This window comes from Adiantum capillus-veneris, chromosome 17, assembly GCF_014529385.1.
Source record: "Adiantum capillus-veneris isolate H3 chromosome 17, ASM1452938v2, whole genome shotgun sequence".
Taxonomy (NCBI): Eukaryota; Viridiplantae; Streptophyta; class Polypodiopsida; order Polypodiales; family Pteridaceae; genus Adiantum; species Adiantum capillus-veneris.
The window spans coordinates 138009306-138081394 of NC_140947.1; positions in this window are offsets into that span (position 1 = coordinate 138009306).

The window sequence follows — 72089 nt, forward strand, 5'->3', positions numbered from 1 at the left end:
ATTGAGCCTCCTACTTAACCGTGTTTTGGTCAAATGGACAATTGGATCCATAAACAATGCCACAATGGAAAAAATTAGTATTCTTATGAAGATATCACCACTTTTGTTTTTGAGGATGAAACTGATTCTCCAAGGGGGAATAATGTTAGGCCTAGGGTAAGACCGAACATGCCAAGGACCAAGACAAACAAATGGGTCCTATAAATAGCATGTCAAAGGGCCTATATAGAGCATATTTGGGTGGTTATTTGCATGTACTAGTCCCCTCTATTTCAGATACTTCTGGTTTGAGTCGCCATCTTCATCCAGTGAATTTTCCTTCTCCATGTAGAGACTCTCACAAAGTGTATATAGGGTAATGAAGGGGCACCTCATGTCACAGGCTATGCAAGAAACCATGGATAATAAAGCAGCATAACTTGAAGAGATTTTGCAACCTATAGAACAACACTGTTTGGTGCCACATCACAACATTGAAAATTATGTTTTTCAAGTAAATGAAAGGTCATTGTTAAAGTTGAGGGACAAGGAGGTGGTGGTCAAAGCAACCAAAATTGCCTTTGATGCAAAAATAATTCAGCACGTCATTGAGATGTTCAATGTTGATACATGGGTAGTCAACATAATGGTAGATTGGTTGTGGCAGCCTTGTCTCATGTGCTAAGCTTGCCATTTTCTTCAAAACCTCAGCCGTGTTTAGCTAATGAGGTGAGCACATGCCTAAAAGAGAATGACCCAGAAAAGAAGAAACAAAAAGGGGAAGGACAAGGTATTCCGATCTCACCATTGGAATATTGACCAACATATAGATTTGCACCTGAAGTAATCAGTTTGAAGAATAACCCTAATTACGTCTCAGAGAATATTTTTAGTATGTTGCTAGCCAAAATCTAGAACCCTTAGGGGGTCATTAATCTAAGCTCAATCCTAAATAATAGTGTCATGCTTCACAAAAATAAGGTAAAAACCAAAATTTGTTTCAATCTTGTTATGCATGGCAATTCTTGTACTGGGCCACTTGCATTCCCCCACATGTCAATGCAACTATGGCTTGGGGGAAAGCTAGAGACCAAGCGATTGTTACTAATGAGAGTACTAAGTGGGATACCTAGGAAGGAAAAACAAGAGAGCTGGATCTAGTGGCAATTGGAGAAAAAGGACTACAAAATAATCAAAAGTAGGAAGATCAGAACCAACCACCAAGAAATAGAAGAATACATTGAATCTCTTAGAACATATGAAGGTTTTTTTTAAAAAAAGGATTAGCAACTAGTACTCTAAATACATTCCAACCAAACGTTGGTTGGATCTAAGGGTCTTTTCTAGACAAAGAAATCAAACTTTGAGGTTTACCATCAAACACCCAATGTAAACAAGAATAGATTAGGGCCAGGTCTACAAAAATTCAATAAAACACACAAAACATTTCCCTCTAATATTCATATATTAGGTACGCATTTAGAATGCCTCCCCCCCTCCTATTTGGAGTCCTCCTAGATGACAGGGTATCGCCAAGGGTATGTGCTGTGCGCTCGTGCAATAAAACAAAGTGTCTATGCAGTCCTTGTAATGTGTCCCTATTATGCATATACAGTCAATGCATGGAAAAGATTTATGATGTGCAAGATGTGGGTATAAGAAATTTTCTTATTGCATTTTTTGGTAGGGTTTCCTACTCTAAGCAATGTGATGATCTTTGAAGCTCCCATGTTGTTTGCTTGATTGAAGGTTAGAGAGAGATTTGGACTCTCTCTTTGGTTGCCTTTGGTTTTTCTTCTTGAGCTTTTCCTGTGCATTCACTTCATTTCTTGATCTGTACACCATATGCAACATGCAATGGTGAATTGAAATACTTGCTTTTTTTAACTATACTGTAACTGTAGGAGGAATTGAAAGAATTCAAGCGGCGGCGTGGTGACAACAGTTTTATTGGTTTCCTTTGGAACCCACTTTGTCATTACTAGGTGTCTCGTTGATGTTGTTTAATTGGGAGTCCATACTTGTCCCTGCTTTGTTTGTGTTTGAAGAAACTTCTTTGGGATCCACCTTGTCTTTGTGTAAGTTAGCAGCGGTCTTTGCTTCAACCCTTGTATGCTTGGTTGAGGACGAGATTCAAACTTTGGGAGTTGATGCTCTAACAGTTTTGGAATCCAAATAAACTCCTAACATCTTGAATCAACTTCTTTGGAACCCAAATCTGAGTTGTGAATGCTTGCTAATTTGTAAAATTTTTAGCTATTCTTGCAAGCTTCGACTGTTTTTCTTTTGGCATTGGATCTTGTGATTTTTTATCAGAGATCTTCATTTTCCTGATTCATACCTATTTTTGGTTGAGCGCTCTTTGATATCCAGATTTGTCTAATTGTTTGGTTTTGACTTGTTGTTCTTTTCTTTTGGCCTTCCTTGTTTATTACGGGAGTCGTTAGTGAGGGTGATGATCCGAGTTCCTGGCAGGGGATGTCAAAATAATCATAAATATTGCTACTATCCTTCGCAAGGTTGATATCTGGCAGTTTCTCCTGGTAAAGTTACTATTTGTTTGCTCTTGGACTGTTGTGTCTGGAATGACTTTCCTAGCCAATTGATTAGTGAGCTGTAAGCTTTTTGACATGGTTGTCTTTGTTTTGGTTGAGGCTTTTCTTCCTGTATAGTAGCCACATATGAAGATGCTTGTTGCAGTTGCATCACCATGAGAGATTTTGGAATCCACTTTGATACACTTTATTCTTGTAGCGGTAACATTGGCTCCTAGATCTTTGATCTAAACAATCATAAAAAACCGTGCATTTGTTAAAGTGTCTTTTGTGTCACCTGCTAGGTCATCTGTATTTTTGTTGTTGGCATCTTCTTGAATCTCCAAGTTCTCTACAGAGTCATAGAACTTGTCTTCTTCTTCATCGTCATTTCCTTGGACTACACTCACTGCAAAGTAAGGAACAACATCATAGCCATGTTGATCACAAAACTTTGTTGCTGGACCGTCTTAAATATCATACACATCCTGAGTAGCCAAGATGTGTTCCCATTCAAGTGGCTCTAAAGTTTCCTCAAGAAACGGTTATGGGATATAATCCTTATCTTCAATTTCTCTTTCTAGGATGCATTCCTCTCGCTTCAAGCTTCCACATTGCAAAGCTCCACACATCCACAATCCTTTAGACTTACCCAACCATGATGGAAGTTTTAATTCTGCTACAGTAGCAGAATCAGACTATTCTAGAGGGGTTCGGTTTATGTCCTTGTAACTATGGTCCTTAAGATTTATCCTTGTTGTGGTTTCCATGTGTCTAAGATATATATGGTTGCATCCCCAATCTTAAACAATTTTCAATTGTCTCATGAATGGTCTTCGTAGAATGATATCATGATTGTTCTTCTTGCCAAAGTCAACAACAACAAACGTATGCTCATATTCAATGCCACACGAAGTAACAATTGATTTTTCTAGAAGTCCTAGGGGCTTTTTGTGTGTCCGTCTGCAAGCTGCAGTTTCATCCTAATAACCTTCACTGCTGGTTTTCCCCATTTTTTCAAGACCTCTTTTGTTGCGATGGCAGCCCTAGCTCCCTTATCAAGGTTCACCATGGTTTTTACACCTTGGAATTCCACAAGAAGAATGGTGTTCCCATATTCTCCCTCATAGTACTCTCCGAACTTGTTTAACGACACTGGCCTAGTGTTTAGTCAAGGCATTTATAGCTTTTTGATCCCTTCCTCAATTTGAGTCATTGGTTTTTTTACACCAAATTTCTCAAGGCATTTTCCCACAGTAGCCCACATGTTTGGCTGTATTCTGAACAACTTGGCTGACGTTATCGTACAGGTGATCGATGTCAACAAAATGTCTATCAGCCCTTGTGAATTGATGACCTTGTTGGAAGACAGTCTCTATGATGGGATTGCAACAACATCTGACTTGGCCTTGTACTCTCCCGTATAGGATGGTAGTATTCTTAGCAAATGGGGTTGATTGTCCATAGACTGTAAAAATCCTTTGTCTCCCCAATACGATTCCACTTCTAGATTCATTTGAAATCCACTCTCAATTTCCTCTATTGGTGGAAGAAACACTCCTCTCCCATCATCGATGTGGTTTACTCGTCTGCTTAGCTCACTCGCTTCATTGGCCTCTCTGACTTGTTTTCACAATTTGTCAAGGCCATCTATTTCTTTGCAACTCTCAAGTATATCTATGTGAAATTCCTTGGAAGAGTTAATCGTTGTATTCAACACTATCCTTGGCTCTAGGTCCTTGAGCTTTGGCCCATGCTCATGATTGGAATCTGACTCTTTTTTTTCCTGGCTTGGTGGACTTACTGGTGTAGGTGGGACAGGGATCACATCCTTAAGTTTTCCAATTGGTGGTTCTAATAAAGCTTGGGCTGTTTGAATCATTTTCTTACACATTTCAAGCCTACGATTTTCTAGTTTTGCATAGGAATATGTCATCCACCTTTGTTCTTGGGTTTGGCTATTTTTGAGCCACCACTTCATAGGCTTTCAAAAGAGCATCTAGTGGCTCATTAACCTTCTTGACCAATAATGATCCTCTTGAACTAACACTTCTTGGTTTCTCCTCTGTGGATGGTTCTTCTGAAGGTTGAGACATCTGCTTAAGAGAAGGTGCAACTATCTCCTCATATTATCTTATCTTCTCTTTAACTTGGGTAAGCTAGTCAGCTAGGCATTTCTACTCTGGTTCCCTACATGATTTCATCCTAGCCTCTCTAGCTCTCTAGCTATTTTGTTTGCCCTTGGTTTTCTGACTAGGTGCATTGGTCTTTGGTTCACCCATCTCGGGACTGACGTCAATTTCTATTTTCTGTATCTGTTGGTTCCATCAGCTTCTTTTTTAGCTTGTGCTCTTGTTTGTGTTGCATTTATACGCTTCTATCGAAAAAATTATACGTATAAGCCATTATACGCCGAAATCCCATATAATCACGGTATAGCTGTTTTATTTTCTTTTTGATCAAAAAATATCTTATATAAGAAACTGTCGCCAACTTCGATCGAAAGCAGTCCTAGAGCTTCAGCCAACTTTGATCAAAAGCAGTGCCAAAGATTGAGGAGGATTTTGGGACAACTAGAGCTTAAGGTAATATTTCCAACTTGTCCTGCTCTTTTCTAGCTTGTTTTTGTGTGTTGTGCCAAACTCGTGTGGTGCAGTTGTTTTACTCTCACCACAAACGTTGGCTTGGAGGTTATAGGCCACTTCATGATGTGTAGCCATCCGGCTCACTCCAGAAGTGTGTAGAAATTAGTCACTTTTCTTGTGATGTGTAGCCACTTGGCTCACTGCAGAGAAGGGTTTTAGGACAGACTTAGATTCTCACTTATGTGGTGCATTGTCTATCTCTCACCACATGGCTGAGTTTAGGGTTTAGTGGTTGACTCCTGGTGTGCAATAGGCATGATGCTACACCTCTCACTTCAAAGTGGCCTATAGGTTGCTCAATTTTAGATCAACTCAAATTATCGTTTGTTTCACGTACACACAAGAGTTCTGTTCATCAAACAGAGATTGGAGAGATGCATAGTTTATGCCCTTTTCATCTTTCTGTGATGCACTGGCTACTCTTGTGTTTCAAACTCCAAAGACACGTCATTGTTCATCACCAGATGACTTGGTGTTGTCTTGGATGTAAATACATACGCATTTGGTCTGCATCTGAGATTGTTAAGTTGTCTGCTCATGTTTGTGTTGTGAGTTCCACACACTTCATCAAGGATTGGATTAAGTCACATCATTGTTCTTACTACATAGAAGTATGAGGGATACGTTTGTTTACCTAAGAGTGGAGAGATGCATACCTATGCCCTCTTCATCTCAGCATGACACGCCTTGTACTTTTTAATCCGTAGATATGTCACTCATCAATAGATGACTTGGTGTTGTCTTGGATGTAAATATGTATGATGTTTGACCACAATCCAAGATTTCTAAATTGTTTGCTGATAGTTGTGTTGTGCGTTCCACACACTTCATTAGGGATTAGATTGATTAAACTATCAATCAACATAACAACAACGTCCAGGACTTGTGTTGAGTGTACATCACACCAGCTAGGTTGTTCACATTCATGCTCCGATCATTTACGTGTATTATGTATCACACATAATAGGGTCCAGTTCTTGTGATGAGTGTACCTCACACTCCTAGCCTGTTCACCTCTCTCCATGTCTCTCTTTGTGTATTCTCCTCTCCATTGTACAATGTACTATGCAATCATAATATATCATCGTTTGCTATGAATTAAGTCAAATTATGTATGGAATATGGATTAACACACTACAAGAGGCTATTCATATTAGCGACGCTCACACAGCGACGCTAAAAAAAAAATCCCGGCGTCGCTATGAGCGTCGCAAATTTCTTTGTAAATTTGCGACGCTCATAGCGACGCCGACTGGGCTAAAAAAATAACAGAGAGCGCCCAAAAACTCAGATCTCAGATCTGAGTTTTTCGGCGCCCTCAAGCAAGGAGCAGGTAACGCTCTCCCTCTCTCTCTCTCTCTCTCTCTCTCTCTCTTTCTTCTCCACACACACACACACACACACACACGAGGAGAGGAAGGAGAGCCAGGTATGCTCCTTCCCTCTCCTCACTCTCATGTTCCCTTCCCCTCTTTCTCTCTCCCTCTCTCTCTCTCTCTCTCACACACACACACACATACACACACACACACACACAGAGTGTTTTTGAGAGAGAGAGAGAGAGAGAGAGAGAGAGAGAGAGAGAGAGTACAAACATAAACAAAAACACACACACACATACATAAACAAAGAATGCACACACACATTGAAAGAGGAAAAGAGAGAGAGAGCATGCATAAACAAAAAACGCACGCATTGAGAGAGGAAAAGAGAGAGAGAACATGCATAAACAAAAAACGCACACATTGAGAGAGGAAAAGAGAGAGAAAACATGCATACGATCCAAAAAAACGCACACACATTGAGAGAGAAAGAGAGAGAAAGTAATTTAACATCGTAGAAAACTAATTAAAATTAAAAGACCTAAAGATCTAGCCGACGAGGAGTTGAACTCAAGACCTATTATTCAAGAGGGAAATGGCATAACCAATCTATCATACTTGGCATGGGTGATAGAAAGGTTATACCATTTATCTCTTTTTATTGGCACACACATCCACATACGCGCACACACACAAGAAGAAGAGAGTTATAACGTCGTAGGAAACTATCCTAAAAGACGTTAAAGATTAGGTTAGATGTAGACTTACGTTAAATTAGATTTAGGTTTATTTAAGTTAAATTAGATTAGATTTAGGTTTATTTTTAATTAGATTTACGTTTATTTACGCTAGATTTAGATTTACGTTATATTAGATTAGATTTAGGTCTCCATAGACTGCGATGCCTGCATGAAGCGGGTGAAGAAAGCCCTCAATGGAATATAGGGTATTGCTGCCTTCACTCATGGTGGGCTCCGTCGATCCAAAAGTACTGGTGAAATGTCTTCAGAAGATATGGAAGAAGGTGGATCTTCAGGGCGGCAAGAGTCACTACATCCCCGACACAATGACCATCTAGACAACCTCTAGTCATTCAACAACAACTTCAAAGTTGGTAACAAGAGCAAGAACGGTCTAAAGGGCCAATTGCTGTCGTCAGATGTGGATGGAGATGAGGCAGCGTCACCGCCGGAAGTTAACTCTCACATCTTTAGTGATGAGAATGCCAACTCTTGCCGAGTTATGTGAAAAATTATGTGTTAAATCAGTTTTAAGGTTCTTATAATCCCTGTTAGTTTAGTTCTTTGTTTTTAATATAACATAATTTACGTTAGATTTAGATTTATGTTATATTAGATTAGACTTAGGTTTATTTAGGTTTACCCACACACACACACACACACACACACACACACACACACACACACACACACACAAGAAGAAGAGAGTTTTAACGTTGTAGGAAACTATCCCAAAAGACGTTAAAGATTAGGTTAGATGTAGACTTACGTTAAATTAGATTTAGGTTTATTTTTAGTTAGATTTACGTTTATTTAGATTTACGCTTATTTACGTTAGATCGAGTCCATGCAAGAATTACTTACGGTTTAGGGTTTAGAGTTAGACGAACAGTGAAAATATCTACTGTGAAAAGATGTTAAGATGCTGTGAAGTGCTACAGCTAGAGAAGAGGCAAAGGGGTTTTGTCCACTACATGCAGTATCATGTAGACGTGGGTCTGTAGATTTCTTGTACCCACAAATATAGGTATTGACCAATAAAGACGAGATTATAACCCGGTGGTTCTGATCTCCGTGCACCTCTAGACCGAGGTGGGCGGGGATTGGACATGACTAGAGAATGTGAGGTAAAGAGAGAGAGAGAGAGATAAGACGAAGAATGCCAATAGAATATTAAATTTGTTGTCCAGGTTATAAGATTTTTATCCTCATTATGAGTAGTGACGAGGATGTGGGACCGTCCAACCGAAACACCTATCTCTCAATGAGGGTCTTATGTCCTTGTAATCAATGCAAGCATGCTGTGCGACGGACAAGACGTGTTTCTTTTCAGCACGTTCGCGAATTTGGCAAGTTCGATCCATCTATTATAGATCGAGTTGTTGCCAATTATAACTCGTCGGACTCTGACGCTGGCCAACAAGCAGCAATCTTGCAACCCAATAGACGTGTTCGCAGGCGCTTTGGTCAAGCAGCATATGTGAGGCCACAAGATGTAGCCTCTGACAGCTCGGGGGATGATCATGCAGAGCACATTCCCAACGAGGCAATGTTTGAGCCCGAGATTGATGAAATGATCGAGACGATCATGGATTCAGAAAGGCTTATCTATGATGATATGAAAGTGTCTAGATTGAAAGCACTCCTGGTTCTTCTCAACATGCAGGCAAAGTTTGGATGGAGTGACACTAGCGTCACAGCGCTTTTTAGGTGATCTATTACAATTAGTTTACTTTAATAAAACTCTAAATGTATAATGATCTGATAGATTTTTACATGACTGTATCGTATTTTTATGTTGTGTAGATTGCTTAAAGAGCACATACTACCAGCTGACAATGTGATGCCAGATTCCTGAGATGAAGCAAGAAAGATTTTGCGAAACTTGGGGATGGATTACAATTCTATCCACGCTTATCCTAATGACTGCATTCTTTTCAGAGGGGAATACATAGACATGGAGAAGTGTCCGAAATGTGGTTCCGAAAGATATCGAGTAGATCTCCACGGGACAAAAATTCCACAAAAGGTTTTGCGACATTTTCCTCTGCTTCCTCGCATCAAGCATTTCTTCGAATGTAAGTCCATGGCCGCCCTAGCATCATGGCATGAGGAGAATAAATCTTCGGATGGTGTGCTACGAATTCCTGCAGATTGCACAGCCTGGAAACATATAGATGGAACATGGTCGGATTTTACCAGGGAAGCTCGAAATTTGCGCTTAGGCCTGGCTATGGATGGCGTAAATCCATTTGGTCAAAGATCAACATCTTACAATGTATGGCCCATTGTCATCGTCAACTACAACATTCCCCCGTGGTTGACTACGAAGAAGGGGCACCTATGGCTAAGCTTGATTGTGCCAGGGCGATATAAAGTGGGGAATATGGATGTGTATCTTCGTCCACTATTGGAAGAGCTACAACAATTGTGGATTGGCATAGAGGTGGTGGATATGAGCCGACACACAGGACGACGGAATGCTTTGATCAGAGGTATTCTAATGTGGACCATGCATGACTATCCCGGGCTAACAGAATGCTCAGGTGATCTATTGACACTCCTCACTCAGACACTGTAAATCTTGTTTTTTCCCATAGTTGATCTATTATCATGTGTATACATGCAGGGCTTCAAACAAGCGGATACAGAGCATGTGTCACATGTGGACCTAGACTGAATGCACGTAAGGCGCCCTCACTGAAGAAGCAAATCTACGAAGGTCATCAAGCGTATCTTCCAGAGAATCATGTGTTACGCGACGGCTTTTTGGGAAGAGAGCCACCAAGGATGTCTGCACAAGCATGGTTAGAGCAGAAGGAGACTATCTCTATGGTACGAGTTACCATACTGGCCCCGACTCATGATCAATCACTTGCTCGATCCAATGCACATATTCAAGAATGTGGGTAATCTACTATGGGACCATCTGACCGGTAAGAAAGATACTTTGGGAGCCAGAGTTGACCTTAGAAATGTGGATCGTATGGAGCAATATTGGCCGCAAACAGTGTCTGATGGATCGATAAAACTCCCTAAAGCACCATGGATTTTCACAGGAGCCCAAGAACGCAAAGTAAAAGAGACCATTCGATCTTTGCGGACCCCCACTGGCGTAATGCACTCGCTCCGAACGTGTTTAATTACTAAAGAAGGAAAGCTTACAGGTTTGAAGTCACACGATTGGCATAAAATGTGTCAGGTACGTTCATAGTGGACTTTAATATCATTGCATAAAATGTGGACTTTAATATCATTGCTGCACATACTTTACAGTTTATTTTACCGGTTGCCATTGAGGGATGTTTGTCTCTCGACATCCGTAACACAATCTACAAACTTGCAAAGCTGGTGCAATGGATCTCACAAAAGGAGATCAACGTAGACTCCATACCATTCGCCAAACTAAATGCTGCGGAGCTTGTGTGCATGTTTGAGAAACATTTTCCTACTACCATGCTAACCATTCAGGTGCATCTTCTTGTTCACATAGTTAATGAGGTGGAAATAGCTGGCACAGTTCATTCCAGATGGATGTTCTTCTTAGAACGTTTCATGAAAACGCTTAAGGGATATGTGCGTCAAAAGGCACGTCCGGAGGGTTGGTATCAGAGTCCGTAGTGTACATTGGAGAGTGGCTAGACAGATTTGATAAAGCCCGGGACACGCTATGGCGAACCATAGATGATGAGCGCATATCTGGGATTGTCATGTGCAATCTCGGTGTTGAGAAGAAGATGACGGAAGATCTAGAGGCTAAAATCAACCGATTTGTATGCTTCACAATCCAGTGATGCAAAAGTGGATTTCACAATATGAGGATGCAAAGCAAGAGCGACAAAGGGCACGAATCAAGTGGAGACGGGGAAGACGACCACCGATGCACTATCCGACGGTTCTGGAGAGCCTACCAACCTTCATGAGCTTAAGATGGTTGCACAACCAATTGAAAAGCGCACAACAATGCGGTGACGAAGTGACTGAGGAAGAGTGGGAGTACTCTCGGGGTTGCGCGACCAAGGTAAGTTTGCAATGTACGACATGCTAGTGACTTTATTTCTAAACGTTTGAACGGCCACTCATAATCTTTGTTCGTTGTAGTATAAGTCATACACAGCAGCATGGTGTAAAGGTCGACATTTTAGGGTGGAACGAATCGACAAAAAGCGTTTTACTCAAGATTGTGGAATCATGGCAAAGTTTGAACTGTCTAGTCGACGACGTTCCTCTGATGCAGATCCCGTGGTGGCGGAACTCACTTACTTCGGCACGCTGCAAGAGATTTTGAGGATCAATTACAGAGGATTTTTTGTCGACTTGTTCGACGTGCAATGGTTCAAGATAATCATGGAGGGTCGCAACGCTACTGTGCGTAGAGGAGAGTCTGGTTTTCTTGAGGTGGATTCTACTAAGAAATGGACTGACCTAAGAGACACTTTCGTACTACCAGAGCATTGTGAACAAGTAAGTATGTAAATAGTTAACATCCCCCTTTTACAAGTTATGTGCTTGAAAGCTCTCATGTAAGTTATGTGGCTCTGGCAGGTAATATTTCATCCTACAAAGTCTACATCAGACTGGTGGTACGTCATAGAGGTAGCCCCTCGTAGTGCAAGGAAGTATGAAGGCTACCATGTGCCAATCACAACGGCATCAATGGAGGAGATCAAAGAAGATGCTCAATCAGAAGCCGTTGTGGTGGTGCCAGACGAGCATCAAGATGCTACTACTCTATATGGGGTGCATGCAGAGGAGCTACAAAATGAAACAGAGGATATGTGTTTAAACAGAGAGCTCTATATAGATATAGGAAGTTATGCTGAGTTATGCGAGGATGAGAGAGAGATCTCTTAAAGCCACAAATATTGTATTTGAACAATTTTGCTCTGTGTTGTAAAAGCTCTGGCTCTCTAAGTACCTTCCATGGTGTATAACGCTCTTTTCTACTCGCGCTCACATCTTTTGATTGAAAATTCTGAGTTTTCGACTTGCCTCTTCTATCGCTCAATTCATTGCGTCATTGTATTTATATGCGTCATTACGTCATTGTATTTAATGGTCTTTGTGTCATTGTCTACTCTATTCATTCAATATTAAGTTTAAATATTCGTGTGTTTAATGCAGGTATGGATGATGAGGAGTTTCTTTCTTCTTTGTCACCGCAGCAGAGACAGTGGTACGTGGAGCGTCATCGCTCTGGCGCATCATCGCGCGTTCCTACTCCATCCGCATCTCCCTCTATTTCGGAGCATTCGGCGCGCTCCGAAGCTTCGGCGTCGATGAGACGAGCTTCACACTCGTCTAGACACCGGCGCTCTAGTGGTGGCGGTGGCGGTTGTTGTGGGGATTCCGCCACCGATGCCTCCACACCGCCTCGTGTTCGACGAGGCTCTTTACCCTCCCCTTCTTTGCCCGCCCCCACACCAGCCACAGCATCGCCATCTACGCCAGGTTTTGCACGGCTGACTGTTCCTAGCAGCTACACACCTCTACCTACTCCGCCAGGGGCCACCCCACTCGACACTCCTCGCTTCGGGGCCCAGACGTCGGTGGAGACACCTGACGTCCGTACCCCCATCGACACGCCGCTAGAGACCCCTACCGGGACACCCAGGTTCACGCGTCACCGGCCAGAGGGCTTGCCTTACTCCGTCGACTTCAGCGGCGGCATCATCATGGATGATGACGGCAAGAAGGTGATCTCGCGCATGCGTGGTCTTTGCTCTCAGCTGTTTAGACACTACATACTAAACAAATGGAGTGAAGTACCAAGTGATTTAAAAAACAGAGTCATCAGCATACTTCATGATGAGTTTCCCGTTCCAACACGGGATCAGCGCTTCAATGAAGACTTGATGAAGATTCGAATGCGCGAATACTGCAAACACAAGTGTTCCGAAGTGCAAAAAGCAATCAAGCATGGGTGGAACAGGCCAGATTGGCTGGCCAAAGAAGATTGGAAGAATTCGAAGAAAGCAGCGCGCAAGAATCCCGACAAGTGGAAGCAACAAAAGGATGCAGCCAGAGCGCGAGTAGAGGCAGGGAGCTTGCACCACTTGGGGAGCGCTGGATGGGCATCATTTGAGGCCGATTTTGTAAGTGTTTTCGCATTGCTCTTTATGTTCGATAGTTTAGGGTTTATGAGTTTTTTAATTCTAACATAATGAATTCTTTGTATGTTTTGACAGTGGTCGATGACAGGACGTGATCCCACACCGTACGAGCGCGAGTACGCAGGCAGGAAGGGCTTAAACGCCCTGATGGACATTCTCAGTTCTCGCGGCGGCATGGTTAGTATTAGGGTTTACTCTTTTCTATTGTTTGTATTGTTTTATAAATGTCGTTATATGTTTATACTTACTGAAAGCTGTCTTATTGTCTTTTTTTGCAGAATCCGACAGATACGCCGCTTGGACACGATGAGACGTCTGACTAGACGACGTCAGTTTAGCCGTAGCTAGATAGCATTAGTTTAGGGTTTCTCATAGCTTATGTATCATGAGACGGATTTTATACGTCTTTTTGAACCATGTATATTAATACATTTGTCACCGCAGTTCATTTTGCCAATCAATTCTTTATGCCTATGATGTTGTACAATTGTCATTATTACATTTGCCAATCAATTCATTTTGCCTATGATGTGTACAATTGTCAATTTTACGCTTGTCAATTTTGCAAACAATGCGTCTTGTGGGTGACTATTTTGGGTCTATTATCTATCCTTGCACTTTTTTTAAAAAGTGAATCAAGTACAATATGGTTGATGGGTGGCAGGGCATTCAATGCCCTGTCACCAAAAAAAAAATTCTCTCGGGCGTCGCTATTTATGGCTCTGTAGCGTCGCTATGAGCGTCGCTATAGACTTCTGTGTAAACGTCGCTATAACCGTCGCTATGACCGTCGCTATATAGCGACGCTATTAGCGATAGTTTTAGCGACGCCGGGGGTTATAAAAACCCAGTGTATTTCCGTCGCTAATAGCGTCACAAGAGCACACAACCTCTTGTAGTGACAAACATGATACAAATTTGATAGTTTCCCCTCTTCTCTGACAACATTTATGTTTAAAATCATATCTTACATATATGGCGGATATTAAGCTGGCGAAACATCAACAAAAATTTGTCTTCGAAGTGATAATATGTCACTTTCATCACATGTCAGAGCCTGAGATTCGTCGTTGCCTTAACCCCTCTGCTTTGGAACAGTATTACCGGTTCACAAAGGCCTTAACAAAGTCTGTCTTTGAGCAGCTTCAGCACGCATTTACGCCCGTTGTTTTTGAAATATCTCTAATGACTTCAGGTTCATTATTGAACATGGTCAAGTAGTCTATTGGACAGATTGCAAAGATTTTTCAGGATCTAAAAAATCTTGAAATCGTTACTTTGCCAGGCAAAGCTATTCGCATACAACTTGTGCAACAATTGTATACTGAGTTCAAGAGCAAGGGAAAGCTGGAAAGAGCAGCAAAGTGCACGAGAGTGGAAGGTAGCTCTTCCGATGCTACTATAGAGCCAGAGACTACGATTAGAATAGAGTCTCCTCCTAGTGCCACTCTCGCTCTCGATCAGTCTCAGCTCCCCCTTGTATACATCTTTTGCAAGAAACTACGATCTTCAACATACATGTTCCGCAGCTGGGAGAAGGGATATGGGAAAACGTGAAGAGTGTAGGTGTCACATATCCTACATTTAAAGAGCCACTGTATGCGGTGGTAATCTTCAAAGTCCACTTGCATGGACCCAAAGTGGATCAGCAAGTCAAGGACAAAGCCACAGCTTTGGACATCGCTCATCGCGGTATTATTTATCCACTTGCCACGGTTTGCCACATAGAGCAACCAATGCTCATTTCATGTTTTTGGAATGGTGGCCTTATAGAGCAGTGGATAAGAGAGTGCACTTCATATGGCAGTCAACCTGCCATTTGCGATTATGTAACCACAGAAGGAACAATAGAGTTATTCCAAAATAACATTTTGGAGATAATGAACGCTCTTCTTCAGACCCTGAAGTATGTACATGCACACAACTATCTTCACAATGATCTTTACTCCCGCAACGTGATGCTTCAGTTTGGACAGAAGGGGGTCTATGCAAGCATTGTGGATTGGGGATCATGTACAAAGACCATAACAATGGCATGCTTTTCTCCTCTTTGCAGCTTGCAGATAGAAACTAGAAAGCAAGCGAGAGAGATTTTCCATGGGCTGTCCCAGAATGCATATCTATTAATCCCTCTCCCTGGAATAAAGCCATGGATATCTACTCCATGTGTCATACTTGTAAACGACTCTTGAAGTGCATGGAAGTGCCACAAGAGCAAAAGAAAAGGGATTGTTTTGGCCACAGGGTGACAATTCTCTCTACATTGCGCCAAAAAACTTGCAAGTTCACAAGCTGTACACACATTGTAGCTGCCTCTTGATAGCTAGGATACTTGTTGAGCCATGCATCCCAACTTCTATCAGCTACTATTTTGATCAATGCAGGCTTCACTTCTTGCTAGGTGGCAAGAACATAATATGCAGTTGCAAACCTTGTCGCACAAAATATCTGCAAAGTTTTGTTGGGTGATTTTAATCAAAAAAGAGCATACAAAATTGATGCTCTCTAATAAATTTCACCACATGATTAGCATCCAACAATGTTTGTTTTATGACGGTCATTTTTCCAATGTCTTTTAGTAGCAAACTAAGGGTATGCACAACACATGGCACCCAAGTAATTTCTGGGTACTTAACTTTGATAGCCCTTCTTGCAGCCTTGTAATTGAATGCATAGTATCAGTGACAATTGCAGTCACATTCTTTGGTCCACCTGCCTTTGCTATGGCATGCTTATATACCCTTGCTAGATAATCACTGGTCTTCTCTTTTAAAGAGGTGTCAATGGCTTCTACGAACATAGACCCTCTAGGATTGATAAGCATCACATTGATGAGTGGCTTCTTCTGACAATTGGTCCATCCATCCAACGCTATGGTGCAACCATATGCAGGAACAAACTCCACCACCGTGCGCTTGAGGATGGCTTCAATACTGTCATTCACTTTATCTAGATACTCTGTATGTACCATATTATAATCAAGACGTACAAACCTTTTTTTGTCCGTGCTCATTAAAGCATCTTGAAATATGGGGTTGTGCATAGCATTGAATAGTATACCAAACGCCACAAAATCTTGCATCCATTTCAAGTGCAACACAAGAAACCATTGCTTATCTATCGATTCATATAGCGTTTGGCCATTGGATGATGATTTAATAACTCTAGTTGAGCTAAGATTTGTTGCTACTGACGTTGAAGCATGTCCGTGAAAAGGAGTTGACTGGGGAGTATGATTATTTTGCTTTCGTAGGCACATGCTCTGTCCTCTCATTGACAAAAGGCATTTCAACGTCCATTGCAGCTTGTTTGGCATTAACACTTTTCTTTTTAGCTGCAAGAATTTGCTTTGCAATGCGAACGTACTTTGGCAATCTAGCATGAATATCTCTTGGCAGCGCCGTACACCCGGACTCATTAATTACCAAGGACTTTAAACAAATGTTCTTTGATTCTGGTCGCATTACCACTGAACTCATGGCCTCATGTCTTGCATCTCAATCAAGATGTATTCTTTCCAACAGGTAGCTCGTGGACGTAGCTCCACTCATGTCCTTTCACCATGCGGACAGATAAATTTAAGCTGCCAGATCAACAAATCACCACTTGTTAATTTTGAGGAAAAAATTACTTCAAAGCAGCAAACTATATAAGCAATGCTCTATTGATCAATATAGTGATCAAAATATCCTGTCCATATTATCAATTAATAATTTTGTATTGTGCAATCGTTCCCATAACATGCATATTGATGATGACCTCAGTAACCCCTAGACTATTGTCGACATGAAGTGGTGTAAATTGTGCTTCCATTTGAAGCTTGAAAAGTCTAAAGTTCAGTGAAGTGAGCAAGAAGATGCACTTGTCTTCCATGCTTGGAATTTCATAATACCAAGGTTCTTGATGGATGAGGATTATTGGTACATTGGTGGTGAGTAAGAAGATGCACCTGTATTGTCTGAGGACAATCCTAAAGGCTCTTAAAGAGTGGAACCAATGAGTATGAAAGGTCATGTATATATTGGTTATCTATGAGTGAGACCAAGACCATGATTGCACATATATAGGATGCCGGAAGTTCCCTAGAGAGTGTTTACTCTTGATATTCTGAATGTCCCTGAGATGGAATCTGCCACATTTGCACAAGGTTCAATAGTTTAACAGACATTCATGTTTGAGTGCATAAGCATATTGGACATGCTAATGTGCACACGCTGAAGACAATGCAAACCAAGAGATTCAGAGAGATTTGTCATTGTTTGAGATGACTGCAATGCATATGATTTGTGAGGCTTATTAGTTTGGTAAGCGAGAAAATGCATCGTTATCATTAGTCGATCAAGGGTTTCAGTCCACTTGGGTGTCTTGTCCATGCATTGGGAAAAATTATTCTATGTGACATTGTGAATGTCCTTGAGAAGGAATTTGCCCCATTTGCACAAGGTTCAATAGTTGTTTGCAGATATTCACGTTTGGGTGCATAAGCATATTGGACATGCTAATGTGCACAGGGGCTGAAGAGAATGCAGACCAAGAGATTCCGACAAATTTATCATTGTTTGAGATGACTGCAATGCATACGATTTGTGAGGCTTGTTTGTTTGGGAAGCGAGAAAATGCATCATTTTCCCTTGTGACAATTAGTCCATCAAGGGTTTCACACTTGGATGTCTTGTCCATGCATTGGGAAAAATTCTTCTATCTCACAAACAATTGTCTTCTTTCACACTTCATCGACATCCATGAAGCTAGTTTTGTTCCTATAGTTGCTCGATAAGAGAGAGAGAGAGAGAGAGAGAGAGAGAGAGAGAGAAGCTGCAATATATGGTAGTGTCACGAGCAAGATTTTATCCATTTCTCATTTATTCCAAGGCCGGAGATACCGTAATTATAATAGTATCATTCCAGACGTAGCATTACATAGAACAATTAGCTGTCGGTGCGGATACAATATGTTCTGTGAAAAATGGTTCTTAATTAAGCTAATTAATGATGATGATGATGATGGTATAAATATATGAGGGGATCCTGAGCTTTTATGAACTAGCCCTGAATCCAGACAGCGCGCAACTTGGTTGCGCCTTGCACCACGCAGCCTGGTCCATAGATCTGCGCGACGCTACTATAGCCCTCGCAATCTTGCTGGTTATGAACGGAGACGGGGTGCTGCTGCTGACCTCGGAGATGCGAACGGCGCCCTGGTCGTTGAATCTCTGGCAAGTATTACCCCTACAAAGAAGGTGTTGGTAGGGCTTCCGTCGCAGCTGGCTACATTAAATGTCTCAATCTTGGCTGCCTCACCAAGCTGCAAAAGCAGGAAGGCGCAACAGAAAATTAGAGCCGCGGCGGGGGGGGACGAGGGAGGAGCTGCGGTGCCATGTTACGGCGCCTGTGGTAGGGAGGGCCGAAGAGAGGCTGAAGAGGGTGGGGAGGATATTGAAGGAAGATAATTAGTGCAGATGGAGGCGCTAGGAGTGGGTGGTGGTGAGAGGCGTGGAGTCTGAGGGCCTTTTATACTGCATGCCACACTCGCTGCAGTTTTGAGGACGTAGGAAAAGTCTCTGCTTTCAGATCGATTCTGCAATTTTTATGCGTTTTAGTCAAAGATCAAAAGTGAAGGTGGTGTTTTGAAATTTGGAGCTGTGGAAAAAGTCCTCCTCGTTGAAAATGTCCTCCCGTTCTCCCTTGGTTTTCAAATGTGCCAAAAATTTTCCGCATTTCTTCCATTATACAAACCTTTTTTTTTGGGGGGGGGGGGGTCATATGCGAATTATCGATGTTGAGCTCTCCAACTCTACAAAAAATGGAGAATGGCTCTCTAGTGTTCAACCCTGGCAGATGTACGCAATATACAACTTCAATGTGAACGCCACAAGCACAAAGGCACACGGAACAATGTATTTCAATGCTCTTAGAGTGCCTACCCATACACTGTTCATATTAGCATCACACTCAGCTTGCATATTGGCTAACCATTTTTTTGCCATTTATGCCTCATCAAACAAAATTACATTCTTCCTCCTCATCACACATATTTGAAACAAGAAAAGAATAACAATGTGATGCATACGAGGCATGAGACCTAAGAAGGAAACTGAATAAGTCTCCTACGACTAGAAACCAGATGTCTCTAGTTTGCTCTCATATCAAGTTTTCACTAACCGTTTTGGTGTTCTTCTACTAGCATGCCCACTTTCAGCCCTTTTGTCATCAACTACTGCACATCTGCATCATTAATAGGTTCATCTGTGATGTTCTTAGCATTAGGACATTTCGGAGGTTTTTAAGAGGGGCTTTTAAGAAAATAGCTCGATCTCTGGCGTTATTGGCATTAGGACATTTCATATGTCTTCTAGAGGGACTTCTAATAATTTGCATGTTTTGGCTTATTCTCTCCAAAAAATACTAATAGGAGAAGTTCATATGAAGGCTCAAAACTTTACCACCGAAAAAGTGCACGATTAACACTATTCCACCCATTGCCCTAACCATTTAAGAATAAAACTATCAAACCCCAATTAATGTTGAATGGAAGGAGAATTCTACATTTTGGCTCCTTCACTCATTGCATTTTGAATTAGTTTTGCCTAGGTGGCCACTTAGATGTGGCCATTACTAAGAGCCACTTAGATGTGGCTCTTAGCAATGTGTGGGTATATGAATTCCTTAATAAATGATTGTGTCACTGTCCTGCAATATCCTTAGAGAAAGAGATTATATTACATCCTTGGCAGGTGACTTCTCAAGTCAACCCTACTCACCAGCAACTCTTGCAAAGCTTGCAACACACACACACACACACACACACACACACACACACACACACACACACACACACGTTCGCACGCGGATCTTCTGCCCTTCTCCTACCGTGGCCTCGTGCTGCGTGCAACGCCGCCAACTGCATGGGTACTTCTTCTCATTTCAACACTTGTTCTATTATTAAAACAGGTAATATACTTGTTTTTTTAAAATTTTAAGAGGGAGCTCACCCACGGCCATGACCCCTTACTCCTATTGTAGAGTGTGCGAGTCGCAACTATACTATACATCAGATTCCTTCCCCCTAAACAAGAATTTTTGTCCTCAAGATTTCTTTGGAACGAGTGATCGTAAAGCTAGGAGCCTATTGTGGAGAGTGCTTGCTTGCTTCGACATGGAACTCACTATATAACTATTTGAATTAAAATTCTTGATAAATTATGTATCTAGTTCTCTTTTCTCGAGTGTCTAGTATTTTCTAAGGCTCATGAGGAAGAGACTAAATATCTATGAGCTGCTCCACAATTTGATCATTTGGGATCAAAGTATCAGAATCCCCAAGTCTTTTCTTAAGTTTTCTAACATGAAAACTAGGTGGAATCCACTCGTTTCTAGTAATTAAAGCTTGTAATCTCTCTCCCGTAATCATTTTAAGTATTGTGTGTGATCCATAGTATGTAGGAGATGACTTTGGATGTAGTCCACTTTTCATAGTTTTTGATTTTTCATGCGCCTTAAGGTAAACTCATTCTCCTTCCTTAAAGGGGAGAGGTTTCCTATGAGGATCATCATAGACCGTAGCTCTATCTTGAGCTCTCCTAATCTTGCTCGGAGCAAGCTTAAGCATTTCATTCATATCTTCTAGGAAATATTTAGTTGGTAATTGGATCTTGTAAGCTCTCTCCCTATCTTTTTAAGTATTGTGTATGGTCCAAAATACATAGGAGGTAACTTTTGACATAATCCATTTTTCATAGTTTTTTTATTTTTAGACACCTTAAGGTAAACTTGTTCTCCTTCCTCAAAGGTGAGAGCTTTCCTAAGAGGATCATCACAGGCCCTAGCTCTATCTTGAGCTGTCCTAATCTTGCTCTAAGCACGTTTAAGCATTTCATTCATATCTTCTAGGAAATCTTTAGCTGCCCAAACTTTCTCTTTTTTACATTCCTACTGCATATGGAGCTCTTAGTTGAAATCCATACATTACCATGAATGGACTATACCATATTGTGGAAGAGCGCTTGGAATTGTTATATGCAAACTCTACTATAGGTAATTACTCTTTCCAATTAGTTTGCCTTTTCCTTGCATACACGTCTTCTAAGACTTGGTTAACCCTTTCAGTCTGACCATCGGTTTCAAAACCTACAAATGTATAAATTATGACTCCATATAGCTAAATTCACAAACGCATAAACTAAAAACATATAAACAGCTATCAGTCCATATAGCTAAATGAAGAGTCCTACCCGTGCTTTAAACCTCAATCAAGTGACCCATCCGACACCTACCATGCAAATCATTGCTCATCATACATACTAGAATGAGCTGACAGTTATTCTAGGATAGAGACTTGGAGTTAGTCAGGTAGGAATAGATATTCAAACTTCAGGTGCAAACTTTAAACATCAGCACACAAACCAGATAAAGATTAAAATGGAAACATAGAGACAAGAAACTAGAAATGATATGTATTCAGATACTGAAAGTATACAATTGGCACTAGATAGAGCTACAAAAATTTTAATTTATGCTATGAAAAAATACCCAATTGGTACAAAAGAGTAAGACTCCGTAATGACTATCCCACAAAATGAAGTAATGGGTCCTATTTATAGGTGCCCAAACTAGGATCCTACTGATGACTTACGAAATGATTTTCTCATATTAAACTAATCATTGAATATGGGAAGATAAAAGGGGAACAAGAGTTAGGATATAGATATATGTGCTTCTAGACCTATCTCAATAGGGGTCCAAAAGGAGAGATGGTTGCATCTCAATAGGGGTCCAAAAGGGATGGTCTACCAAAGAGCAAATGTGAAATAAGTGCTTCTAGACTTATCTCAATAGGGGACCAAGAGGAGAGTTGAGGATCCTTTTGTGAAGAGTGCTTACTTTCTCCCACGTAGAACTCTCTATAGAATAATCTTTCCATTTGAATTAGAACTCTTGATAATTTACGCATCTAGTTCTCTTTGTCGATAGTCTAGTATTTTCTAAGGCTCATGAGGAAGAGATTGTGTATCTATGAGTTCCACAATTTGAATCATCTGAGATCTCTTTGGGATCAAGTTATCAGAATCCCCAAGTCTTGTCTTAAGCTTGCTAGCATGAAAAACTAGATAGATTCAACTTGTCTCTGGTATTTGGAGTTTGTAAGCTCTCTCCCGTATCATTTTAAATATTGTATATGGTCGACAATATATAGGAGGTAACTTTAGACATAGTCCACTTTTCATAGTTTTTGATTTTTTTGTCACCTTAAGGTAAACTTGTTCTCCTTCCTCAAAGATGAGAGGTTTCCTATGAGGATCATCATAGACCCAAGATATATCTTGAGCTCTCCTAATCTTGCTTTGAGAAAGTTTAAGTATTTAATTCATATCTTCTAGGAAATCTTTAGTTGGTAATTGGAGCTTTTATGCTCTCTCCCCTATCTTTTTTAGTATTGTGTAGGGTCCACAATACTAGGAGATAACTTTGGACATATATAGTCCATTTTTCCTAGTTTTTTATTTTTCAGGCACCTTAAGATAAACTCGTTCTCCTTACTCAAATGTGAGAGGTTTTCTATGAGGATCATCATAGGCCCTAGCTCTATCTTGAGCTCCCCTAATCCTACTATGGGCAAGTTTACACATTTCATTGATATCTTCTAGGAAATTTTTAGCTGCCCAAACTTTCTCCTTTTGCAATCCTACTGCATAGGGAGCTCTTGGTTGAAATCCATACATTCCCATGAATGGACTATACCCGAGCATCAACATGGGAGACCATTGAGGATCAATGCTATTTCCATAAATAAATTCAAAGAAGACAAAGTGGATCCATTGATCAATGTCAATATTGGCAACAATCAAGTTGAAACTACCGCTCTACTCAATGCACGAGCCCAAGGAAATGTTGTTTCCCTCAGCCTATATACACAGCTTAATGAAGATGCAAAGCTTCAAACACCACCACACAAGATGCAGAGCTATACTGACCACAAGATCAAAGCATTACTAGGGTCTGTAACCTTATTAGTTCAAATCAATCAATCTATCTACCCACATAGATTTATGTGGTAGAAGATCATCAAAACCAACACAAAAAATTGCTAGGACACCCATGGCAAAGGAAATAAAATGTTCAAATAGATTGGAAGTTTGATCTGATACAAATTCGGATTGAAATAGAGAGTCACACGGTTCCCTTAACTACAGTAACAGAAACATGTCTAGCAATTGAACAAACAATTGACAAGGGCAAACAACCCTTGCATACGGGAATCATGCCATGGATTTCCAAAGAGTTGCCACAAAACCAACACTTCAAATAAAGATGACATCAAATCCGATGAGATAAACACAAAACAAAAGCAAAACATGGATACCCAAACACCAACCCCACATAATGCAGGTATGGTTCAGGGGGGATTTTATTTTTGTGAGCTTTTGTTTTCGTGCTTTTGCATTCATATTGTGTTTTTTAGAGTTTTTTCATGTATTTTCTTAGACAATATTACCATACAATTAAGCTATCCATATTAAGTTATTGAGTTAGGAAAAGATTATGCATTGTCTAAATTACTCTGCATAACAAAAACTCAACTCAAGCTCAAAAGGAAAACTCTTTTTTTTTTAATGGAACCCCCTTTGTCCAATGGTATGGGTTTCAATCCATAAACTAGCCACCCCAGCATGGGCTTCCACATTTCTAAAACAATCCTCAGAAATTTCAACCGACCATACATATGCATAACATTGTAAGGAATTTTCCAAAGCAATCCATACCACAATTACTCATTTGCATAGCCAAATATGAACCACACCCCTTGAGAGGTTCACGCTATGTAGATCTTCTTTATCATGTGTGTACAATGCAAGTTTGATAAAAGACATTATTGTTAGAAAAGAGGCATCTAATATTGTTCTCCCACAAGGAAAAGGAGGCCCATATGTGTTGACTTTCTTGAAGGGTTGTCAAGTGGACACGGGAATTGGTGATTCAAGGTTTAACTAGGGGTTTAACACAAATTTTCCTCAACTTTCTCATCAACCCTATTTCATGTCCTTCCTTTGCTATGGTGACTAATCGACCTCCTCTCCAAATCTCCTCAACTATTTCAAATCGACCTCCTCTCCAAATCTCCTCAACTATTTAAAATGTTCAAACATTTCCCTTTGTCTCATGTAACAATCTTCCCTTTAACTTTGTAGCTTCCAACATCTAGCAAAATGTAAAGAAAAGATCAAATACGCAGATTGGGAGTCCCAAATTTGACAAGGATACTTAGGTTCTTGAGACTAGATATGTCACTCACCCTTCAAAACCCTTACATGATCCTCTTGCTAATGAGAACATATCTCAAACCCTAGATACTTCACATGAACCACACCAAGCGCCTTGAGGGGATCACTTTATAATTATGTGACTATCACGTGAGTGCAGTAAATTTCATTTTTTCTCATATTCTCACATATAGAAGGGTACTGTAAAATGGTCTTGAGAAAGAAATTTATATATCAAATAAGAAAGAGGTGTTTTTTATTTGTAAAAAAAATTCATAGATCGGGAGTTTAAATTAGCTCTTGAAGACACATGATATACACAATTTATACATAGTGACCCTCTCGAACCAAGCACACACTAGAGAAGGAGAATATGGACGTGTATTTATTGAAATCTAAGAATGAGAAAATTGGTATAAACAATTGCATGATAGAGTCTTCATTGGCCTATTTCATGGAGCAAGATGGTCTTCAGTTGAAGCCTTAAATTATGGATGGCTCATAATTCGATAAAAAGAACTTTTTGCATACCATATTTAGTAACCTTAACAATTACTACCTCTTTTTTTTCACGATGGTCTTCAAGTTATTAGTCATGGTCATTGGCTTGCACAACGGTTACTCTTATTTCCCTCTCCAAATGGAATTTTTTATTCAATGTGGGACAAGGTGAGCCCTCTAAGGTGCCTATATGGGTAGATTTCCCTAATTTTCTTGTAATATTCTACCCTTGACTTAAATTCTACCATTGGTAGTCAGATTGGCAAGGTTCTAAGCCAAAAGTGAAGGGATGGTTTTAATTTCAAAGTAGGACGCTCAACTTATCATTGAAGAGGACACCCTACAGGGGTTGAAACACTTTTTTCCTATCAGAGATTTTTTAGGGGTAGCCTCCATATCTTCAAAAGGTTACATACAAAAAATTTCCCAATGCATTATTCCATTGTTTTAATCAAGGACAACTAAGAAAAGGCTAAAAATTTAGTTGCACTTAAATTCTTTTGGTCAATATCTTGCTTCTCTATACTTAAAAATTGGTCTACTGCAAAATATGCATTGCAATATTTGACGGGTACATCAGAGTCTATACTTATGCATTAGTGGTGAAAAAATGGATCTTCTCAAAGATATTTGTAGCAAACTTCTTGGATATTTTCATGAAAACTTAGTAAACTTCGTGATTTTCCATGGGTTTTGTTTACAAAGAGATCTAGCTTTATGTACTAATAGGGCATCATGTCCTTTTAATAGCGTACCTAGGTTTCCCAAGTTTCTCCAATTCCCTTACATCATGCCCCTATGAATCGTTGCAATAATAACTATAGAATCTTTTACTTAATGTAGTTCAAGTTCCTTACATCATGTCCATGAATCTCTACATGCAGTACATTCTATAGCATCTTACTAAATTCCTTCTTATCTTTTCTACACCTTTTCCGACTCTTCTTATTCATGCTTGAATGCCAAATCATATGAAGTCCCAACACATGAGAGGATTCCCATTCTAATTAGCTAAGATAGTCAAGAGTGAAATACATCCTTTTGGAACATGCTATGATTATTAGCCATAAGAGGCTTGACGTATCAAATTGCTTGCACATTCAAATATGCATTAGAATTAGAAAAGTTCAAAATAAGAGCAAAGTTTTCAGATAAAGAAGATTAAATATCTACATACATCACTATAAGAGGAAAACTCCAAAACCGCTAGCATTGCCGCAGATTAACAAAGGAAACTAGAAAGAGAAAATATTGTGTGTGCGCCAATGACCGCGGCAAAGGACGTGGCAGTGGTTTGACAACAATATACGCATTAATAGAAGCGGTAATATAGCCACAATTTTTTTGCACGAATATTACCGTGCATATTACCGCATTTATTACCGTGCTTATTATCATGCATATTACCGCGCATATTACCGCACATATTACCTCACATATTACCGTGCATATTATTGCCATACGGATTTTCAAAAATAAAGATGCTCGTCTGGTCCATCCAATTTGGATGGCACAGATGAGCATCTATATTGTTGACCTGTATAAAGTTATCTTGTCTATGACTATTTTCTTCAAGCACATAGTTCACATCAACAAATATTGGTCGCTTCTTCTTAATGCTCCTCTCTTACAAGTAGCTCTATTTATTGTAGGGGCTTTGTATACTCATATTCGACATTGAAGAGTGAGTCAAATCAACCAGTAACTTGGAAGCTGATGTAGTTGATGATTGACTTAAGAACCTTTGTGCATGATCAAAGTTCTAGTACTAGGAGCACACTCATAACCTTTAAGATAAGCATCATATTTGAAACTTTGTAGCATTTCCATTGCCATTGCCATGTTTATGCTGGCGTCCATTTGGCATTTTCAATGATTATGCATTATGCTCATTATGACATCTATGATAGGTAGATATAGATAGACAAATAGATTTAATTATCATTCATGAAGGTCAGAGATGACCTATGGGACAAAAGGAAACATTACAAAGTTCCTTCCGAATAAAGGAAAATGGGTCTTTTAATTCATGATGAAGTGTGTGTGTATAGCTGGGTTTTAACACTAGTTTGGTACCAAAACAGGACACTTAAGTGTCCTTTTTTTTACAAATTTAGATTAATTGCTACTTGCATCAGATAGTGTATTTGAGAAAACCCTCTTGATATGCTTAAATATATTAGCTAAAGGTTCTTTGGAAAATATAACCTTGCATTTTAGAAGCTATCATGATTAAGAAATATACTCATCAAGTGGACCCCCATAAGACTGCAAATGATGCCTTGAAGAAATCAACTTTATAAGCTAAAAAAAAATGAAGCAACCTTGTAGAAAATTGTACACAACTTTTCAACAATTGTGCTATAGATAATTGCAAGTTTCATAGGCAAAAAAATTTCCTTGAAAGTATATAAAATAATGGGAGCTTCTATGTGTTTGGGCCATTTCAAGCATATCGTTGTATGCATATAAAAAATATGTTTTTGATGTGTTTTTAGTTTTAGATGCGATACACTGCTTATTCTCTCCAATCAGGACTCAAGGTGGCAAGTAGGAGTGCTTTGGTCAGATATTGTTTTTGGATCATTTCCTTGTTTTTGGATCACTTCCAATATTCAAAACTGCAGATGCAAAAATTTTGATATTTTAATTCTTGAGACATAAGTATTCAAAACCTACAATAACTTCAAACTTTTCACACATATCAACTAAATGTATCAAAGTTCATGGTATGAATACAAATGGGATACCTAAAACTTTGGTTTCAATGTTATTGTGGAGGACTCAAGATTTTCAAGCACACTCAAAATTTCAAGATAGGGTGTAAACAACAAGATTTATGTAAGTTAGGGAGCCAAAAAAAAATGTAATTTCTTGGTTTTACAATATAAGTCATTTGATGTTGTCAAATTGCAGAAGAATAGCCCCAATTCCATGAGAGGACCTTTGAAAGGCCAAAATTATGCCCTTAGTCAACACGTGCTCAAGTATGAAATTATGTTTATAACTTGCAATTAAATTTGAAACTATTCCTTGAAGGTCATTTCATTGTTTTGTAACACCAAGTACTAGCACTTGGCTTCTAAAAACATGAAAAAGCTCATCTCTACAAAAAGATATAAGAATTTTATGATTTTTTTGGTGAAACAGCTTGAAATATTACGATTTAGAAATTACCACAATTCTCTCCATAGGGCTTGTATTTTGACATGGAGAAAAATACAATGTTTTCTTTTCCTCATAACCAACCTATGGTCGAAGCAAGGTGTAAAAAAATTATTTCTAGCTTGACAAATAAATTGCCAAAACTTCGCTGGAAAACAAGACACTTTAGTGTCCAATTACAGGACTAGTGTTAAAAATACCTCTTAAATGCACGTGCTATAGGTAGTTTTGAAAGGTGGACCCCCCGGATGTTGGATACATCTCAATTAAGGAGTAAGGGTCTAGCGAGGTGTGATAAAGGGAAGATAAGATGAAATGAACAAATTCTAAGAAGGGGTAGGTGAGGAGGGAGCCGGTTTGGGAGTTCAAAACTCTTGGATAATGGCTTTACCTTCTTGATAAACTGACCATTTCCCTATTGAGTATGCTTCTCACATCTTTGCTTTTTCAAAACGCTAAAAAGCACAAAAAGCTAGAAATAGCATAAAAAGAAAAAAAGAAAAATGTTCTTAAATTGACCCATGACTTTTCCTTGTCCATCCAAGCAAGGAAACGGACTCGTTCTTCACCGAAAAGTATGAAAAGCCAAAAATAGCATGAAAGGCACTCAAAAAGCACATTTTCACAAAATTGAACCATAGCATCTCTAGGACTCGTAGATTAAGGATCCAACGTCCCTGCTTTTTACAAAAAAACATCAAAAAATAACAAAAAGCAAGAAAAAGCTAATTTTGTTTTTTCAAATCTGAACCACTGACCTACTAGAACATGAAAACAGCCTTGCTTTTCATTTTAAAATCTTACAAAATTGCTAAATAAGCATTTTGAACAAAAATTCAAGAAGAAAACATTGGAATCTAATTTTCTTATTTTTAAAAAATTACCCAAAATTAAGGATCTTACAATTTTGGTGTTGTAGTCCTACTTTTGCGATGAAATTTTTCCCTTAAGGCAACCCCTAGTGTTGAAGTCTACATTTAACCACTTGTTCTGGGATTTTCAAAAAGACACGTAAAAGTTAGTTTATTGACATTTTCTAAAAAATCAAGTGTGAAAAAGGGTGAAACAATACTTTTAGCTAACTTGAATCTTATCCACTTTTAAACTAATCCTAATCTTACCTTAACCTAATCCTAACTAGCATGAAAAAGTTTAAGGCACATTGGTCTTTAAGGGTTTATGAGCCTCCAACAGCTCAATGAAAAGATTACTTCTAAACCCTAATCTATTCTAATCTAAAGAATGAAAAGGTTACTTCTAAATCTTGATCTACTATAATTTAAAGAATGAAAATTAAACCCAAGAAACACACAATTCAAACAACCATGCACCATCCTAGGCTTTATTCTTTGTTCATTCCTCAACAATGGCACCAAAAGTAGGTTGTGCAGCCATACTAGTATAGCTTCGCACCAACCGACTAGATATGGAAATCTGGTGAACAAGAAAGTTAACCCTAACTTAGAGTGTGGAAACTATCTACACACACACCACTACATTGGTGGTCTTGAGAGATGCATGCTGATTGCATTGTAATATCAACCACTCCTACCATTAAACTTTTTCAATGGAATTCAAATGCGTATCCCTTCGTTCTTGTGCAATGCTTAAATGTCCAAATGACTCATAGACCTACACTAGATGCAACAGGCAATGATGTAGCCATTCCTTGCATGTATCAAGGAGGCGATGTGCATATGCAATCAAGCAAGCATGCTTCCTTCTCATCCCCTACTTTAACGCACAAGTATACTAAAGAACATCCAGGGTCAAATTGGGCATAGCGTGCAATCAATGCCCTCCAAGAGAGAACATCCCAATACAAAACTCAACAACACAACCACTCAATCAAATAGCATCACCACAAAGATTAAGCATCCAAATACACAAGTGAGATTGATTAGCAACTTCAAACACACATGCACAAATGGCAAAGAGAGTGAGAGATACATTGATTCTATTCAAAATGCCTCAACCATCATGCATAAGGGAGCACGTGGGAGTCAAAGAATACAGTAGAGTACCTCCTTTGAGCATATATGGAAGTTATGGATCTCGTTGGTGTTCTCAAGGCTCAAGCTTGATGTGACTAGAACCTCAACTTTGGAGCCCCCAAATGAGCTAAAATTGGCAATTTTATAATAACAAGCTTTAAAAACTAGACTTTGCACTTGGTTGACCAAAACCAATTGATTATAGTCTACACAACTAGTTTTAAGCTTTGTGAGCATCATGTATTTATAGGAGAAATCACCAAGCTTCTTGATCAGCTCCTAAGTCTTTCTATGCCAAAAAACTAGAGTTTACATATCCAAAATTACATGGGGCTTTAATAAATGGGGCTCCTAAGTCTTTCTATGCCAAAAAACTAGAGTTTACATATCCAAAATTACATGGGGCTTTAATAAGTGGGGCTCTACTAGTTATAGCCACATAGTGGCTTATGGAAAAAATGATGCAAATTGGTTGCCATCCTGGGACCTTGAGTGTCCCCTTTAGCTTGTTTCCTTCATCTTCAGTCTTTATCAGTTGCCCCACACATTAAACATGCATTTTCTAGGTGTGTATACTTGGAGGCACATAGTCTTGTCTACATTTGAAAGGGTGTATGAACTGTGATCCATTGAAGGGAGCACAAATGGGAGTTTATGATCTAGTACTGTAGTGCTTGAAGTGCTCTACCGGTCTATCTCAATGTACGTCACATAATCCAAAATTGCTTGAAATTTGAACCTCATTTGGGCATTTAAAAGGCCATCAGACCATAAAAACTCTAGAAAACCATAAAAACAAGAAAAATTTAGCATTAGTATTGTGCTGTGAGTTTTGATTATTCTAAGGCTTTTTTTTCCATCTCTATTGCTATTTGTGTATCCATTCACTATATTAGATAGAGAGAATTTCAAAATTTGGTTCAAGGGGCATTTGATAGATGATTTTAGACATTGAGCACAAACCAAAGAGTTCAAGCACTCTTTGGGAACTCACTTTGAAAGAGCATAAGGAACAAGTTTGCTAAATTTTACTTCTATCTGAGGATGCACATGGATCGTGATCCATGGGTCACCACAATCGAAAGCGGGTTTGAACCATAGCTCCTAAGTCCTTGCTAGATGTGCATGGGCAACCACATATGATAGTGTGATTTGTACCAAGAATAGCTAAGAGCGTAAGTGTTGCAACCCAGAAGGCACATTTAGTTTTAAGCTAATTTGGGTAAAGAACAAGCTAGAAGTAATTACACATGCTCCAAAAAAGTAGATTGAGAGTCAGATACTAGAAGTCATATTTGAGCAGGTAAAATAACTCCAAATCACTTGGAAATTGGCATAATAGTGTAGAATATAAGTGCAAGAGTGTGGTAAAGGTGGTTTTCAAGGACTTGAGCATGGATGGATTGCGATCCATCACCACCCTTTAAATGACATGAAACTTTACCATCTCATAGATCTAGTCTAGACTAAGTGTCTGGTGAAGTTTTATAGAATATAAATCACAAAATATTGTCAAAGGTTGAAATTTGGAGCAACCTATTTGTGTAGTTCTGTTGAAATTTTTATGATCTGGTAAATGATGGATCGTGATTTTGGTACCTTGTCAGATTGTTGCCAGACTTGGTAGACTTGTCCCCTTAGACCTAATATAACTTCCCTTAACGTTTAATGTCTATCTAAGTTTGTTTAGTCATTGAAATGGCATGATGACCTAGAGTAATGAGACAGGACACATGCAAATGTTTTTGCTCTAGGAGTGGTGATTTGCTGGTTGAGTTGATGCATTTTCTTGTTAGATTCACTTCTTAAGGATTGACACCCTCAAAGAGTCTTCATGCCCCATTCAAGTCACTTCTTTGAGTATTAACGTGAGTATGTCAGTGCCAAATAGCTATGCTATAGATGTCCGTTGCAATGACCCGCTAACAAAAATTGATAATTAACCATAGATATTGATCAATTCCAAATTTTAGACTTCATGGTGTCGTTTTTTGATGATGGTATTCACACTAGTTACTCGTAGATTACAACCTTTAAACTTTACTTTTATCACAAAACAAGTTTGAACACTTAGGACAATGCACATAAATAGTTGTGTAAAATTTGTAAGATACCATTAGCAATTGTTATTATTAACATTGTGCACGATGGATGTGTTTGAAACCACAAGTTGAATATTTAAGTCCTCTTTGTGTCCAATATGTGAGATCTATTGATTTGGACCTCTATAAGTAGGAGGTGAAAAGGCCCAAAACAAGTTTGCAGACTTTAAAATTGGTAAACTTGATTATACAAGGTGATTTTGGTGTTCAAACATATGGTAGGATTTCTTTCTAGATGATGGCGAAGACACTGGTAAAGTCAATTACTCCCTATATGTGAGAGAAGGAGAGGAGATAAACACAATTCCAATACCAGAGAGAAAATGATATAATGTAATCAAAATCTATAGTAATCAAAGAACTACCATGGGATACAATCTAAATAGGTAATGTAAAAGTACCTATGGTATGAGTATGATACATAGTATAGGTACTTTTAGAGAGACTAAGTGGTTGATCCCCAAATCCAAGCTAGAGGCCCCATTTATAATGAGTATGTTTTCCGAGCTTAAAAGACTGAATACAAGATGATCTATTGCCTTACAATGTCTCTCAAATCTCTCTTTTTGTGTTCTCTGCATATTCTTTGTTGAACTAGTATATTGGAACATTTATATATACATGCAACTCTCAATTTTGAGCATATGTCATGGATCCCTTTTCAAGGTTGATGCACCATAATGTGGGGAACATTTCTTCTTCACACTACAAAGAGATAATGGAAGTATCACTTGGCAGGTAGTCCAAGTTCGTAAGAAGCTATTTGGTGGTAGGTAGGAGCCATGTGAATGCCTTCTAGCAAAATCTGCTCATTAACCTATCTGTCAATACCATGCACTTAAACAATTTAAACAAGAACTTTGTGTTGAAGATAACTTAGTATGTCATATATTTACTTGAAAAGCTCCATGACACCCGTGTCAGACCATCCATAAATAGATTGTAGGCTAAACATTGTCAAAGCTGTACGAAGAACAAAATTTTTGCACCATTGTAAAGCGGCATGTGAGCAAGAGTTTGCATCATCTCTCCTTACTCTTTGTCATTCTCATGCCATCGATGTGAATGGGATGATTGAGGTTGAGAGGTAGTGTTTCCTTGAATTCTTTCTCCTTCTTGGATTTCAATGATAAGGTCCATGTCAAAGAAGGCATCCAACATTTATTCCATCTCAGCTTCTTGGAAAGTGGCATCGAGTGTTGGTGAGTAGACTCCACCGGTGGTGGTTCATTTGATATTCACCTCCTTTATTCAGTCTGTAATGAAATTGGAGAAATATTTAAGAGTGGGGGTTGACCTATTGTCTCTTGACCATGAGAATGATAATGCATATCTTGTGATTGTTCTGTGGGAAAAAGACCATTCTTGCATATATGATGATCACAAATATTTTGTTTTTGAAAGATTTGATGCTTACATAGCACACTAGGACATGCCATCCTATCTTCCATAATCAATCTGAAGATTACATAACAAATTAATTAGTAATAGCGAGTACAGTCTGTCGTTACAATATATAACATGTAACATATTACAATGAACAAATGGCTAGCTAACCCTAAGAGAATTGAAACTGCTAAACCATAACCTGTTAACCCTAAGCGGCTTGAAATCGCCAAGCCATAAGCTGCTAGCCCTACACCGCTATCCCTTTAGAGCTTCTACATTGGCACAATGTAAACTACCTCGCATTCTCTAGCCATGCCTTATCCCCATACACCTTGGTTTAGATATGCACATAGATTAGGACCACTGGGTTTTGGTCTTGTCTTTATTGGTCAATGTCTATATTCATGGGTGCAACATATGTACACACCCATGTCTACATGTGGAGTGGGTGAACTCTAACACTCTAACAATCTAACCCTAGAACTCTAACCTAAAGTTTCTAGTGCCCAAACCAAAAGCCTAATACGACTCTAAGCCAATTTAGAGAATCCAAACCAAAATCCACTAACATAAGCCGGCTTAGAGCAGCCAAACCAAAAGCCACTAACACAAAATTAGAATGATGAGGGAACCATCATTCAACCTCTTTGTGTACAAGCAGTGATCCTCTTGGCTCCGTACGTAACCCTGGGACTGAATGTACTTATCAAACTTGATGTACCATTGCCTTGAGCCTTGCTTTAATCCATACAAAGATTTCTTGAGTCTATACACCAGTTCTGGCTGTGTTGGCTTCTCAAGCTTTATCACAAAACCTTGTAGATGTTTCATGTAAACATCCTCTTCAAGGTCTCCATGAAGAAATGATGTGGCCACTTTTTCCACTACAGGTAGTATTGCGTGGGCTATTTTGTCAGTTTGTGAAAATTTTTTGCTAGTGGCATTTTTTTCATAAGAGGTCCCTTACAGTCTTCTACGGTTTGTGCTATATAGCACGTGTTGTTCCTGATTTTCTTCTCCTCTTTTCTGGAAATTTTCACATCAGTTGCACCATTTACCATGTGGACTGAAATGGCCAAATCAATATGATCCTAAGACGATTTAGATCGGCCAACCCTAAGCGCCTTTTACACGGCCATCCTTAATAGCTTTACTCGATCAACTCTTAGCAGCCAAACCAAAAGCCCAATACAAGGTTGGGTAAGGCCTAATACAATATATCTGCAAGTATGAAGGAGAAGCGTAGATGAGGAGAAAAGAGAAGAGCAAGAAAATGAGAGGAAAATCCAAAAATGAGTCCATGAGGTCTGTTTTACAATGGTGCATCGTATAAGCATCTGTATGGTCGTCAAAAAAAGCATTGGAATAGGTATCGGTATGTTCGTCAAAAAAGGAATTAGTATGACTGCCAGTATTTTAAAATTTGATTTTTTTTCAATTTGAGACTCCCTCCAATTTTAGCAATGCATATATTGCACCCGCCAACAACATCGGTAACTTGGTGGTGGTACTGAATTTATCTCTTGTAGTGCAAAAGTAAAAAACATATGAGACCGACACCAATCAAGACTAAAATATGTAGGGGATAGGGGAAGAGTGGGATGTGCCATCTTGTGAGTAGCATGGGATGATTGTGCATAGGGTAGAAAACATAGAACTATAATTGCAGACTTCCCTTGATTGGTCTAGATGCTCTCAAATATCAGAGACTAAATTAAATGAATACTTACAAAAAGGGAACTAGTTGATGACACAATCTTTAGTGCCATCTGATCCAAATGTGCTTTCCACATCTAGGGATGGTGGAGATGTATATAGAGAGGCTACTATACCTTCTCTTGATACCAATCAAGACCTAGAGAAAACACTATCCTCAAAGACATAAAACCTCCTCACAGGTTAAAAAACACTCCACTTGAGTACCAACCACTAGCTTTCTAGTCTATCATTGGGGCCAAAATCCCATAAATGGTGGATGAGCTTTGAGGCACTAGGAAAGATTCCAAGAGATTGGGATCAATTTGAGAGAATTTTTGTGAAATAATTTCTCCCTAAAAATGAGCTAGAAAGAAACGGGGAAGATTGGGATAAAGCTATGCAATGGGGTAGGCCTTTCTTACTTACATTATAGAGTATAGAGAAATTTTCCTCCAACTTTAATAATGGAGGACTTTCACAAAACTAGAGGGTTTATACAGGAATTAGATAGACACTTCAAGCAAGAGGTAAAAGGAAGTGCACCTAAAACTTGGGAGGAAGCAATTGAATTTACACAAATTTATGAAGATAATTGCTTTTGACAACTTCTAATCCCACTCAGACTGAGCCCAAGTCCACAAATATGGGGGTGTCACAACCTTTTCTAAAAGGAAAAAGGAAATTTCCATTTAAAAAGGAGGGTGAAGCAATGTTTAAAAAGAGGGTTGCACCAGGACCTAGGCTAAACCAAGAGGACTTTGCAAAGGCTAAAAAGAAAACTTGTGCTTCACTTGTTTGTCACCCAACCATTCTCAATGGAATTATTCAAAGAACAAAAGATGATGAAAAGGATAGAGTTCATGACAAGACTCATAAAGATAGAAAAATCCATGTGGTCCAAATACTTCCAATAAATGGTAATAAAAATTATACATTTTTAGAAGTGTTGCATGAGGATAAAGAGAATCATTGTTGCTTGTCAACTAGCATGTGGAAATCAAGTTTCAATCCACATGAGCTTGTGAAAATGCATGGGATTGTTAATGCGAAAGGGGTTAGGGTTATGATAGATAACATGGTGAAGACAAGAAGATATGAGATACTTTGGTATCCAATTTGGAAGTTTAGATACAAGGATATAAAGAAATGATTGACTTTCAAATTATAAATGTGGATCATGCAGACTTGGTTTTGGGAAGGAATAGTTGTGTGCCCTAGGACCTTCTTTGAAACAAAGTTACGAGCAAAACTCAAAATTGAAAAATAAGGTATAAAAGGTAAGAATAATGTACAAAATAGTCCTTTGATATGTTCTCTTGAGTTGAAAAATCTTGTAATTAAAAGGTATTGTGATGTATATATGCTTTGGTGTTGATCTATTATAAATATGGACTCCGATGTGGAAATAAAAGATCAAGTTTCCTACTTGTCTTTGTCTTCTCATAGTGATTATGAAAGTGATTTGAAAGTCTTGCTAGAGGAATTTAAAGATGTTTTTCCTATTGATTTTCCAAAAGGTTTACCTTCTAAAAGAGTTAAAGATGCAAAGCATGTCTATAAAACATCTTATAGATTAAGACAAGCACAACACTTAGAAGTAGAAAAGTAAGTGCAAGACTATGTAGATAAAGGTTTTACTAAACCCAAAAATTCTCCATGTTCTTCACCTATCTTATTGGTAAAGAAAAAAGAGGGTTCTATGTGACTTTGTGTTGCCTATAGAGCTCTAAATATTATAATAATTAAGAACAGGTTCCCTATGCCTAGAGTGGAAAATCTTCTTGATCAGTTAGAGGGAGCCAAGTATTTTGCCAAGATTGACTAACCTTCAGACTATCATCAAGTTAGAATAAAGGTTGAAGATGTGGCAAACACAGTCTTTAGGACTAGATATGGACATTATGAGTCTTTGGTAATGCCTTTTGGGCTTACCAATGCACTAACTACTTTTATGAAGCTGATGAATAGTGTTCTACAGCCCTATCTAAGTTCATTTATAGTAGTATTTCTTGATGATATCCTCATCTATATTCATACTTGAGAGAAGCATTTAGAACACCTTAGAAAAGTGTTCCAGTTGCTCAAAGAAAATTCTCTTTATGCAAAGGAATCAAAATGTGAATTCTTTGATGAAGAAGTAAAATATGTTGATCATATCATCTCTAAATATGGAATCAAAATGGATCCAGATAAATTTCAAGCTATTTTGCAATGACCTAGACCTAAGAACCTAGAATATATGTAGATCTTCTTAGGAATGTCTGGAATCTATCATAGATTCATTATGCCAAGGTAGCAGTCCACATGATTGACCAACTCAAAGGAAAGAGAAAAACCTTTGAGTGGGGGGCAAATCAAAAGAAAAGTAAGCAAAAATTAAAGGTAGCAATAGCTATAGCTCCAATTTTATACATAGTGGATCCCAATAAACCCTTTATGGTCGAGTCTCAAGAGAGTCGACCAATAGCATTTGAAAGTAAAAAGCTAGAGCATGCACAACAAAATTCCTCAGTATATGAGAGGGAGTTGTATGCTATTGTCCATGCATTGAAGAAATGGAAGCACTATTTATATAATGCTTATGTTTGATTAGGAAAGAATTACGTGGCTTTCTAAACAAATAGAATTGAAAGGTCGGAAGGCTAGATGGGTTGGACTCTTACAAAAGTATGATTATGAGCTTAGGTATCACAAAGAGAAATATAATGTGGTAGTAGGCTCCCTTCGCATGATGCCTATAATAAATGAATTGAGTTTTAGTCGATTCAATAGTGATCTGCTTGAATTGTTTAGAGGGAAATTCCAAGTTGACCCTGCATATTCCAAGATATGGGAAACCATTCAGAAGAGGATCCAAAACAAGAGGTTTCAAGTGAGAATGAAGCATTGATGGGTGCTTTAGAGGGATTCAAGTGGGAATAATTTTTCATAGATGATGACTATCTACTCTACAAAGGTAGAATATGTGTCCCAAAAGATCAAGAGATTAAGTGATAGATACTCTATGATTGTCATGATAATCCAAGTGCTGGACACCCAAGTGTGAACAAGACTTGTAGTCTTGTTAAGAGGCAATTTTATTGGTCTGATATGTATAAGGACATCCTAAAATATGTAGTTAGTTTACCAGCAGACATCGTGTCAGTGAGATAGGAAGTTTAATAGCCATCTTTGGAGAGCTATGTTTAAGAGGTTAGACACTAAACTAAGCATGAGTACACGTGAGTATCCTTAAACAGATGGTCAGATTGAAAGGGTTAACCAAACTAGAAGATATGCTCCAAGCATATGTAAGTAAATGGAAAACTAATTGAGAAGAGTAAGTACCTGTAATAGAGTTTGCATATAATAGTGCTAAGCACTCTTCCACTAGATATAGTCCATTTAAATTTACGTATGGATTTCAGCCTAGAGCTCTTTATGTAGTAGGATGGCAAAAGGAAAAGGTTTAGGCAGCTAAAGACTTTTTAGAAGACATGAATTAAATGCTCAAACTTGCTAAAGATGATATTGAAAAGGCTCAAGATAGAGCAAAGACATATAATGATTTGCATAGAAGGCCTCTTACCTTTGAGGAAGGGATCAACTGTCTATTAAAAAGTGCCTAAAAAGTCTAAAACCATGAAGACAGAACCATGTCCAAACTTATGACCAAGGTATTGCTGACCTTTCACAATATTAAATAAAGTTAGAGATATGGCTTAAAAACTCCAATTACTAGAGACAAGTGGCACACATCTGCCAGTATTCCACATAAGTAGACTCAAAAAAAACGTTGGGACGATTTGATAATCTTATTCAAGATGATCAGATAGTGGAACTCATAGATACTCAATCTCTTCCACATGAGCTAGAGAAAATAATAGACACTAGAGAAAAAAGAGCTAGAAATACAATTTATAAAGAGTGTTTAGTTAAGTGGAAATATTATGATGAAGAGAGTTCCACATGGGAGTGAGTAAGCACTCTTAAGGTTCCCCAACTTTAGTAATCTTCTGAGTCCAATGGATTTTTCAAGGAAAAAAATTCTTCTTAAGGGGGAAGGAATGTGAAGTCTCCTATAGTTTGGGGCACGTGCACACCAAAGGCTAGGGATTATAGCAAAGTGTGGGGGCCGCCTCTAAATGGAAAAGGATTAAAAAATTCCAAGTGTCCGCAATTAGAGGAGGTTGCCCATGCATCTCAATGGCAAGGCCATGAAGAGGGGTGTGATAGAGCCTAGTGTGCGCAATCATACAGGTGATCTCTCTCTCTCTCTCTCTCTCTCTCTCTCTCTCTCTCTTCATAGCTTTGATAGATAGCCCAAAACACTCAAAATAGATAGCAAGAATAGCCCATGCATCTCAATGGCAAGGCCATGAAGGGGTGTGACAGAGCCTAGTGTGCGCAGCCATATAGGTGGTCACTCTCTCTCTCTCTCTCTCTCTCTCTCTCTCTCTCTCTCTCTCTCTCTCTCTCTCTCTCTCTCTCTCTCTCTCTCTCGCTTTGACAAATAGCCCGAAACACTTGAAACAAGAATCCCCTATTTTGTGTGATTTTGTTTATCTTAATATACCTTTATGTTGTTATTATTCTACCCTATTTTCCCCCTTTTTGATCACTTGAAAGGGGTATGTGAAGCATGGTTTCCTTTCTACTCATGGTTGTGTATGCAGTAGGGTGTGTTCCTAGGTAATAGATACAAATACCTTGCTCTAGAGTTATATCCTTATGTATTTTCCAAAGTTTTTATTTGTATACTTACTTGTTGAAATCAACATCCAAGTGGTCTTGATTGCTTCTATATTACACCTTTTGCCTTTTTGAGTACTGCATGAGAGATGGCCCCACCAAGAAAGAAGATTCAAAGTTCCAATGCCATGCCTCAAGCTCCAACAGACCCTCAACTTGCGGCTTTTGTTACAAATGAATTTGTTGATGGCCATTCTCAACCATAGGGTTATTGTTGCACTCACACTTGTCTTTATGGAACTTGTAGTTGGGGTAAGCCTTTAGCTTACACGCTACTATGACCAATCCCTAAAGGCAAGCATACATGCATGCACCCCTATGTGCATGGATACAACCTCTTACATAGGCACATGCTACACATTGTAATCCACATGCTACTTGTTGTATCCCATATGCTACTTACCCTTACCATATGTGGTGCATATCCCTTTCACTTTTATTTCCACCTTCCATCTTGAGCCTACAAAGAAACTATGAAAAGCTTGTATTTCTCCCTCTTAATTATTTGATCAATCAAGCAAGGTTCCATTCCATTGTATTGAGCACACTCTTCCTAATTTAGCTATTCTCTATTGCTATGGTGCTTACACAATGATGAATGCCACATTGGTTTATCCACCATAGCTCTTACATGTAGTATCAGAGCTAACACATAATTAGTATTTCCTAATTACAATGGTTAGATCCTTATGCTAGACTTAGTGCTCTACACTTTTAAAGTACAACATATGCCTCATGAATGGAGATGTAGCCTTTATGAATGTACCCAAGCATGTATTAATTTTGTCACCACATATAAATACAATGCTTATCTTGTTATACAATCCTCAAAGCATAGCTCGATGTAAGAGCAATAATACTTAGTTTTTTAGATCTTTGAAGTTGTAAAGACACAAACAAGGTGGTGCACAAGAGAGTCGAATGGTGGTAGAGGAGGTACCTCTAATTTTAGAATGCACCTTATGTTTGGACTCTACCTTCTATATTATGGAAAGAAATAAGTAATTTCGAAAGGAACAAGGTAAATCTTTCAACCTATTGGTGCCCTTCTGCGTGCCAAAAAGTAGTGTGCTTTTGGGCTATAATATTAAAAGAATGCGAGGGGCTTCTAGCCTTGTGATTGGTCTCGTTGGCAATGGCCTAGGTCATGCCAAGTGGTCACTTCCTATGGCTTCATTCAAAACCCATATTTATTTTGTCTCATTTATGTATGCGGAGTCATCTTTACATAAAATCTTCATGATTTCACAACAAAAATTAAAAGCTAAGTTTCAAACATTGAGGTTTGCTACTTCTACTATAGTAATACTTTTGGTAATACCAATTTTTTTGAATGGAAGAAAAGATTCTCTTTTGCAAAATATGTGATTTTTCCACTTTAACTTGACTCTTGGGTGTATTACATGGAAAACACTAACATTAGTTTTCCCTTTGATCACGCACATTTTGGATTTTTTTTTAAAGAATGTATTTGTCAAAGAAGTACAAACAAAATAGGTTTTTTTGGTGACATATATATATATATATATATATATATATATATATATATATATATATAGAGAGAGAGAGAGAGAGAGAGAGAGAGAGAGAGAGAGAGAGAGAGAGAGAGATCATAGGCCCCCTTCAAATATCTATATTTCACAATTGTCAAATCCTCAAACTTCCAAGTCTCTATGTATAGTTGTATAGATTTTGGAGAGTATCAATTAGCTCAAGCTATATGATCTTTTGCCTAATGTTCGTCCCAAATACCTCAAAATTATTTTTTCAGTACCTAGAAGCTCAAATCTTGTGGGAACTTCTCATCAAGCATTTGATGTTAATGTAGACTGGCTAATTCATTCTACACAATGAGAGGACAACTTTGGTAATATTTGGCCCTTCATTTACCCATGTCAAAAATCTTATATCAAATATTTTTGATGTATAAAAGCTGTTCCTAGCTTGTTTACAAGCTTTAAGATTGTACCCTTTGATTTTTTTGTGTTGTCTCAATACTTGGCTTGCATAAGGCTATATTTGCCTGTAATTTCAAAAACATCACATTTTCAATCTAGTTTCTTCCACTCCAAAATGTGAGCTCCATAGGTTTCGTGCTTAGATATTCATAGATGCATGTGGTACATGCAGGCAGGCATTGTAAGCCATAAATAAAACATCACCATGAGCTCCGTAGGTTTCATGCTTAGTTATTCATAACTGCATGTGCAAGCATTGTAAGCCATAAATAAAACATCACCATGTTGCCTAATAAAGTGATTGCCCAAAAATTGAAGGTAGAACCAATTAAACATAACAAATAGACCCAAAAGATGTATAACAAAAAGTACATCAAAATTGACTCTCATCAAACGCATGCATGGAACAAGCAAAGATAATAAGTTAAGTAAAATCTTGCAAAAATAATCTTGATAAGTTCATACCTGCATATGGGTACATGCAAGCATGTGGGTACATGCAAGCATTGAAAACCAAAAATAAAATGCCACCCATGTTGCCTAATAAAGTGATTACCCACAAATTAAGGATTAAACCATTTAAACCTCATGCTTGCATTTGATGAGACTCCATTTTGATAAATTTTGTAGAATCATCTCTAGGATCTATTTGCTAAACACAAGAAGTTAAGTAAAATCTTGCCAATAATCTTGATAAGCAAATAGAAATGAAAGATGATTAACAAAAAATCCATCAACATGGACTCTCATCAAATGCATGCATGGAACAATCAAACACAAAAAGTTAGTAAAATCTTGCCAATAATATTCATAAGAAAAGGCTTATTTGAACTTATGGGTAGGACAATGTCTAGTGTTATTAAACATTGGATGATAATATGATGAAATATTAATCTAACCCATATTAGTTTTTGGTAAGGTCAAAGAAAACCTTCAGTGAACTTTAAACATATAGTCTAAGTTATGGGATCTTCATAAAAATCAAGACCTACTGGGTAATTTTGGAGCCAGTTTGTATAGGGGGTCTAGAAGATATGCTTAGTTTTTTGACCAAAAAATGTGCTTACTTGGGTGTACAATTCTTCTATTGTACAAGAACCACACCTGTAAACCAATATATTGAAGCAATATGATGCCACTGTACTCCAATCCTGCTAAAAATGTTACATTTAATGGTCTAGTAACTTGTGTGTAGTGGAAAATAGCATGAACATAGTGAGAATTTCATTAAAATAGATTCCTAAAGAGAATGACAAGAGTGCTTGGGTGGAGAGAGCAACAAAAAGTATAACACCTAGTTAGATAGCATGAACAATACTTCAAAAGAGAGAGAAATTAAGCAATTGACAACAATTGAGGACTGGATTTGCATGGAGCCGGTCCCCCTCCAAAAGGCTTTGTATTATGGTTTCTCCCATCAAGAGAGACATTTTACAATACAATACTTTGTGTTCCTTCAATACTAGCTAAAGCAATGAACATGGGCAATTCAAGCACTAAGCAAAACACTTATCAAACACAACATCAATTCCCTCGCAGTCTCAAACCCAAGACCTCACACACCTTCAAAGATGGTGAGAGCTAGCGGGGTATGAGAGTAGATTGAGAGGAAGAAGGAGTATTCTTCTGAGAAAGATGTGCATCTCCTCACATAATCAATCATATTAGCATTATCTTAGTAATCATCATGGTAGAGGAAGTGAGCATGCATTGAAGCTTGGCTCTTGGTTGGATTTGCATCACGACGCCAAGAGTTGTTGGTGTAGGCCTCCCTTCTCACAAGCTTGGAGTAGGTGGTAAGCTTTCCATTAAAGCTTGAGAAGGAGAGAGAGAGAGTCTTCTTGCTTCACACATTGATGGTGTGAGTGTGTAAGTGAATAATTCCTTTGAAAAATCAGCCCCCTCTCTCTCTTGGTCGACCCCCCTTGCTATTTCCTCATGCTCACATCCTATTGGACCTCCCCAGCCTCAGCTAATGGAAATTAAGCAGCATAAGTGATAGCCTTTTGACATGTGTACCCCTTTCCCCTTTTGTGAGAGCTGTAGGTAATTAATAAATGCAACTAAACTCTCATTGGACCCCTTTGCCTCTTGGCCAATAGGAATCAGGCAAGCCATTAGGCTGCTGAATGCTCATTGGACCCCTTGGGAGACTGTCCAATAGTCTTCTAGAGAGCTTAATTCTTATTGGTTCTTTTATTAAGTGTTTTTAAACTGATTAAACTAGATTTACTCTAGCATAATTCTCATTGCTCCACCTCCAAGGTCATCCAATAGGATTTGAGTACACCTTGTGGGCATTTGGGCTAGGGAGCTGACATGTGTCCCTCATTCCCTTTGTGTAAAGGGAGCTTGTGTGTATGTGTGTGAGTTTCTTTCTCATCTCCTACAACTAGGGCTCGCCCCCTCCTATGTAGGGATTCATGAAGACTTTGGGACACACACAAAGCATCCAATTTCCCTAATGTTTGACCTTTGGACATAACCTTTGAATTTTGGAACCTTAGCATTTTGGAAGTCTTAATGGGCTGAACCCTAAGGTCTTTGGAGCCCATTGTTGGACATAGCTCTTTTTCAGATGGCCCCCCTTTGGATCCCTATTTTCCCTCCTTTGGATCCCTACTATGGCCAGTGGTCTGCTAGCTTAAGCAATATTCTAACTTTTTCTCCCTTGGTAGTTCCCTATATTAAATGATCAGGTAAACATGAGAAAATCATTCAGGAGAATTAGATATTAGTTTTAGTTTTTATGACATTACCTCTCTCTTGAAATCATAGTCATCCTCGACTATGGGGTAGAGAAGATAAAGCATATTCATTAGTCCTTTTTCTACCGGGTAGAGGATCCCTATGTTACCCTACGACATCGTTCCAGAATGGGATGACTAGTCCATTTGGCCCTTGAGAGCCTAAGCTGCCGCAAGCATGTCTGCACATTAGTCCTATCAATCTGCCATAGTAGAGTGACAAGCTCTACTTGGTGTTTGGGAGACGTCTTCTTCGCAAAATTGATCTAAGCATGCATACAACTTAATTTTTGTGCACAATAAAGAAAAAGAGATTCTTATAGGACAAAAACTTTGTTCATATTTAACATTTGTACATTTGCTTACTCTAGGGAAGCATTGTAAGCATTGACGAGGTTTAGGTTATCCTTTAATTGTATGCCTTTCATTCATCTAGCATATTCAAAATGATAATTCTTAAACTTAATATCATTGGATAGTCTTACCACCTCTTAGTACCTTGTCTTCATGTCGGAGAATGGACTCGGTCTACAGCACCTCTTCTTGGTTGTCGATCTTTGGTGGCTCTTCAATAGTAGGTTTTTGAGGTGTCTCTCCTTTGTAAGGGTTTAGTAGGCTCACATGGAAAGCATTGTGTATGAGCCAATGGTTGAGAAACTTGAGTTGATAGGCCATCCCATGGATTGGCCTAAGAATATGGAAGGGACCATAGTACATTTTTGCTAACTTAGCATAGTACTTTTGGTGTCCCGTAGGATTCTTGCCCGTCATGTGCCTTAGTCGAGCCTTGGGAGATTTTAAAAAGACCCAATCATTTTCTTTAAAGGATTGGGCTCTTCTGTGCTTGTCAATAGCAGCCTTTTTCCTTTGTTGTGAGATAGAGATAGCATCCTTAATCTTTTGGAAAGATTCTTATAGGTCTTGGCTATACTCATTTGCAGCGAAGATCTTCCCATGTACCTTAAGTAGCAGGGGACTTTTTGATCTTCTCTCAATTATCTCAAAAGGTGCTTTTTCCGTGGAAGTATGTATAGTATTATTGTAGACATACTCAACTAAGGGTAAGTACTTCTCCCATTGGGATCTTTGATCTACTTCCGTTACATAGGCTTTTAGTAGATGGAGAATTTTTAGGTTAGCTATTTCACTTTGGCCATCCATTTCGCGGGTGATAGGCTGAAGAGAAATTTAGCCTTATCCCTAAATTCTCAAAGAGACCCTTCCAAAAATTACTGGTCATTCAAGGATCTCTATCCGACACTATGGACATTGGCAAGCCATGGTACTTGAAGATTTGTGAAATGAAGAGGGTTGCCATTTGATGGGCTTTGATATTATTTTTCAAAGGTATAAAATGAGCTAGTTGACTAAACCTGTCCAGTATCATCCATATTCCTATATTCCCATGGATAGACTTAGGCAAAAAATCCATGGATATGCTCTCCCATGGTGAATTAGGGATTGGCAAAGTTTGAAGCAATCCTGGTTGCTTCCCTCTATCAAACTTCGTCTTTTGGCATACCACACATTTAGAAAATACTCTTGTATGTTTGCTTTCATGGTAGGCCAATAGAAATATGTTTCAATCCCCTTTAAGGTAGACTGAATCCCTCTATGCCCTGCATAATTAGGATCATGAGATTCATACATTACTTTCTCACGTAGTGAGCTAGTAACACATAGTCTATTGTCATAGAGAAGATAACCATCTTGTAAGGTAAATGGTTCCTCTTTCTTCCCTAATGCAAGGGCTGAAATCACATCTCTAAAATCTGGATCAATAGCATACTCATCTATCATAGAAGATAGATCATTGTAAGTTGCTATGGAAACCGCATTCATTCTCGGCTATCTTGAGAGTACATCGGCTACTGGATTATGCTTGCCAGCAATGTGAGCAATATGAAAATGAAATCATTAGGAAAAATATGAACCCTCTAGGGGCCCTTTGGGATTAAGGTTAATTAGAGGCCATTTAATGAGAAGAGGGTGGTGGACACACTCTATGCCCTCAAAAATGTAGGGGGACAAAGTAGTCTTACACTTCTTAAATGGGCTCTTACCTAGTGAGAAGGTGGGGTGCGGGGGGTGGGCCATATGGAACCTCCAACTTTTCTCCTTTTTGATCTGGTTTTGAAAAAATCCCAAAAATTTGAAATTTTTCAAAATTTTCAAACCTCAAATTTCATCTTCTTAAACCCCCCCTAAAACTATTTTATGGTCAAAAAAGCATTTTTTGACCTCAAAAAGTCAAAACGTGCACCCAAAAACCCTAAAATTCAAAATTTTTTTAAAAAAATTTTCGCTATCCAGAGCTCCCCCAAAAGTAGTTCTTAGGAAAAAAGTGATTTTCTCTCTCTAGAACCCCTTTTCCAACCCCTCCTTGGTTGCAACCATCACACTCATCCTCTACTCCAACACACTCTCTCTCTACACCATCTCCATTGCTACAGCAAGGAAGCTCCTCTCTCCTCCCCTACCACCTTCCATTGCCACACCAAGCAAAGGATATCCACCTTCTCCTCCCATTGCCACACCAAGCAAGGGTTATCCACCTTCTCCTCCCATTGCCACACCAAGCAAGGGTTATCCACCTTCTCCTCCCATTGCCACAAGGGTTATCCATCTTCTCATATCACTTTATCCTCTGTACATTGTAGGAACAAGCAAGGTCCTTCTCTTCCTCCTAGTTTTCTTTGCTCAACCATGGCCAACTCTACTTCGCAAAGGTGGCCAAAGGATGAGGTCACAGCACTTGCATGCCACAACACTAGAGGTGTAGATGATGAGTGGGAGCCACAAGAGTTCACCAAAGGTGCTTGGGTATACATGCAACCATCTGCTATTGGCCCTCATCGTGTGCGGAATCGTGCAAACTTGGATCTTCATTGGAAAGGAAAGATCCTTGGCTTCAAGAACCGCAAAGACAAGGGGACCGTAGCCATTGTGCAACATGTTTTCTCAATGTCAACCATGCATTTGCAACAACCACCTCAATTTCCAACACATTGTAAGTACATGTTTTGAGAATACAAAGCTAGGTGTGAAATCACAGTGTAATGTTATTATGGATTCATACTTAAGATTTGTCATGCATTTATAGTCATATTTCCATCCACGTTGGTGGAGGAGCAGCTACTACATAGTCTCTCCGCCACATTCAATGCTATACATGCAGATATTGGAGTAATAATGTTCCCACATCTTTGCCCAACCAAACTGGTTCAAAGAAGGAGTTTCTTCTATTCTCACTCCTATATTGTCCCTACTTCTACACAAGCGTTTGGAACGCTTGAACCCATCAAAGTAACTTCCTTATTAATTATGGAGTGGCCAGTGTTAGATTTGTGGTCGGTAGCATCTTTCAAGTAAAAGATGATAATGGATGTCCAAAACTCTTTGAAATACTCTAAAGCTTCTAGGTCTGTGGGCTTGAGTTGGTGTTTGCCTATTCATTGTTTTGTGCACATTTTTAAAGAGTTTGGATTTGTGGAGACTACCACAATGCTTGTATGTAAAGATGCGCATTACGAGGAATTAGGAAGGCTTTTAGAAGAGGACTGGGGTTTTGTGGAGGGCATGCACAATGGGGACCAGTACCGTTGTAAGGTTGGAGCTTCAGGTATTGGAATGCTCTATTTGAAATCTCGCACCTCCTTGTACATACGATTTCACTATGATCGTTGGATGTGCAAGCTTGGAGTGTGGACTCCCTTACAGAGTGTAGACTGCACTATTGCAAGCTTTGACATTGCAGTGAAGATGCCCAACGATGCTTTGGAGGCAGTCCAAGTGAACAAGCATTGGACTCTCAGTAATGTTTGAGAACATTTGGTTATTATGGTTTTTGAGGCCCTTCAACAAGCACAATTTTGTTTACAAGGTCACAAGGTGAGAATCCTTCCACCACATTTTCATCATGGTTTGTCGATCATTGGATGCTTATTGTAATGAATGTCCGCAGATTGGAAAGAGAATGGAAGACAAATTGAAGGTCGAGGAGGACTGGGGGATGGATGGAACTATGCTATCGATCTTATAACTTTGTAACTCTTGTAATTTTCAAACTGATCCCCGCTGTAATCAACATGATTTGCTTCGGAAAATTATGCTTTTGAATATAATTTTTTGCATTGGGATGAGAAATCATTTTTTGGTGAAAGTGCCTTTTTTTTTAATGTCTTGAAAAAAGGGTCCATTATAAAAGGGGGGCCACCTAACTCATTCACTATTTTCACTTTTGCAACTCTTGAGCTCCTCCACTCTCTATCTACACCCCAGGCTAGACATGGATGCTTCCACAGCCTCTGCATCTACAGCCACATCCACCCCTTTGTCACGCTTCATCCTCTTCCTCGAGGACACCAAATACAAAGGGAAGTTGGACCTCCACACCTTTTTTACTCGTCTCCCTGACCTTGATGCCACAGTTGCCCTTCACATGGATGCATTTGCCGAGATTTTTGCGTTCATGGAGGAGCACATCATAAAATATTCTGTATCTATCCCCCCACATGTAGGGATCTAGGTGCCTTGCGATCTTTTGTGCTATATACACAAAGGTGATCGCCCATTCTCCAAGCGGTTTCAACGATTCCAAGAAATTGCAACCGATGCAGGCCTTTACTTGGACGAGCGCAAGTTGGGGGTGGAGTACCTTTCTCGGATCGCAACATTTATCTTCTTGGTGAGCAAGGAACCTGATTTGGAGGAGCTTTGCTTACCACAACTTCAGGTTGGGTCCTTTATCAAGGACACCAAGGAGCAGCAGGTTATCCCCATGAACCCTGCAGCGGAAGGAAAAGCATACCGGCTCGAGTACCCTAGGGGTCTTGAGGAAGTGGTTGAGAAATCCATAGTTGGAGCTGGCCCTAGTGACACTCCAGTGCCACATCCCAGAAGTAGAAATCAATCGCTTCTCCTCAGTGTTAGTGGATGGGGAGGAGTATGTGTTCCTACATGATTTGGAGAAAGCATTTGGCCTGCGCATGGATGAATGCTTGAGCGTGCTATGTAACAGCACCAAATGTCCCTTAGACAATACGCCAGATTCCCTAGAAAGCAAGCTCTTGCCAGATGGGGACTTTGTTGCTGACACTATTGCAGTTGTATGTGCGGAGGTCCTGGAAGCAGAGCAGTTGCACGTGGCTGATGAAGAATTCCAAGCCACGCAAGCCAAGGTTGAGGCTACTAGGATGCCTATGGCATTCTGCAACCTCCCATCTGATGATCCAAAGGTCGTATCTGTGGTGCATGGGAGCATTGACTTGGATGCAAAGGGCAACAGGGAGGAAGACGACAAGGAGCAGGAGGTAAGCTGTATCCTAAATTTCATGTTACTATTTTATCCTTCATTGTCTTTTTTCTCAACCTTCATCGGTTTATGACAAGATGTCATGGAGGTTGATGATTTTGCTGCAAGGATGGGTGGCAAGCGGACGGGCTTTGGACCTCAAGCTTCACTTGCGCATTACCTAGGACAACTCCCCCCTGGCGATGTGGCCATTATCCATAATGAATTTACTTCCCAATCCCATTTTATGACTTGGTCGTTAAAAGCTTTGAGCAAGTTTTTGTGTTTGAGCACCATTGCTCAAACTGCGCCTCAAGTGTTCCTAGTGCGTAGATCCCTTGTATGCACAACGTTTGGTACTGGCTTTCGTGGTAAAGTGATTGCCCAGATAGGGATACATGGTTCCATTGGATCAACTGACCCAAAGGCCATAGAGCAGTCCCTCTTGAGTGGGGAGTTGCCTTACGTGCAAAATAGGCGCCAGGAAATGGTCAAAAAAATTATGAACTCCTCAGATACATGATGTAAAATCACCGTTTTGGAAGTAATAAAAAATATTTGAAATTGTCTCTCTATCTTGAAAATTCTTTTGAATGTGATTTGTCAATCTTGAAAATTGTTTCAATTGGTGATATGAAAATTGTTTTGATTAGTGACTTTGTAATTTCAAGTTCCTAATGTAATTTCAGTCAATTTCAGTAAATTTAGGTATTTTATGTTCCCTAGGGGGTAGATAAGCCTACCAAGGGCCAAAAAAAGCCTGGCCACAAGGGCGTGCAAATGGCCCATCCATCAGTTTTGGATGGGCCATTTGTGCGCCCTTGTGACCAAGCTTTATTTTGCCCCTGGTAGGCTTATCTACCCCCTAGGATACTTACAAAGCACAAATTTATTGAAATGAATTGGTTTTGCACCATTAATTTAGATGCACCCTTTCTATGGCAATTCTAGCATATGTTCACACTCAAGGACACTAGAAAAGGTGAAATCAATTATGAAATGAAGTTTCCAGCACACTATCACTTGCTTTAGCTCTACCTAGTACACCCCTGCACCAAAAAGTCCAATTACATTGGACATTTGAAATCTCCAAATTAATGTTGCATAGACACTTGGTTTCACAATATGTTTTTTTTAAAAAAAATCCTATAGGGAATTCAAAGCTTGAAATGGCCAAAAAAGGGTGTCCACAAGGATCCATGTAAAATAATGTTGCAAAACCAATAGGTTTTAGTAAATTTGTGCTTTTTAAGTACCCTTGGAGGTAGATAAGCCTACAAGGGGCAAAAAAAAGCCTGGCCACAAGGGCGCGCAAATGGCCCATCCAAAACTAATGGATAGGCCATTTGCGCGCCCTTGTGGCCAGGCTTTTTTTTGCCCCTTATAGGCTTAATTATCTACCCCCAAGGGTACTTAAAAAGCACAAATTTACTGAAATTGACTAAAATCACATACAGAACTTGAAATTACAAAGTCATTTCATTACAAAGATAATAGACACAGTAGACACAACTGTTGAGCATATTGTCATTGGAAAGTCAAATCATTACAAAGATAAGGGTGTGCAATACAAAAAGAGGGGTAACTTCGGCTAATGCTAGAAGTCTCGTCGCAATCGACGTGCAAGCTGCATATCTTTTGGTTGTATTGTCACTCGCTTTGCATGTATGGCGCATAGGTTGGTATCTTCCAACACCGAAATGATGTGGGCCTCTGCAGCTTCTTGAATAGCCTCTAGTGCTATTGCTTGCATTCTTTACTGATTTCCATAGCTTTGAAGCACCTCCTTCACAGTGCGAGCAAAGGGGGCGCGTCGAATCAAAAGCTCCGTCGTCTTCTGGTAGTGGCGGATTTATGCAAATGCCCTTGCTATTTTCCGGCGCCGCTGTGGTTGTCTTGGGGGCACTTGCACATTTGCTGGCAGGCGGCGTTTAGGCTTCTTGAAAAACTTAGACTTGCGCATGTTTACATGCTTAGGGGCTGGTTCTGCAGCCTCTTCTGATTCTTCCTCTTCCCTTGGCTGCCGATCTTGTCGTGTGTGGAGGGCTCCCTGGCCTCCAGGCAATTTCTTCCCCCCAACGGCCACCCGGTGTGTGTGCGGTATTTTTTCTCGCAGCCATGGTGGCTCACTCTCTGATTCAGTGTCTGTATGGACCACCCGAGTCCTGGATGGTCCTGCTTGTGATTGGTGGCACGACGGATGCTCCCTATCGAACTTTGTTGTTTGCTGGCCCTCTTCTTCTCTCCAGCGTTGGGCACGTTGCTTCATTCTCCTTCTAGGTGTTATATCTTGAGGAGGTGGAGATTCAACAGTCCTCGATGACTCTCGTGCCCTACCACCATGCCCACTACCAGATGAGTTCCTGGAACGGCCAGGCGTTCGTGGCCGTTTTCTTGTGCCTTTAAGACATGACGGATTCTCACATCCTTGGAGGGTGTTTTTGTTGGCAGGCAAATGCTCTTTCGTGGTTTGTTTGGTGCGCGCCATTTCGTTGGTAAGAGCTCACCTGTTCTTAAGAAATGAGTGGTTTATGAGAGCATGCAATATTTATAAGGGCCCATTTAAAAAGGGCCCTGTTCACACTAATTTTTTTTAAAAAGTATTATTTTTTAAATAAACATGTCGCTAAGAGTTGGACCCTGCGTTCACGTTTAGTGACTCACGCAGTATCCACTTTGATCCTTGTCGCACTCTGCATCGCCGCCATGCAGCATGCTTGGTGGGACCTTGCGACATTTGCCACTTGTTGCTATGCTCTTGACGACTCCATTTCCGCACTTCAATAGCAATCTTGGATTGTCGCGCACGCTCCATTGTGAGCTTACGAGCAAATGTTGTGCGAAAAAACCAATTGAACATCTTTTCCAAATAATTGGATTGCACCATTCCACCACCATCTCGAGTATTTTTGAAGTACACTCCCCTTGCTCGATAATGGGACTTCTCCATGCCTTGAGTGCTAAAAATTTCAAGCGATCCATACTTGTGCATAAAAAATGCAGCATGCGCAAACAAGATATGTTGTTCACATGAGTCAACGATCCACATTATTAAATAAAAGAAATCCCTTGTAATGAATACACCAAGTAAAATGACTTACCATGTAATGTGTGATGTTATTTTCACCCCAAGAAAGGGTGAAGACCTTGGTAAAATCCGCCAAGGCTTCTTGAAATGATTGGCGTTGTTCTTCTGTTATGCTGTTAAGGCCCATAAGCTTGACCATTTTATCAAAATGTGCCCAAACTTGCTTGCGCTTGTTTGCAAGCTCGCTATTTGAATCATTGTCGGTAGTAGCTTTGCATAACTCCTTCCAAAGCTCCCAAAGGTTACCTGCCTGCTGGTTGGAGCTGTTTTGAGCATCATATCGACTTGGCTTTCCTTGGGAAACTTTCTTCAAAAAGTGTCTAGCTTTTTGTCCACTCATTGAGACTTGTTGAGCAATTTCATGGGCCTCCCCTGTGTTCTTTGCAGCAACGATAGACACATTTTCACCGTGACAGCCAATGGAATTCAAGAGTACCTCCACTCTTTTGATTGCTTCTTGGTACTTTTCCAACGGTTTCATTGTGAAAGCATAGTCAATGTGGAGCTTCAATAGCCTATCAAAAATGCGCATGAATGCGTGTAATGTACAAAAATGTACATTCGATAGAGGAAATCAAAAGATTGGATTCCAAGCGTGGTCCTTTTGATCACGGTCTGGGACATTGAGCATGGGACATCTCAGAATAGACGCTTCCCATTCTCTAACTTCATCTCCGACATCACGACAATCTAACCCTTGTTCTCCATGCCCTTGCCATGGAAGCATGGAACTGGCCTTTGCAGTGCTCTTATGTGATTTTTTTCCATTAGGTTTGTACCCTCGAGTGCAAAATGCACAAGGCATGAGATAAGAAGCCCCTTGTTTGCAGCCAAGCAAACACTTTATGGTCTTCAAATCCCCACCTAAGTGCCACTCCATATCATAACTACCAAAACCCTCAATCTCCAACTTCTGACCTGCAATTTGGGAGTGTATTACTTCTGTGATCCATGGAGTTCTCTCAAAAATCCATGAAAGTACGTACTCCATTGGTATCTTTGGGCACCTCAATAGCACCCAACCACCAAATGTATTTCTCTGATTGCACGCTAAAAGATGGGGTGGGAGATGGCTCGACTGAATTCCTTCGCTTGGTTTGTAGAAGGGACTTGTTCATTAGAGTGACACTTAGCCTCTCTAACCTTCGGCCTTTCACTATTTGACACTCATCGAGTTTCAGCACAAAAGTGACTTTTGTGCCAAGAACTACAAAATAAATAGTGCTAAGACCTTAAACTTCAGAGTCTATGATAAGAATAATACCAAAGAAAAAAGTAAAGTGTGTCACCTTCTTCAGGTAACTCGTAAAATCTAGGCATGGCTTCTTGAAGCCTTCTAAGATCCACGAAAATATTGTTCCACATTGTGTAAGGAAAGCCCTTCTCCGAAGGTCTTATGGATAGTTTCTTACCTTTTCCCCTTGTCTTTGTTGCGCACGAAGCATAAAGGGAAGTTGGCATTGTGTCCTCAATGTGTAGGTATGTCCCAATGCGGGAGAACACATCTTCGTTTGTGGCCTTCTTTGCGAGCTTGACTTGTGAGGAACGAGAAATAGGTTTTCCACAATGCCATGTTCTTTGAGGGCATCCTTTAGGAGTTGGAAAATAGCCTGATAGGCTTTGGTGCTGATTCCAACCTCATCACAAGCTTGTTGAACGTCATCATCACTAACCACATTTCTTAATTTACGCATAAGGTCCTTGGTGACTGCATCCTTAATGTGCTTACCTCTAGGTGATTGTAAGATAGAAATCACGTTCTGGGTATTGAGACAACTAGTGAGAAGGTTGACTCGATCATCTTGGCTTGTTCCACCGCATGCCTCCTGGATGAAGTTTCTAGCAAACAAATAAACATAAATGTTAGAAAATAGTGTGAAGTAAGAATGCATCATGCAAGTAAAGACCAAATCACCTTGTGGCTGTAACTCGTTGTTTGCGTGCTCCTCCCGAATGTGCAAGAGTTTCAATGGATGAATATGTGCGTTTGCGTTCCCTTGCACCAAGGGGTGTTTCTTTCAAGTATGTGATGTTGTTGGTAAGCTTCTGGATGTGGGACTCCTTTTCTTGCATTTGTTGTTCAAGAGTTTTAACTACCCTCTCCGAAGAGGCAACACTCTCTTGTAATCCCATCGTCTTGAGGTGAAGAGCTTGACATTCGTGCATCCACATATGCAAAGAAGCATCTGCACCCATACACAACCGCTTGCAATAGCCTAACAAACCTGCTTCTTCCCTCCCAAGAAATTGAAGAAATGTGTAAAGGCTATTAAACGGTGGATGGAAGCGGCTCATAGGATCGTAAGGGTACAAATGGCCATCCACCCAAATGTCAACATTGGTCTCACAAGCGGTGCGACGTTCCTATGATGACCTTTGATCACCTTCACTAGTGGTCTTTGGTGCAAATGCCGTGAGTAAGCAAATATGTGTGCTTTTGGTGTGCGGAGTACGTGGTGGTGGAAGCAAACCATTTGTGATGTCCGTGAGCACCATGGAAGCTGTTGCGTGAGGAAGCAAATGATGAAAAGATAGAGGGGGAAGGGTAGAGAGGTTGAGGAAGATGGGAGGAGAGAAGGAGGGAGGGGGAGGAGGAGGAAGTTAAGGGCAAGGAGGGAGAGGAGAGGGAGAGAGACAGAGGAGGGAGGAGGGAGGAGGGAGGAGGAGGAGAGAACAAAATGTTTATTACTTTTTGGGGGAAAAGAGTTTTGAAAAAATGGACTTTCTAAGCTTGTGGGTTAAAAAATGGGTCAAAAAATGATTTTTGGATATGTATATATGTTGGAAGGGAGTTTTAAGTAAAAAACAAGTAAAAATGAATTTTTTTTAAAAAGTCAAATTTTGTCTCTTTGTGACCCACGTTTCTGCTGATGTGGACACACCGCTATGCTTCCTTCACTTTAAAAAAAGCTAGAGAGAGAAAGTAACCCTTTAGGTCCACATCCTACATTTGTCTAAAAAGAAGGCTAGAAAAGCCTACTCAAAACTACCTTCTTCAATGCCCTTGCCCCCTAAACCCCACACAACATTAGCCTTAATTTCTAAAAATTAGGATTCCTTACAAGGCCCATGCAAGGTTCATATTTCTCCTAATGTTGCAAATGGAAATTTGCCCACCTCGTTTCGCAGAGCTTGGTCTACATCATGAAGTACTTAAGACTTTGGTGATCCGTTCCGCAGAATTAAAGGAGTCCCTAATAAATAGTTCTTCCATGAGTCTAGGGCATGTAGAACTCCGAGGAGTTCCTTTTCATATATGCTTAGAGCTTGCTCAACAGGGTCGAGCCTTTGAATTTCATAGCCTATGGCATGCCTTTCCTGAAGCAAAATAGCTCCAAGGCAATTACCACAAGCGTCACATTGGACCTCAAATGGCTTTGAGAGATCCGATAGTGTAAGCACGGGTTGAGAGATAAGCTTTTCAAAATCATTGTTCTCCTTGGCTGACCATGTATACTTAACATTTTTCTTTGTTAGGTCATGTAATGGTCCTGCTATTAGTGAGAACTTTTCTATGAAGCGTCTATAGTATGCACACATACCTATAAAGCTTCTTAGTTCATGAAGATTCCTTGGTTTAGGCCATCCTTTTATTACCTCTAACTTTGATGGATCCATTTGGATGCCATCTTGAGAGATAATGTGACCTAAATACTAAATCTCTTGTAAGAAAAATTCAGCTTTCTTTTGGTTAACATAAAGTTTATTCTCTCTTAGAACTTGAAATATTAACTGGTCCAGGAGATGTTGCTTGTGTTTATCTAATGACTTAGAGTAGATGATGATATCATCAAAGAACACTCTAATAAAGGTTCGGTGAGGCTTGAATAGCTTCTCCATCAAGCGGTTGAATGTGATTGGTGCATTGGTCAACCCAAAAGGCATGACAATGTATTCGTAAAGACCAAACGTAGTGCAAAATGAGGTCTTTACAATGTCTTGATCAACTATCCTTATTTGATGATAGCCACTTTTTAGGTCAATCCTACTGAAGTAGGTGGACCCTTGTAGCTTATCAAATAGGTCTTCTACCCATGGAACGGGAAACCTATTCTTGATAGTGATCCTATTTAGTTCTCTATAGTCGACACACATACGATACGTGCCGTCTTTCTTTTGTACTAATAGCACACGAGAACAAAATGGAAATGAGTTAGGCCTAACCATGCCCTTATCAACTAACTCATCCACTTGCCGCATAATCTCATCTTGTTCAGCTTGAGAAACTCCATAAGGAGATTTGTTATGCGGTGAACTTCTTGGAAGAAGTTCAATTGCATGGTCATCATTGCCTCGTTTAGGAGGTAGCTCACAAGGGATGTCGTCAATAAAGACATCTTGAAACCCCTTGAGAAAATTGGCGAACTCTAATTCCTTTTGATTGTTTATATTTTCTTTTGCTAAAACATTAGGTTCATTTTCAGAGTCTTTAACAAAAATCCTGTACACGAAAATAGAGCTCTTTATTGACTTATTGAATTCTTGTGTATATACAATGGGTATGGTGTTACCCATTTCCTTAGCATCTATGTACATATCTTTTTCTCGGAACTTAAAGGAGATTCTCCTTTCAGGGAATTTAACATTGGCAGCCATGCAATCAAACCATGGTGCCCCTAGGATTACATCCTCATGCCTGAGAGGAGAGATAAAGAATTCCTCTTTGTCCACATAGCTTTGGACATGGAGCCTCAATTTCCCAATTAAGGGAGTGACTAAATCTTTTTGCCCCTTGAAAGAACCATCTGCGGGTAGGACATCTCCCATCTCGCAGGCTTGTATGCCTAGCTTGGTGGCCAACTCTATGGATATAAAATTGTGAGTACAACCAGGGTCAAAGAGAATAAAAGCATCATGTTCTCTTACCTTTCCCCAAGCATGGCATAGAGGAGATCCTTTGTGGTGAATTTCCTCCTCTTGGATTTTGACCAATGTAGCTCTAGGAGGTTCATGGCAGGTGTTCTTTTGGGGATAAGCATGGTACGCATGCCCTTGCTTGCGGCACTTGAAACAAAAATTATCCTTGAGATAATTCTCAAGCTCTTCAGGAGAGAGTTTGTTTTTGCCTTTGTAAACTCCCATCTCCTTAGCTTTGTTGGATTTTCCCTTAGGAGACTTTTGGAGATTTTCCTTCCCCTTAGGATCATTGGAACCATTGTTTTTTGTGGGCTTAGAATCTCTTTTAGCCCCCGTTTGGAAATTGATTCGAGAAGCCACCATAGTATGGTGTACAACAGTAAATATGGTGTGTGGCCTTTGGGAGTTGACATACTCCGCCATTTCTTCAGTTAAGCCCGCACAAAATTGTTGCTTTTGCTCTCCAAAATCCAACTTCTTGAAGACAGTGGCTTTGAGTTGTAAGTCTCAAAACTTGTCTACATATTTGTGAATGGATTCATAGGGAGAGGGCTTCAAGCTTTGCCATTCGGTGAGTAGTTTGTCTTTGGCACTGGTGGCCAAAAATTGCTTCACAAGGGAATATCTTAAAGCTTTCCATGTTCGTGGAGATTCACCGTTGGCCCGTAGGCTAGAACACCATTGCCTGGTGGACTTTTGAAAGTGCATAGCTATATGGCGTAGCTTAGAGGCCTCCGTGAAGCCCTCATCTCCAAAAGCCGCATCGAACTGTTGGATAAAATCCAAGACTTTGTCCGTAGCACCAAAAGTGCCATCATAGGTAAGGAAAGAGATGCTCTTCCCTCCCTCTTTGAACTTCTTGAGCTTGGAAAACTTCTTCCACGTGGCATAAGATTTCCTATGGCCTCTTCTTTTTGATGGTTCAAAGGTTGCACCATCACTTTCTTCAGAAGGTGAAGAATCTGAGGAAGATAGAGAAGAGGGTGACCTCTTTCTCGCTTTTTCTTACCTTGATCGTCTTTGTCTTCACCATCACTTTCATATGAGGAAGAGGATGAAGAAGATTGAGAAGAGGGTGTCCTCTTATCGCCTTTTTCTTCTCTTGCTTTTTGTCATCCCTCTTTGAAGTAGGGTGGGGAGAAGTATGTGATGGTCTTCTCCGTTTTGGAGGTGATGGGGGAGAGCTTTTAGCATGTAGTCTTTGTGGAGCCATCTCCGCTGAGGTGCCAGGAGACCCACTTCTTTCTTATTCCTTTGGTGGGGGCTCTTGAGTTCTACTTTGAGAAGGAGATGCGTCATCAAGGAGCAAATTTTTGAGCCCTTCATATGGATCCTCTTCTTCTTCTTCTTCCCGAATCCGAGAGAGACCTCTTTTGGAAGTCTCACAAGGAGGCTTCCTAGGTGCTCTCTCATCATGGTGGGGAGCTTGGAGAATCCCATGAGCACAAAGCTGTCGTTGCACTGCACTTTGGAGGGATGGATTGCCCATGGCTTGTTGAATCCTAGAAACAAGATAGTTAACAAGCATTGGGGCATCATTAGTAGCCTGATCATTAGCAAAATTAAAGTTATCAACATTAATTTTAGTCTCTTTACTATTGTCAGCCATTCTAACAACTTTTAGGTGTAAAAGTTTTAGGTGTACTTTGGCACTTGAAGCCCTAGTTGCTACTCCTTTACCCCTTTCGAAAAAGCGCTCAAGCTATTGTACCCTTCGCTCGAATACCATTAATTGCAAGGAATAAAAGAGAGGGTCATTCAACACCAAAACAACACCAACTCCTATCAAGCTTTCTAATAGCTCAATAGTGGTTAAGCCATAGGCAAGCGCCTTAGGACTCCACTATTAAGACCATAGCTCTCGACGATGATGCCCTGCTAACTGCACAAAGGCAGGCACACTTCAAGGCCAAAATCCCTATTCTACTTACTCACATGCAAATAATAATACCAACCATTTATAGCTAGCTTGAGGACCTCCCTTCTTGAGCAAGAAAAAATAAACCTTGTGCTCTAATACCAACGTAACATTTAAAGGTCTAGTAACTTGTGTGTAGTGGAAAATAGCATGTGCTTGGGTGGAGAGAGAAGCAAAAGTATAACACCTAGTTAGATAGCATGAACAATACTTCAAAAGAGAGAGAAATTAAAAAAATGACAACATTTGTGGACCGAATTTGCATGGAGCCGGTCCCCCCTCCAAAAGGCTTTGTGTAGACGGCTGGATAGTTCACTGTGTGGGAGCGTCTTCTTAGAGGATGGGAAGCGAATTACTTAGTAGTTACTATGGTAATTACTACAGTAAACCCGAAGTGTATAAATAGGGCCCATTACATTGTAATCGGGTTGGCAATTATTATCATTTGGGTTAGCGCCTTGGCTATACTTGTACTTGAGGATCATTGGCAGTATTGTCGCTGTACTTTCTCTCTATAAATCATATTCGTTGTAATCTTGATCTGTGATCCCAATCATGGCATATATTCCAGTTACACTTACTTCTCGTCCAATATTTTGAATCTGAATCTTATTTTAGTACATAAGTCTGACTGTTATTTCAGTATCCAAATTCCAGTCTAGTCTCTGATTCCTGTCCAGTCTGCTGTCTGAAATCTTCCTACACTGCTGAAATCTTCCAACACTGGAATTAGATGTCTCAAGAGATCAGCTCCAATTCCATTTTGTCAATCACGGTGGCTCGAGCTGAAGCTCGTTGACTGAAAGACTCTTCTCCCTGTTCGAAGTTTTCAGCAATGGCACCAAAATCCAATCGAGGCCGGAAATCAACCATTCGTGTTGACCCCATTCCTGAGGAGTCGGGAAGAGAGTCTAACCCCAAGCAAGAGAGGATGACTGACACTGAGGATCAGGAGGAGCATAGTCAGGCTGATGAGGCGCAGGACTCACAGCACTCCAGTCATTCTCGACGCCGACGGGCAGAACGAGAAGCACGGAAGGAAAATAGTTCCAAGAGTTCTCGGTCCCGACAGAGAGATGAGGATACCAGGGGCAGTAAAGGAAGTCACCGTACTTCTAGCAGACAAACCAGAGAAGACACTGACACGGAGACAGAGACAGAGATTGATTGGGATGTTGACACTGACAATTGCAAGAAGGCTCCCAAGCGTCATTCTGAATCCAAGAGGATAAGTGGCAGGATCAGTAGTAATCGAAATGATTACACAGCTTCCCTGAAGATTTCCTTTCCAATATTCAAGGGGGGGGGAAAAGCATGATCCAGATGTTCACATACAAGCTTTCGATCAGTATGCTAAACTAAAAAACATTGATGAAGATGATTGGGGGGAATATTTTCCACAAACTTTGAAGGAGGCAGCGAGAAAATGGTATTACCATTACCCTGCATGCTAGCTCAGATCATATAACAAATTGCTTAAGGCCTTCAGGTTGGAATAATCCAACAATAGAGGGGACGAAGATATTCTCTGTGAATTAGATAAGATCAAATAGAGGAATTTGTCAGTCCGCAGCTATGTGGAAAAGATAAAGGAGCTAACAGGCACTTGCAAGAACCGCCATCTGAGAAGAGATTGAGGGCATGGTTCCTGAATGGGTTCAGAAGCAAGAAGCTTAGGGAACAAGAGGTACCAACCCCTACAAAAAAATTCAATGATTTGGTCCAAAGGGCATTAAAGATGGAACAGCAGGCTAAGAAGGAAAAGAGCCACAAGAAGCGAAGGACCAGTAGCAGTAGCTCTGCTACTACTGAAACTTCATATTCCAGTGAGATGTCCAGTAGCTCTGAGAGTAGTTCTAATGAACGAGCAAAGGAGAAATCAAAGAACGGATCCTGGATCAAGAAAATTGAAGAGATGGCTAGGCAGATTGCCGAAATTAGCCACACAAGACAGCCAGTTTGAAAGATGGAGACTTGGTGTTCAAGATGCAAATCCAAGGACCATATCTCCACTGAATGTCCACAATGTACCTACTACAAGGCCTTTGGTCACCTATGGATTAATTGTGGAATCAGAATTCACCACTTTAAGAAAGGAAAAGATATGTCAGTTGTTGCCTACATTGAACCAATGAAGGTAGAACCAGTCAAGGTAGCTCAAGAGGAGAGACGAGGTACCAGTGGTGTTGGTGAGGGACGTGGCAGATACCAACCAAGAATGGGCAGAGACAGAGGAAGAGGCAATTTCCAGAACAGGAGCATGAATTGCTATACTTGTGGGAAGTATGGTCATTTTGAAGCACAATGTCCAGATGCACCTATAACGACTACTACTGAGGCTAAGGCACCATAGCCAGTCCCAGTCAGGGTAGTTACCAGGAGAAAGGGAGTAGTCATTTAAGAAATCCCAGACACTTCGGAAGCACCAGTCAATCCTAACAGCAGCAATTGGGCTCAACAAAGGGAAGTTTGGAAGTCCAAAGGTAAAGAGAAGGTGGTAGATGAGTGGCAAGAGTAGAGGGAACTAGCAGCTAAAACCACCGAGGATTTAGCTAAGAAGTTGCCAGAGCAGCCAGAAAGTTTCAAAGCTAGAGTCATTCAGAAGATACCAGCCCAATCGACTGATAAAGCTCAATCAGTACCGGCCATGATCGAGACCATGCTGGCTGTGGTACATGGACTAGCTGATGAAATGGGAGTGGATAGAAAGAGTAGAAGCACTGAAAAAGAAGAATGGAAGTGTGAAGATACCAGTTCTTCAAGATCTGACAATCAGTCTGACCAAGAGAGAGAAGAAATTCATGGGAAAATTTGTGATAGAATTCAGAAGCTGACTGTAGAGCTGGAGGATATAAGAAAAACCTTGCTTGAGGTGGCCAACTTTATCAGACAGCGCAGGAAAGCTGAGGCAGAGGCCAGAACAGTGGACCTGGCGGCTATCCGAGATGATGAAGTTCCACTTATTCAGGTAGAGTACAAGGTCAGGAAGCAGTGGGAACCTCTCTCAAGCGTTATCCTGGATGGAGGGGCAGGAGTCAACATAATGGGAGCCCATCTTCAGCAAAGAATGGGTATCACCAATATGAAACCACCACCATTCAAAGTATGGATGGCAGATCATACAGTAGTACAGGCGACAGGTATGATTGAAAACATGCAGATAAGAGTTGGGAGTGAGAAATTCAAAACCAGTTTCCTAGTCTTGGATAGGCATGGAGCATATGGGATGCTACTAGGGCGCCCATGGTTGAGAACAACACATGCTATTCATGACTATGCAAACCAAACTTTGACCATAGAAGGGGCCAGTGGTAGAATCCAAATCCAGACCAACAATACCAGGATCTGGAAAAAGGAACTGAGGAAGAAGGAGTTATGTCAAAAGTATAGAGCCAAGAAGATCGAGCGAATGCTAGCGGCTATGAACATATTTCCTTTGAAGAAATTGACTTGAATGCAGTCTTGCTGAACAAAGAACAAGTTGACAAGCAGAAGAGACGATTCCATGATCAGTTTACAAGACCACTTATTGATATGTCGTAGATTCAGTCAGGCTGAGCAAGGCTATAGGGTGAAAGCATGTTAACCTGTCGCGCTTTTTGTGCTAGTTAGCAGTTTCAAGTTAGCACATCTTCGAAAATTTGGGCGTCCGGTAAATTTTTTACAAATAATATCAAAATTTGTTGGAGGTTGTACATTTGGATTCCTTGTTTCAAGTGCTTTCTATTGATATATCATATGTCATAGATCTTGGAGATGTAGCTCAAGCTATTGTACTAGTTAGCATATGTCAAAATTGTGCTAGTTAGCATTGTCTGGGACATGAAAAAGCATGACAAGTTAACATGCTTTCACCCTATACGACTACTGAGAGAGAAGCCCTTGGAATGGTTTTTAGTGCTACAAAGTTCAAGCATTACCTGTTGGGAAAGTTATTCCATTTTTATGTGGACCATCAAGCTCTTCTGTTTTTGATTAGCAAAGTAATTATTCAAGGCAGGCTGATAAGATGGATGATGTTCCTTATGGAATTTGAATTCAGAATTTTCCATAAGCCTGGCCGAAACCATTGTGGAGCTGATTTTCTTTCAAGAAGTACGGAAGGATATTCAGAATCACCCTTGAGAGATGAACCAGTGGATGTTGATTTATTTCAATTACAGGCAGAAGAATCAGTGGATCCTGAATGGTATGATATTTATCAATTCCTTTCCCAAGGTGCCTTTCCAGAGGATTGGAAGCAGAATCAGAAGAAAGCTCTGATCATAAAAAGCCTGAAATTTACTATCATAGGAGGATTACTTTATCGATTGGGTGTTGATGGTATACTTCGACGATGTGTCCCTATGGAAGAAAGAATGCAAGTAATTTCAGAAGCGCATAATGGTGAGTTTGATGGACACTTTTCCAACGAAGCAACCTATAAGAAGATTCTGCAAGCTGGTCTGTGGTGGCAAACACTGATTGTTGATGTCAGAAGTTTTTGTAAAACTTGTGACATATGCCAAAGAATGGATCGACCAACAACTGCAGATATGACTCCCTTGATGCTAGTACAACCACTGAGAGTATTCATGAAATGGGGACTGGATTTTATGGGACCTTTTAAGAAGGTTACTCCAAGGAAGAACAAGTACATAGTAATGGCTACTTGTTATGTTACCAAGTGGGTTGAAGCTAAGGCTCTTTCTGACAACACAGCCAAGTCAACTGCAAGGTTTCTATTTGAGAATATTGTCTGCCGATATGGATGTCCAGTAGAGATTGTGATCGATCAAGGAACACATTTTATCAATGACATTATGGAAATCTTATTGGATATGCTTTCAGTCAAGCATCAGAAATCTACTCCTTACTATCCCAGATGCAATGGACAGGATGAAAGTAACAATAAGACAATAAAGAATATTCTCACTAAGGTGGTGCAAAAGAAACCAGACCAGTGGGATTTGAAACTTCAGACTGCTCTATGGGCTTATAGGACAGCTTATAAGGTAACTACTGGAATGACACCATTCAGAATGGTGTATGGCACTGAAGCTTTGGTTCCTATGGAGTTTGTGATCCCCAGTCTGAGAATGGCTGTGAAGTATGGGCTAGACTTCAACCATAATCTTAAAAAGAGGCTAGATGAACTGATGCAATTAGATGAACTCAGGCAAAGGGCTATGTTGGAACAAGAAATTGTTCAACAACGAAGGAAGCACTGGCATGCTCGCCGAATTAAAGTTTGAGAATTCTAGAAAAGAGACTTAGTGCTTCTATATCAGTCTAGACTGGGTCCAAAGAAGTCAAACTTGAAGATTGCCTGGGCAGCACCATTTGAGGTAGACTGGGTCTTCTCCAATGGCACAGTCAGACTGAAAGATTTATCATTGTTTGTTGCCAGGAGTATATAATGGGGCAAAGATCAAGCTTTATTATTCAGAGACCAGAGAAACTGGGCCAGAACAAGGTACTAAGGAACTGGAACTTACTGATCAAGAGATACCAGAATCAGACATTTTTGGACTTTTTCATGTGCAACCAGTTCCAACTTCAGAACCAGTACCAAAAGAACCAGATCAGGCTGACCTTAGAATCAGTACCAGTATGGTCAAGCCAGACTGGAAATCAGTCCAATATCATTGGGGACACACTTTCCAAATTTTAAGCGCCCAACAGTCAAATGGCACGCCAGTAGTAATTATTTCAAGGATGGGTCGCAGTCTTGTCCAATGCATGTCTGCCACGACAGCAACGTGCACACAAGTTTAGGAGCGGTGAGTGGTGGAGCTTTTATGGCGCGAACACGTATAACAGTCAGGAGAGTTAGCAATTTTTCTCATAAATCCCCTGCACGACTCTTTCCTCCTGTTAACCATTCGCCATCACCAAGCTCCGAGGTTTCTTCGTGCTACAGCCGCAAACCTCAACCTCTGAAGAGACGGTTGACTGTCAGCTAGCCTTGCCAGCGACACCAGGGAACGGCTTCGATACGACAAGTAAGTAATCTTCTCCTTCGCCTGTTTCATCGTCATCGTCCTCACAGTGTATGGGTAGAAGGAAACGCTCAGAGAAGATGCAGGAGTCTCTTGAGGAAACCCAGGCCATAGTTGCTGTTGCAAATGCAAGCCTTCCCATTATTTTGTACAGCAAAATCCAGTGTTATGTATTCATTGATCAAGCAATGACTCTGCTACAACTCTGGGATCTTCGAGTTGTGTTGCAAGCTACAAGAATTTCTTTTGATGCAGACATCATCAAGCAAGTTCTTGATTTCTTCGACGCTGAAGATGGTAGTGCCATGGTAAATGGTAGGAAGGTGTCAGTGACACCAGAAGCCATAGCATTTGCATTGAGAATGCCCAACGAGCCCAAACCTTCTGTGGCAACCGCACAACAGATAAGTATAACTCTGAAGGAGGATGAAACGGCTAGACGAAAGCACAAGGCAAGCAGGATTGGAAGCTTCCACTGCTTACAGGTTTGCAGCCGAAGCAGAAAGCCTTAAAAACAACCCAACGTATGTATCCAAAAAACTGTTTGCTATGCTGTTAGCCAAGATATTAGATCCACAGGTTTCTATTAATCTTTGTCAAATTCTCTCACACAATGTACTCCAGAAAATTGCCAAGCTAAATTCTCAAAAAAATTTCAAAGCCTGGTATGTTTGGCGATTCCTGTATTGTGCTACTGCAGCAGATGCTAATGAGCAGGTAGAGAAGGCTTGGAGTGAGAAGCCAATTTCTAAGCCGAAGAACATTGAGCTGTCCTCGGACGATGAAGAAACGGACAGTCAAACTATTTGAACAGACCTGAAAAGGAAAGCAACTGTAGAACAGGCTGGCAGTTCAAAAAAGGCAAAGACTACACTGACAAAGAGCAATGAGTTTTTGAAGCAGATAGAAAGCCAGGTCAAGACAGTTAACACTGAGAAAGCTGTAGTGAGCCAGACAGAGCAATCTGCTCATCAGACTGTGCCTAACCAGTCAGTAGCAAAAAGTGTTGTTGTTACTGGCTCCGAGAAAGATCAAGCCAAGCCAGCCACTTCTGAGAAGATAGCAGACCAGTCAGGGAACAAAGGCAAGAGCCAATTGGACAAAGGGAAAGCTCCAGTTTCCTCAACACTACCAGGTGGAGTTCCTACTGCAAATATTGGAAACATCCTGCAACTGGTAAAACAGGACAAGTTGCAGCAAATGCAGACTAAACAATTGAAAGGGCATCTTATGCTAAGCAAAGCTGATTATGCAACTTTACCCTACATAGCTCCAGTGGCAATATATGAGCCTACTGATTCTGATCCAACCACAGTCAAAGACAGATGTTCAGTCCTCATACAGTCTTCTTGGAATACCATTGTCAGTTATATGGAACAACTGATGGAGGATGCTGGATCAGAAGATGAAGTGAAAAAGCTCAAAGCTGATTTGACAAAGGCACAAGATCAAATTGAAAAGCTCCAGAAAGCCCGGGAAGAGTAGAACATACAACACAGGGTACTGGAAGCTCATTCAAAAAGGACTAATGAGTTGCTAAACAAAAACTTAGCTAAGGTTGAGTCTGCAATAATGATCATAAAAAATCAATGAAATGAAGCACTGAGAGCTACAAAGCGGGCTGAAACAATGCTCAGGATGAAGCGGACGGAATTCAAAAACCTGTTAATGCGCCATACTGCTCTGAAGGCCTCTTTGACTGGAAGATACATCTATAACAGCTTGGCTAAAATTTTAAATTCATCCGGCAATGCTGTTTTTAATCTAGAGAATATAAAGTCCTTGATGGAAAGTATGCAGAGTGATTTGCAGGACAAGGTGACTGAGTATAATAATGCTCTGATGAATCAAGCTATATTAGATTATATTGAGCAGCAGACTTCTCCGGCTGAGGAAGAAGAAGACTAGGAAGATGAAGCTGATCAGGAGGAGGATGATCAAGAATTTGGGCATACAAAGGATGATGATGATGCCCCACCACCATCTCCACCTCAAGGATCTGGTACTGGGGGCACAGGGCCAACTAAAGGAGGCCAGTCACAGCCAGACCAGCCAGGCCAGAATGAGGGCCAGGAGGAAGGACAGGCTGAAGGGCACTAGTCAGGTAACCAGCAGACTGAAGAGCAACAGCCCAGTCACACTGGGAATCAACCAACAGATCAGTCCCAACTCAGCAGAGATGCTAAAGGGAAAATGAAAGTGCAGGATGAGGGACCAGTTGTTGATCATCAACATTCACTGCAGCTCATTACCTTGAATAGGCAATTGAGACATCAATAGGCCTCCATAACCAGACAGTATCTGGAGGATAATGATCTCTTGTCTGACTTGGAAAGATTTCAAAGACTATATGTGGGAGCCAGGGAAATGGTAGAACATTGAAAATCAGCAGCTTTCCATGATAAAGAAGCTTGCCGACTACCTACGCATCCCAGTACAGTCCAACTACTGGAACGAGTTCCTAAATGGATTCAATGCTGATGTAAGAGTGGTAAACCCTCACTAGCAAAGGCAGCCTACTGCAGATTGTCGCTCCCTAGCCCTGGCCAGAACTGAAATTCTGTTGGGTAACAAACCAACTTACCGATGTAAGAAGGAATGTTAGGGTACGGCTCAAGGAAGTTTTGGTGCAAATGCAAACTGCCAAAGGTGTTTTGGATCAGAGAGTCAAAGCCATTCTTGAGGACTAGATAGCCACTAGCAGAGGACCTCAGACGAGAATGTCAGTCAGAGCACAGGAAACTGCTCTTCAAACATTGTTCCAGCTAGTGAGAATCACCAGAAAGATGATGCAGCAGGAGAACCAGGCTGTTCTCAATTTCTTAGAATTTGTGCCCGATTCTCCAGTTCTCTTGTATGCTATTCTAGCAAGAGAAACATAGCTGCCAAGATTCTTTCCAGCACTGTATCCTCAACATCCAGAACCAGTTGATCATCTCACATAATTCAGAATTACTGATGAGCTTCAGGATTGGTATGAGCGATCAACTGTGAAATGGAAGACTTGGCAGACGCTGTTCAATGATGCTCTACAAATCAATGACATTCAGGCACTGAAAGAGGAGATGCATAGGATCCAACTGTGTATGGGCCAGTGGAAGATTCAAGTCAGAGGAGTGACCAGGATTACTAATCAATTACTACAACTTACGGTCAAATCTTCTAAATTGCCTGAAAAAGACATTGCAGCAAAGCCGGGTCTGGCACCATAGTACAGGGAGATGGCTGAGATTCTTTTCGAAGCTCGAGTCAAAACTAATCAGCCTCTTCCAGAAGGATGGATCCATACAGCTTCGCATTATCATAAGCTGGCCAGAACCAGACTGAGCAAGGGCAGGCGTACACTCCATGATCCTGACACCAAAACCTATCATTCCCTCATGCCTTATGAAGTAGAGATGACCACCGATTGGCGGGATCATCTTGAGGAGGAGGCCATTTACCGATTGATTCAGAAGGAGAATGCTGGTACTGGGACTTCTCAGGCGCCATCCAAGTCAAAGGGAAAACGAAAGACGGTCCAATGGAAGGATACTGGGTAGTTCCATCTCACAATTCAGTGCCGACTTTTCTCCTCAGTAGGCAGGTGGAGATGACAGCTCTACCTTGGCCTGATGAAAGCTCCACCTTGGCCTGGTGAGAGCTCCACCTTGGCCTTTTCAGCTGCCTCTCGCAATCCTTGGCCTTTTCAACTGCCTACTCGCAATCTTTTTATGGCCATTTTGTCAGTGGTCAAGCCAGATTCCCAACATCAGAACCAGACGATGGATTTTTTAGTCTCACATCAGAATCAGACACGGGAATTTTTCAAAAATTGGAATCTTGCCAAAATTCAAGAAAGAAGGGAAGGATGTCGACGGCTAGATAGTTCACTGTGTGGGAACGTCTTCTTAGAGGATGGGCAGCGAATTACTTAGTAGTTACTATGGTAATTACTACAGTAAACCCGAAGTGTATAAATAGGGCCCATTACATTGTAATCGGGTTGGAAATTATTATCATTTGGGTTAGCGCCTTGGCTATACTTGTACTTGAGGATCATTGGCAGTATTGTCGGCTGTACTTTCTCTCTGTAAATCATATTCTCAGTAATCTTGATTTGTAATCCCAATCATGGCATATATTCCAGTTATACTTACTTCTCATCCAGTCTTCTGAATCTGAATCTGAATATGAACCTTATTTCAGTACATAAGTCTGACTCTTATTTCAGTATCCAAATTCCAGTCTAGTCTCTGATTCCTGTCCAGTCTGTTGTCTGAAATCTTCATACACTAGTAGCAGAAATCTTCCAACACTGGAATTAGCTGTCTCAAGAGATCAACTCCAATTCCACTTTGTATTATGGTTTCTCTCATCAAGAGAGACATTTTACAATACAATCCTTTGTGTTCCTTCAATACTAGCTAGTGCAATGAAGATGGAAACTTCAAGCACTAAGAAAAACACTTATCAAACACAACATCAGTTCCGTCACGGTCTCAGACCCAAGATCTCACACACCTTCGAAGATGGTGAGAGCTAGCGGGGTATGAGAGTAGATTGAGAGGAAGAAGGAGTATTCTTACGAGAAAGATGTCATCTCCTCACATAATCACTCATATTAACATAGCTTAGCTTAGTCATTAGCATGGTAGAGGAGATGAGCATGCATTGAAGCTTGGCTCTGGGTTGGATTTGCATCACAAAGCCAAGAGTTCTTGGTGTAGGCCTCCCTTCTCACAAGCTTGGAGTAGGTGGTAAGCTTTCCAATAAAGCTTGAAAAGGAGAGAGAGAGAGTCTTTTTGCTTCACACATTGATGGCATGAGTGTGTAAGTGAATAATGCCTTTGAAAACTTAGTCCCTTCTCTGTCTTGGTCGACCCCCCTTGCTATTTGCTCATGCTCACATCCTATTTAACCTCCCCAGCCTCAGCCAATGGAAATTAAGCAGCGTAAGTGATAGCCTTCTGACATGTGTCCCCCTCTCCCCTTTAGTGAGAGCTTTAGGTAATTAATAAATGCAAATAAACTCTCATTGGACCCCTTTGCCTCTTGGCCAATCGGAATCAGGCAAGCCATTGGGCTATTGAATGCTCATTGGACCCCTTGGGAGACTGTCCGATAGTCTTCTAGAGAGCTTAATTCTTATTGGTTTTTTTATTAAGTGTTTTTAAATTAATTAAACTAGATTTACTCTAGCCTTATTTTTATTGGTCCACCTCTAAGGTCATCCAATAGGATCTAAACACCTTGTGGGCATCTGGGCTAGGGCGCTAACATGTGTCCCTCATTCCCTTTGTGTAAAGGGAGCTTGTGTGTGTGAGAGAGTTTCTCTCTCATCTTTTGCAACTAGGGCTCGCCCCCTCCTATGTAGGGATGCATGAAGACTTTTGGGACACACATAAAACATCCAATTTCCCTAATGTTTGACCTTTGGACACAACCTTTGAATTTTGAAACCTTAGCATTTTGGAAGTCTTAATGTGCTGAACCCTAAGGTCTTTGGAGCCCATTGTTGCACATGGCTCTTTTGCAGATGGCCCCCCTTTGGATCCCTATTTTCCCTCCTTTGGATTCGTACTCTGGCCGGTCTGCCAGCTTAACCAATATTCTAGCTTTTTCTCCCCTACCACTTCCCCATATTAAATGATCAATTTAACATGAGAAAATCATTTAAGAGAATTAGATATTAGTTTTTATGACAAAAAGTGTCTTGTTTTTTTTAATGAATGTTTGCAGTCGATTCTCATAGTTTATTGCATTTTGTTTGGAACACGACAACTTGGAGTCTGTTTTTTTAGTTTCAAATGTGCAAAACATTTTCTATTGACATGTTACAAGTCCATGAGGACTTATAGGCCTAGAAGAAAAAGGATTCCACTTCTCCTCCACTTATCCCAAATGGGAAAAGATAGAGCAGGGTATTGAAAATTGAACTTAGTTCTATTGTGCTTAAGATCATATATGCAAAATGGTGAGTTATGCCCTAATTGGGGAAACATATGCACCTAATTGAGGATAATACAAATTCTCTGGAGCACTATTAGATTGTGCAAGACTTGACACATTATTTAGTTATGCTTTCCACACACAT